The sequence below is a fragment of the Chionomys nivalis genome, chromosome 23 (assembly GCF_950005125.1).
Source record: "Chionomys nivalis chromosome 23, mChiNiv1.1, whole genome shotgun sequence".
Classification (NCBI taxonomy): Eukaryota; Metazoa; Chordata; class Mammalia; order Rodentia; family Cricetidae; genus Chionomys; species Chionomys nivalis.
The window spans coordinates 13,535,955-13,596,171 of record NC_080108.1 but is presented as its reverse complement, the minus strand read 5'-3'; the positions used below and the strand labels follow the sequence as shown (position 1 = coordinate 13,596,171).

At 46.3% G+C, this 60,217-nt stretch overlaps 1 protein-coding gene across 2 annotated transcripts; it reads left to right on the top strand.

The window, feature by feature from the left end:
• Nucleotides 1-28,729: 28,729 nt before the first annotated feature.
• On the top strand, nt 28,730-49,677 carry Zscan2 (zinc finger and SCAN domain containing 2). Of its 2 annotated transcripts, none has more exons than XM_057756328.1 (3): nt 28,730-28,822; nt 30,279-30,781; nt 48,006-49,677. In XM_057756328.1, the coding sequence occupies exons 2-3, from the start codon at nt 30,376-30,378 to the stop codon at nt 49,439-49,441; spliced, it is 1,842 nt and encodes a 613-aa protein (XP_057612311.1). In that variant the 5' UTR covers nt 28,730-28,822; nt 30,279-30,375; the 3' UTR covers nt 49,442-49,677. The 2 variants fall into 2 exon arrangements, with proteins under 2 accessions (XP_057612311.1, XP_057612310.1); XM_057756327.1 differs by having other exon boundaries at nt 28,754-28,822; nt 30,276-30,781.
• Nucleotides 49,678-60,217: the final 10,540 nt, after the last annotated feature.

The following is a 60,217-nucleotide window of genomic DNA, read 5'->3' as shown; positions in this document are numbered from 1 at the left end:
ATTTAGGAAAAGAACAAAAAAGAACCAAAAACTCCCTATTGTCACATTTCTTTTTGTAATAGAACAGCGGTTCTCAACCTGAGTGTCACATGACCCCTTGGGGGGTGTCAAACGACCTTTTCACAGTGGTTGCCTAAGATTATTGGAAAACACAGATATTTACATTATAATTCATAACAGTAGCCAAATTACAGTTACAAAGTAGCAACGAAAATAATTTTATGATTGCGGGGTCACCGCACCATGAGGAACTGTATTAAAGGGTCATGGATGGCATTAGGAAGGTTGAGAACCTCTGCAATAGAAAAGGTTGTACAGAGGGCAAGGCAGAGTGGAGTAAGCCTGGAATCCCAGCTCTCGAGAAATAGAGGCCGGAGGATCAGGAGTTCAAGGTCATCGTCTGCTGGATATAACTTTGGGGGCTGTCTGGGCTGCAGGAGACACCACTACCATCATTGTCATTGCAAAACCAAAAAACAAAGGGAAAGCTTGGGGCTCAGGAGTAGGTGCCGCCGTTGGCAACGAGCTTGCCTTGCTGAGTGTGATGCCACAGAACCCACTTGGAAATGCAGGACACTGGGAGCTGGCTTTTAGTCACCCCACCTCCATGCCCAGAGTTCATTGATGAGCTCCAGGGCAGCAAAGGGCCTCTCACGGGGACAGACCACTTCCTGAGGATGACAACTGAGGTTGTCCTTGGCCCTCCACAAACTTGCATGTGTATAGTCTTGTGGGTTTTTGCTCATTTTGAGACAGGGTCGCTCTGTGTACTCATGCTCGCCTGGTACTCACAATCCTCCTGCCTCAGTTTTGAGTGCTGGGATAACAGGTGTGCACCTCTAAGGGATTTCTAAGTTTTGTTTGCGTTTTGAGCTGTTTAAAGGGGCGGAGTAGAGCAGCAGGGGTATTGTCTCTGCAGAGGGCGGGCCCCGGGTTCTCTTCACGGGGTGGCTTTCACAGTGCTCTGAAGTCTTGAGTGATCTGGTTTACAGACACCACAAGAACAAGCAGGATTCACATCTTACTTCTGCCGAGGCCTTCCCCGTGCCAAGATGTGAACCTCTGACTTGGAACTGAAGAAGGTAAAAGCTGATGAGTTCCTATAACATGACCACATGGTGTCAAGTGCCTGTGTGCAACTCTCCTTCAAAGCCCCAGAGTTCACTCACCTGTGTTTGTGCCAACAAGTACATCGTGAAGAGTTGTGGAAAACTGGCTTTCACATTCCAATGCGGACGTTCCCTTTTCTCTTTCTGCATCAGCAAGATGTCCTGTGTGGGGCTGACAGGCTCCAGCCTGGCCTTCAGAGTGGACAGCCTTTGGGAAGCCCCTGGGCACAGTGGCCAGGGTTTGTATTGGCCAGGTCATCATGTCCATCCTCACCAAGCTGCAGAATAAGGAACATGTGACTGAGACTCTGCCAAGTTCAGGTTCCCCGGCCACAAGATGATCCACATCTCAAAGAAGTGAGGCTTCACCGCGTTTAATGCTGAGGAATTTGCAGATAATGGCAGCTGAGAGGTGGCTCATTCCTGATGGCTAGAAGTCATAAATATAAATATTCCCAATCACCCCCGGAGAAATGGTGGGTGTGGCGGTGCTCTGGGTCCTATACCACACCAAATTGTATTCAATTATAAACTTCACATCCGGTTTGGGGGGGGAGAAAAAGCGGGGGAGCCAAGAGGGAAGTTTTGGTAGCTGGAAGGCCTGGGAAGCAGAGAGTGGTCCAATATCAGGATAGTCTGCTGTCCGGCCGCTTCCTTCTGCCATCCCACTGACAGCAAAGGAGGAGAACAGAGCTGGAGTAGCTCTGGCAGGTGACACCATACAAGCCAGAACCTGAGGAAGAGCATTCCTTTTGTACCCAGTCACAGGTGGTGGCACTGCCAGGGGGACCACGCCCTGGCGGAGGACTCGGAGGAGGAAGTGGCTGGAGATGGGGGATGTGGTTCTTGCTTAGAGAGATGTGGCAGAGCTGGGGATCCCCAGAACGGGAGAGTTTTTCCCTATGAGGGAAGGGAAGAAAGACCCTGCAGCCATAGCCAAGGATGTGGTGTTTCTCAAATTTAATGTTACACAAGTGACCAGGTGAGTTTCCTTACAAGCAAAAACACAGATAAACCTCACGTTATTCATCCTCCCCTCCCCCAAATATTCAGGACCAAACCCAGGGTTTCTTGTGCTTGGCCAAGTGCTGTATTACCACCAGTCTTGGCTGGACGCTTTTGCTTTTGGTAATATCTTTCTCTGTCTCTTTCTGTCTCTCTGTCTCTGTCTATCTGTCTCTCTCTCAGTTTTGGCTGTCCTGGAACTCGATCTGTAGACGAGGCTGGCCTCGAACTCACAGAGATCCGCCTGGCTCTGCCTCCCAAATCCTGGGATTAAAGGCGTGCACCACCACTGCCAGGCTCTTCTCTTCTCTTTCTTTTCATGTTTACATTTGTGTGGACGCAATTGTCTGGCCGTGAAGGGCCGCCTTACATCTCGTACCCTCCTCAGTTGCTCTCTGTTAAAGCAGGGTCTCCAGCTGAACCTGGTCTCTCCAACCAATCCCAGCTGCTCTACCTAGAAAGTTTACCCTCTGCCTCCCAAGTGCTGGGATTACAGGAGGCCGGCAAGCCTGTGCACAGTTTATATGGGTTGCACAGGTTGAAACTTCACCCACACCTTTGCATGTCAAGTGCCTCTCCAGTGAGCTATCTTCCCAGTCTGCCTGTCTGGTTTTGGTTTTGTGTGTGTGGATACAGATTTATTACGGGAACATGAGAGGAACTGACAGTGGGGGGCTCTAAGGAAGGAATATCCTGGTTCTTGCTATTGTTTGAGATAGAGTCTCACTCTGTGGCCCTGCTAGCCTGCCAGTTATGTGGACCAGGCTGCCCTTGAACTCACAGAGCTCCTCTTGCCTTCCTCTGCCTCCAGAGTACTGGGATTAAATATGGGTGCCACCACCATGCCTGGTCAACAGCAGTATATTTACAAAGAACCTTTTACATTACAGACATAGGGAATGATTCAAAATAAATTCCCTGGACTTTTGAGTGGGGAACTGAGAACAATAAAAACCAGATGATATAACCTGGGTGGGGACTGAGCCCCTTAAATCTCTATTTTGGAGCTTGGAAATTTAAGATATTAAAGTAGACACAAAGCTATAGCATTGAATTAAATATACACATTTGAAAATGAGAGTAGGCTCATGCTATGAATATTACTTAGTAATTCGCTTCTACAACTTATTTAGGAACATAATGACGGATCTCGACCGGTCTAGACTAGAGCAGCCTGGCTCCTGTGCACAGGCTCTGGGTTCCATCTCTTTTGTCAGGCCGATGTGCTGTTAATCTTTAGCCTTCAGTTCTGCCTTCTCTAAGCCATTAGTCATCGTGAGTACGTGAAAGAACTTTTGTTTCACAGCCCAGACTTGACCTTAGCACACATTTAAAGCAGCAATTCCCGGAAGAAACAATACACTGTCCTGTTAATTTTAAGAAGTTGCTATAATCAAAATGGGAATTGGATTCTCTGGTTTTTCTTGTTATGGATCTCCACCCCCCCTTCTTATATTTTATTGTTGTTTGTGTGTGTGTGTGTGCATGTACTCATATGTGAGTAAATGCCTTTTGTGTGCATTCGTGTTTTGCCGGCAGATATGTGTGCATGAGGGTATTGAATCCCCTGGAGCAGGAGTTAGCTGCCATGTGGTTGCTGGGAATTGAACCTGGGTCCTTTGGGAGAGCAGCAAGTGCTCTTAATTGCTGAGCTACCTCTCCAGCTCCATGAATGCATTTTAATTGAGCATGCCAAAAAATAATTTTAGCAATAAAAAAAATGAATTTAAAAAGAACTGAGGGGCTGGAGAGATGGCTCAGAGGTTAAGAGCATTGCCTGCTCTTCCAAAGGTCCTGAGTTCAATTCCCAGCAACCACATGGTGTCTCACAACCATCTGTAATGGGGTCTCGTGCCCTCTTCTGGCCTGCAGGGATACACACAGACAGAATATTGTATACATAATAAATAAATATTAAAAAAATAAAAATAAAAACTGAAATGACAATAACGTGTTAAAATCTTTGACATAAACAGTTTATGAAAACAATTCTCTCTAAACAGCAGATGGCAGGGTGAGGGAGGGGCTGGTTTTGTTTTGTTTTGAGAGACACAAATGTGGGTCTAGGGTTGGTGGCATGTGCCCATACCTGCAGAGCAATCTTGACAGCACTACCTTGTCTTTTTCCCTTTGTGCATGTGCACATGCATGTTCAGGCATGTCTGCACACACATGTTCAGGCATGTCTGCACATACATGATCAGGTGTGTCTGCACATGCATGTTCGGGTGTGTCTGCACATGCATGTTCAGGCATGTCTGCACATGCATGATCAGGTGTGTCTGCATATGCATGGGTTGATGTCAGGAGTCTTCCTGCATCTCTTCTTTTTTTGATTTTCGAGACAGGGTTTCTCCATAGCTTTTGGTTCCTGTCCTGGAACTAGCTCTTGTAGACCAGGCTGGCCTCGAACTCACAGAGATCCGCCTGCCTCTGCCTCCCGAGTGCTGGGATTAAAGGCGTGTGCCACCACTGCCCAGCACTTTATTTTTAAATTCACTCACCAATAACTGCTAGTTTCACAATCAGCTTGCTTCTGGTATAATGAGAAATAAAACAGAAAGGCGAAGTGGGTACCTTTCGGCGGCCCGCCAAGCTATGCCACTAAACAAACACGCACACCCAGCAACGTTAGTGCGGGAGGTTTACTGGGGGAGGGGGAGAGATGTACGCAGTGTTGGAGTGCTGATGTGAGAGAGGCAGGCAGGCAGAGAGATGAAAGGAATAGAGGCAAGAGAGGGAAGAAGAGGGGAAAAGGAGCAAGATGTGTCTGGCGGGCCCTTTTAAGGGGTACACATGTCCGTAGCTGACTGTTAAAAGGCACCGGGTGACAGGCGATGACGTAACCGCTCTGGTGGCAGAGGCAGGCTGCTGAGGTGGCAGAAATTAATACCTAGACTCGTCCGTTCTAAGCTCCTGGATCACACGTGATGCACGATGCTTCTGGGGAACGTCTTTTTAAAACCCGATGCCCTCAATCCTGTACAGTCCGGCAGATAAGATTCTAAAGAGACTCCCGGCCGGGCGGTGGTGGTGCACGCCTTTAATCCCAGCACATGGGAGGCAGAGGCAGGTGGATCTCTGTGAGTTCGAGACCATCCTGGTCTACAAGAGCTAGCTCCAGGACAGGCTCCAAAACCACAGAGAAACCCTGTCTTGAAAAAAAAAAAAAGAGAGAGAGAGAGAGAGAGAGAGACTCCCGGGTCTCTCCATCTGGCTGTGAGACTGTGGGTGCGCCCTAAGGATAATGGAGTCCCCAGGAATCTCCTCCTGGGAAAAGGAAAGGATGCCAGCCGCAGAGGAAACTTGTATTCTGTCTCTTTTTTTTTCTTTTCTTTTTTTTTTTTTTTGGTTTTTCGAGACAGGGTTTCTCTGTGGTTTTGGAGCCTGTCCTGGAACTAGCTCTTGTAGACCAGGCTGGTCTCGAACTCACAGAGATCCACCTGCCTCTGCCTCCCAAGTGCTGGGATTAAAGGCGTGCGCCACCACTGCCCGGCTTTTTTTTTTTTAAAAATATTTATTTATTTATTATGTATACAATATTATGTCTGTGCGTATGCCTGCAGGCCAGAAGAGGGCACCAGACCTCATTGCAGATGGTTGTGAGCCACCATGTGGTTGCTGGGAATTGAACTCAGGACCTTTGGAAGAGCAGTCAGTGCTCTTAACCGCTGAGCCATCTCTCCAGCCCCGGAAACTTGTATTTCTGAAAGAGATTTCAGATAGCTCTAGGGACCTCTCAAACCCACCTCACAGGATGAGCCTAAAACCCAGATGATGATGCTGGTGGTGTAACTGTCTCTCGACCAGGACTGCTTGGGTGTGTATACCCTTTGCCCTCTATTTAACTTTTTCTTACCTCAGGACTCTCAGGTGGACTAGAGGGGATTGCTGGACCTTTGTCCCCACTTCTTAGTGTGAACAAACACATTGAATAAATCTTTTTTTCTGATTTTTACTTTGAATTTGGGTTTTGTTTTTAATTTTGGCTTGTGTGGAAAGATGTCCAGACCCGACTTGGCACAAATTGTAACCTCCAAATTACCTACTAGAAAGCAGTCTGGGATACAATTAAAACCAAATCCAACCAAAAAAAAAAAATCTCTCTTCCCTCAGTTTGCGAAATTAATAAAAGAGGGGGAATTAATTACCTTCAGTCTGTTGGACAAACTTCCCCTTTTGATCTCTTGTGTTACTAAACCTTACTCACAGCTTAAAGAAATAGCAATAAGGGAATGGAGAGATAGCACAGAGGTCAAGAGCACCGGCTGCTCTTCCAGAGATCCTGAGTTCAATTCCCAGCAACCACATGGTGGTGGCTCACAACCATCTATAATGAGATCTGGTGCCCTCTTCTGGCCTAAAACATACATGCAAACAGAACACTGTATACATAATAAATAAATAAATCTTTAAAAAATTTAAATCTGATTTTAAGTAGAGTGTGATGGCACACCCCTTTATTCCCAGCACCCGGGAGGCAGAGGCAGGTGGATCTCTGTGAGTTCGAGGTCAGCCTGGTCTACAAACTAAGTCCTGGGACAGCTAGGACTGTTACTGTTACACCAGAGAAACTGTGTCTCAAAAGGCAAAAAAAAAAAAAAAAAAAAAAAAAGAAAGAAAGAAAGAAAGAAAGAAAAGATGACTCACTCATCTCTACTGCAAGATATGTTTCTAGACAAATGTCCTCCCTTGAGGTACTAAACTCTTTATTCCAAAGAGTAAGAGGATAACTTATGTCTGTGCTCTGAGATATGTCTTGGTATATATGGGTGTGTAGATAAATACAAACATTTTATTTTTTTTATTTTTTTATTTTAAATATTTATTTATTTATTATGTATACAATATTCTGTCTTTGTGTATGCCTGCAGGCCAGAAGAGGGCACCAGACCCCATTCCAGATGGTTGTGAGCCACCATGTGGTTGCTGGGAATTGAACTCAGGACCTTTGGAAAAGCAGACAATGCTCTTAACCTCTGAGCCATCTCTCCAGCCCAATACAAACATTTTAAATATAGTTTTGACCACTACTACTCTAAAAACAAAAATAACAAGCAGATTTTTTTTTCAAGCTCCTTGCTCTAACTAGGACTACATGAGTGAAAATCCTAAGTATTTTCTGGTTTTTTGTTTGTTTGTTTGTTTGTTTGTTTTCTGAGACAGAGTTTCTCTGTGTAGCCTTGGCTGTCCTGGAACTTGCTCTGTAGACCAGGCTGGCCTCAAATGCACAGAGATCTGGCTGCCTCTGAGTGCTGGGGTTAAAGGCGTGTGCCGTCACTGCCTGGCTACTTTTTATTAGTGTTTTTGAGGCATCAAGGTAGGCTAAGGCGTCTGGAGCAGGATAAAGTTTGGCATTTAAGGCTTTAGTATCATTATAACTAAAAATAGAGATGAACACTCTTAAAAATATACCATTATGGTACAACACGTTAGGATGATCTGTAAACCCTAAGCTGTCTGTGTAAGCCTCAAAGTACATCTTCAAAATGACAATAAAAATACTTAGGGCTGCCAGGCAGTGTTGGTGCCGCTGTCCTTCCTGCTCCTACTGATATGGTCCATTACACAGCACTTAAAGCATTCCACTGCTTTCCTAACCTGAACTCCCAAGTCCAAATTCCTCCAAACAACAGCATGTTCAGGCCTATTGCAGCAACACCCCACTTCTGGTACCAAGTTCTGACTTGGTTAGGGTTTCTATTGCTGTGAAAAGACACCATGATTCAATTCTTACAAAGGAAAAGCATTTCACTGTGGCGGCTTACATTTTCAGAGGCTTAATTCTTGATCATCTTGACACAGTGGCACCCTCATCTCTATCAGATCCGAGGAACAGGCTTCCAGCTATGAGGGACCTAAAATATCTAATAAATAATATGTGTTCCCTCATACATACAAAATGTGGATGAAAACTCCCCAAAAAGCCGGGCGGCGGTGGCGCACGCCTTTAATCCCAGCACTTGGGAGGCAGAGGCAGGCGGATCTCTGTGAGTTCAAGGCCAGCCTGGTCTACAAGAGCTAGTTCCAGGACAGGCTCCAAAGCTACACAGAGAAACCCTGTCTCGAAAAATAAGCAAACAAAATAATAGTTTCTCATTTTTTAAAAAATAAATAAAAAGAAAGAAAAGAGGAAAAAAGAGAAGCTGTGAAGACTGACTGATAGAATTTCAGTACTGTGGGGAGATTGGGATGTTAATCACCTTAACTGGAGCGAGCTTTAGCCTCAGAACAGCTGTCCCTTGCTCTTACAACACCTGGGGACACCCTGCGCTAGGCAGTCTTCTGTGTTCTCTTTTCCCTTCACTTCACCACTGAACTTCAATGTTTGTTCTTCAGCTTTGCTCCTGCCAGTCGGCCAGATTTCCCTGCTTCCCCTTCTAAGCCACCAGTTTCGTTCTCCAAGCAGGGGATTCCCCACCCTCTACTTCTGCAGTTTTCAGGCTGGTTGACAAGCTCTGTGTGCTCAACCAGAGAGCTGTGACCAGCAAAGATAGCTCCATCCAGTTCCTGTCTCTTTCCTCCCAGCTGACTGGCCTGGGGAGTGAGGAGGAGACTTAGAAGGGAAGGACCTGCAGGGACCAGTGCCTTGGGCTACTCAGCCCAAGGCGGATTCTTTTCCTGCCTCTTCCTCCTTGAGACCTGTCCAAAGTGCTAATACATGCATAAGAGTGTCTGTGTCACTGGGATATTACTTCCACAGACATCCTGGTTGTCAGTTTGGAACTTAGTGCCTGAACACAGGGAATCTTCCAACTGCACCCTGGCTGCTCATAAGAGGCTAGGGGAAAGGTGTGTAGGGGGAGCAGAATAGAAACTACAATTCGTGGAAATAGAAAGGCCGCACCTTGTCTAGTTGGAAACTTGGAATGTGCATGACTTTCTCTTTCTTTTGTGTATCCAGATACACATGCCTGTGCATGTGCGCATGCACACACACACACACACACTTGCACAGAGGTCAAACATAAATGTCAGGTGTCTATTGCTCTCTGTTTAACTTTTTCTTTTTTTGAGACAGGGTTTCTCTGTAGCTTTGGAGCCTGTCCTGGAACTAGCTCTTGTAGACCAGGCTGGCCTCCAACTCACAGAGATCCACCTGCCTCGGCCTCCCAAGTGCTGGGATTAAAGGCATGTGCCACCACTGCCCGGCCATTTTATCTTTTGAGATAGGGTTTCTCACTGAACCAAGACTCATTGACCAGCAGGTCCCAGGGGTCTGCTTGTCCAGGCTGCATGCTGGGACTGCAGGTGTATCACTTTAGCTAGCTTTTTACGTGGGTGCTGGATCCCAACTCAGGTCCTCGTGCTTGACGGCAAAAGCCTTTACTGCCTGAGCCATCGGTCCAGCCCCTTCTTTCCCAAGGCGATTTTAGCTGTTTGTTTTATTGTACTGTGAGACAGGGTCTCACAATGTACCTGAGGCTGGCCTGAAAGCCAGACTCCTCCCGACTCAGCTTCTGATGGTGTTTATGCCCGAGAAGAAACCGAATTGTACATATAAGCTTATATGTATAAAGCCAAAAAACAGCCCTGTGCTCTGAGTTGTGAGCCTCAGCCTTTAGTGACTGAGGTTTCTCTCTAGCCCAGCGCCAGGGAGGCAGAGGCAGGTGGACCTCCGGTTTGAGTCCAGTCTAGTCTACTTACTGAATGCCAGCCCAGCTAGAACTACATAATGAACCCTGTCTAAAAAGCAACAACAACAACACAACAACAACAACAACAACAAAGGTGACTCCTAGAAGCACACCAAACAAAACCAAAGTAACTCAGGTCTGTGGAATCATTGGTTTGGTGTGTGCCAAATTTCAAAGCAACCTTCCGGCACAGGCCATTTGGTACAGAACCTGTTTGATGCTGTACCCCACACGGATTTAAACTAACAGAAAGTAAATAGGTAAAAGTAGATTGTGGGGACCTAGATAAATGAATACATTAGCTGAGTACTGTAGAACTCACCTCTAATTTAACCACTTGAGTAGCGGAGGCAAGATTATTGATTACAGGCATGAGGTTAGCCTGAATTACATAGGGTTAAAGCTAACCTGGGCTACACGGTGAGACTTTCCTTCTGCCTCAGGCACTGGGATTCTGGCTGTTCTCCCACTGCAGGAAGGTAAGCACCATCCTATAAGCTGTTTGTCTACAACCCCGCAAGCTCTCTAGTGTCGTGCAGCATGCAGAAAAGGACTTACAGGTGATTTTGACTCAATAATTCCAATATTAGTTCTTCCATAAGGAAATATTCAGGAAAAATATGAAGACATGAATAACCTGTAAGAGCTAGGTGTGGAGACACAGGTCTTACAAATCCAATCACTTAGGAGGCTGAGGCAGGAGGATTGAAAGTTTGAAGTCAGTTTGGGCTTCATAATGAGTTTAAGTCCAGCTTGAAGTACAGAATGACATCTTATCTCAAAAAACAAAGCCAAACCAAACAAAAGATCAATCTGGTGAGGTAATAGAAATTGACAAAGTAGGACTGGTGTGATGGCTCAGTCGGTAAAGGTTCCTGCTGCCAAGTCCAGTAACCTGAGTTCCATCCCTAGGACCCACGTTGTGGATGTAAAGAACTCACTTCTGAAAATTGTCCTCTGACTTCTACACACTCTCCATTGCATGTGTGCACACACATACACACAAACACACATGTACACACATACACATGTACACACATAAGCACACACATACACATAAACACACATACACACAAACACACACACACATGGGCACACACAGAATCAGGAATTGAGTGTCGCTCAGTGGTTAAGTGTATGTCTGGCATTTACAACAACCAGGTCTCAATTGCCTGAACTTTAAAAACAGAAATGAATAAATCAAATCATGATATGGACTTTTGTATGTGGTATTTATAGCCATATAAAAATGTATGTTCCCTTTAGCTATTTATAGCTGAAGACATAAACTTTGTGGGTTGTATTTCTACTATTCTACTAGAGCGCCAAAAAAAAAAAAAAAAAAATCTCTGGACACTGACTCCCACAGGGTCCCAGTCCTCTCTGGGAAATAAACAGAATTAGCTGTTGGGAAGGGCTGTTTCCTTTGTTGGCTATCAAGTTTATTGTCAGGGAAAGTGGGGACCAGTAACCAATATTTTGTTTGATGGGGGCAAACAAATAAGACAGGGATGCCAACATGCTACTAGAAATTGTGTTTGGACTGAGTGTGGGGCTTGTAATTGTCGGGCTTGATGGACAGGAGGATCATTATAAACTGGAAGCTAGCCTGGGCTTACAGAGTAAGACTGTCCAAACTCAAAAATAAAATAAGAAATCACGGTGGGGCTTACAGGCTTGGTGACCCACCTACAATCCTTGTTCGCGGGAAGATCAAAACGAAGGTCATCCTCAGCTACATATCCAGGTTCCAGAGCATTCTGGGGCACAAGAGACCATGTCTCAGAAACGGACAAGTCAGCCTTGAGGGTCGTCAAGCTTTGGATTTCTTTGGTCCGGAAGAAAAGCCAAATCGATAAAATTCTATTTGTGGATGGAAAACCTCTGGAAATGAAAGTTGTTTGATGTCTGGACCACGAAAGGGACTCTGGTAGCGGGTAGGAAGTGGGATCTTCTGGGGAGAATTTGCAGGGCCATCAGAGAGTGACACCTAGTGGTGGTTAAGAGTAATGACAGAAACAGTCTGCCGCTTGGAGAGCGGGTTTTCTTTCCTTCAGTAGGTGTGACAGACCCAAGGTCTCTATGGGGAATTACTTGGGTCCTCGGCTCTAGAAAAACCTGGAGCAGGGAAAGTTTTAATAAAGTTAATTGACTAATCCAGCCCTTGAAGGATAAAGTTAGTTTTTGGTTTCATTTATTTTGGATTGGGTGGAGGAGATGGCTCAATTGGAAAAACCCTTGCCACCAAGCCTGATGACTGGGAGAAGAAAACCAATTTCTGAAAGGCATCCTCTGACCTTCACACTCGTGGTATGCATGTATCCTCCCACATAGACACATGCTAATAATAATAAATTCAAGGCTACAAGAATGGCTGGATACAAAGTCCTGCTGTATCTTGTAAATAGATCTCCATCTAAACCCTTAGACTATTTCTATTCGTTGTTGTTGTTGTTGCGGGTGCTGCTGTGATAAACATTCCCATGCCTGTCTGCATTTTTATGATTCTGAACATAAAATAGACTCCTAGCAAGAGAAGGGCTAGATTGTCTTCTGAGGATCACTGCCGCCACCAACAGGGTGTGTGGGGGGGTTAGTTCCCACCAATCCTACTAGAAATTATTGCACTTTAATTTTTTTCTTTTTTCTCTTCTTTTTTTCTTTTTATTTTTCTTTCTTTTTCTTTTTTTTTTTTTTTACTTCTGAGCATGGTGGTATGTGTGTACCTAGGATTCTAGCATTTGGGAGATAGAGGCAGTAGGGTCAGTACTTCAGGTCAGGCCCGAGCTACATTAGGCCCCTGTTGAGAAAAATAAAGAAGTGGGACTGGCCAGGGGGAAGGGGCACGCCTTTAATCCCAGCACTCAGGAGGCAGAAACAGGTGGATCTCTGCGAGTTCAAGGCCAGTCTGGTCTACAGAGCAAGTGCTAGGACAGCTAGGGCTACACAGAGAAACCCTGTCTTGAAAAACAAACAAACAAACAAACAAAAAAGAAGTGGACTGGAGAGATAGTTCAGTGATTAAGAGTGCTTTACTGCTCTTACAGAGAACTGGGTTCAGCTTTTAGCATCCACCAACTATGGGTAACTCCAGTTCTGAAGGCTCTGCTGCCCTCTTCTGGCCTTCTTGGGTTCCTACACACATGTGGTACACATACAAAAGCAAATGAACATACACAGTAAATAAGGGTTTTTGTTTGGTTGGTTGGTTGGTTTTTGGTTTTCCGAGACAGGTTTTTGCTGTGTAGCCCTGGCTGTCCTGGAACTACCTTTTAAAACCAGGTTGGTCTCAAATTCACAGAGATTCATCTGCCTCTGCCTCCTTAGTGCTGTGATTAAAGACCTGTGCCACTAGCCGGGCGGTGGTGGCGCATGCCTTTAATCCCAGCACTCGGGAGGCAGAGGCAGGTGGATCTCTGTGAGTTCGAGACCAGCCTGGTCTACAAGAGCTAGTTCCAGGACAGGCTCCAAAGCCACAGAGAAACCCTGTCTCGAAAAACAAAAAAAATAAAAAAATAAAAATAAAAATAAATAAATTAAAAAAAAGACCTGTGCCACCAACACCCCATTAGTCCCAATTTCTGAATGTATTACTTTTATTTTTATTAATTTATTTGAACTAGAATCCCATTATGTAACCCCAGGCTGCTGGTCTCCAACTCATAAAGATCTGCCTGCCTTTGCCTTTCAGGTGCTAGGATTAAAGAGGTGTGATGCTATGGCTGCCTGCTTTTTGCTTTTTGGGTTTTTTTTCCAAGAAAAATTCCAAGATGTGTGTGTGTGTGTGTGTGTGTGTGTGTGTGTGTGTGTGTGTGTAATCAAATACGTAATAGTGAAGTCCATTAAAAGTAATCTTTGGCACCAGACAATTAATTCCCTGAGGCAGTCTCAATTTTCCAAGCTGTTTGACTCAGTAAATTTCATAGCTAGCCTGGGACTTGTGATAAGAACGGCTTATGTTATGGTTAAGGATCTTACTTGGAAATTGCTTTTGTTTGTGACAAGTTCATTATTTTTGCTGAAGGGTTACAAGACTTTCTTTTTCTTTTCAATAGCCAGTCCGCTAGTTTAGGGACAACTTTTTTCTCATAAATTAGACAGCCTCTTTCCCTCTGTGTGCATTACATTTTTCTGCTGGAAGCCATGTTGACATAAAAACAGGGCATTACAACTGACATTCGAGGTGTCAACCCACCAGAAAATAATTTCTGATGGAGAGAAACTCGTTTTCCAAAGTCTATGAGATACAGTCTCCAGGATATCTGCTGCTTCTGTCTGTAATTTCACACATGCGCCAGACTGAATTCTTCCCCTCGTGGCTGTGTGGAATTTCCCACAGCCTGTATATGTTGTGTGTGTGTTTTATGAATTCATTCCCGATACACTGGGAATTTTTATCTGTGGATTGTCTAGAAGATGGCTCTTCCTTAGTTTTATTGTCCAACTGTTAATAATAATGTTCGTCTAGGCAGAGTTTTCATGCATAAGATAAATACAAAGAGATGCTGCCCACGTTGGAGTCTCCATTAAGAGCTGTCTTCGAGCAGAGTTTAAGTAAACAGCTGTAATTTCTCCAGCTGCCAAGATAGCCATATGCTATCAACTGATAGGAAATTTCAAAATAGCCTTAGATGTGTCTGGGGTCCTACTCATGGATTTCAAGATAAACTATTCACAGAAAAATACGATATTATTTACCAGGACATGTAGCCAGATGTGTGGTTTGTTGAGCCAAGGCAAATAGTGTGAAGAACCTAACTGCCAGTAATTAACTCTTTGCACAAACTCTAACCTCAGTTTTTTTGTTGTTTGTTTTGGGTTTTTTTGTTTTATATTTTTTGTTTGTTTGTTTTTTCAAGACAGGATTTCTTTGTAGCTTTGGAGCTTGTCCTGGAACTAGCTCTTGTAGACCAGGCTGGCCTCGAACTCACAGAGATCAGCCTGTCTGTGCCTCCAGAGTGCTAGGATTATAGGCATGCACCACCACTGCCTGCCTAACTTCAGTTTTATGGCCTTTGTTCAGACACCAAGGGATAAGATTCCTTGACTGGCCAGGACTAGCTACAAAAATAAATAAATAAATAAATAAATAAATAAATAAATAAATAAATAAATAACTTCATAGACCCAAGAAAGAGTCACAAATTCCCCTTTCTATGGTTAAGGGTTACACGCAGGACAGAAAAATGTGTTTTAAGATTGAAAACGCTTTTAATGTCACTGTGCGTGGGAGAGTGGGCTGGTCCCTGCCTATGCTTCGCCCCTGCCTTGCAGCTAGCATGCAGGTAGAGGCTTCTCAACTACAGCCTCTCAACTACAGCTGGCAGGGGCTCAGCGCAGCTCAGAGCTGCACTCTCTGCTTCGCAAACGAAGTCTTCAGTTGAAGAAAGCCTGACCTTGACGACCACTAACCACGAAATGTTTAAGATGTTTTATACACTTAAAAGTATAGGCTATAGCACACAATTTCCTTATTTCTTTTGGTCTCCTTACTAGCTTAGTTTTATAAGACTACCTCCACAGATTAGATAACAGAAGGACTCCCCCTTTGCAGCTACGGTTTGCAGCCGTTAATTAGGGCATTAACGGAAAGAAAGTGGTCCTCTTTGCTAATGTGACAATTAATCTGGATTTATTGCTTAGAACTGTCCAGTGGACTCTTCATCATTTACTTAAGAAACGGTATGTAACCTCCAGTAGCAATGGGTGCAAGACTTTATGGGGTTTTATAAGCTGTGAAGAACATCCTGAGAGAATTCCATCCTGAGAGAATGAAGAGCGCCACCATCAACAAAAGCATGTGCTTGTCCTTCCCTGTAAATCCCTCAGATGAAGTCCTAAGCTTGCTACTCTGTGGAGTGTTTTTCTCTGAAAGTCCAGAAACAACAGGGTTTTTTTTGTTGTTGTTTTTGTTTTTGTTTTGTTTTGTTTTTTGAGACAGGGTTTCTCTGTAGTTTTGGAGCCTGTCCTGGAACTAGCTCTAGTAGACCAGACTGGCCTCGAACTCACAGAGATCCGCCTGCCTCTGCCTCCCAAGTGCTGAGATTAAAGGTGTGCGCCACCACTGCCCAGCTGAAATAGATTCTTTTGGGTTGCAGTATTTTTCCTTCTTTTTATTGCAATCCTATCTTTATAATTAGTTTGTGATTCCTTAGGGAACATCATAGATTATGGAGATGAATCCCTTTTGAGACACACCCTGCCTAAACTCTCTCTGGTGCCACTCAAGTCCCTATGTCTTGGCAAGGACCACCCTACAATGAGGCTGCCTTTGAGTCATTTTGTTCAGTCTAGAGCACTCTCGTGGCTTCCCACAAATATCTTTGAATAGAGAAATTCAGAATAGGGCATGGGAACCAGCCAGAGGTTGCAAATCCATTCTCCTCCCTCCTCTTGGCAGGAAAGGACTGGAACAGAGCCTAGACCCCAGTCCCAGAGAAGCCCTGGCCAACTAAGCACAGGACAGCTAAGAGAAAAGCCAGCTTCCCCTGAGGAATAACACAAGGTCCTAAAAGCCCAAACCGCCTCACTGTCACACTCAATGCAAAACATAAGTAAAAAGCAAGTAAGCATATGACCATAGGGGACAGAAAAGTCCATTTTTGGAAGACTCAAAAAATCCTTACATGTGTTGTAAGGGAGGTGGGCCCCTTTGAGTCCATACAGGACACACCCAGACACTGAATTCTTAGCACAAAGGAGACTTATTACCCCAGAGGGAGTCAGGGGAGGCTGCAAAGGCAGCAGCACCAGCAGCAAGGGCAAGCAAGCAAGAGAGTAAGAGACGGTGTCTCTGCAGGAGGGGGTTTTAAGAGAAGGGGAGGTGTGCCAGGGTGAGTTGGTAAACCCTGATTGGACATGTTAGCCAAACAATGTGTTCTGGTTGTTGGAACTTGGTGTTTTGTCAGTGGCTGACAAGAGACTGGACCTCGTGGAGCAGCTTTAGGAATGTAATGGTTTTAGCAAGGGAGAAGAAGGGACGAAACCTGTCTGCAGTGTTTGCCATGTTGGGCCTGCTAGACCGCTTCACATGTAGACCTGGTGTCTGGGAGCCAAGGCAGGAGGCTTGTGACAAGCCGCGAGCCATCCTGGTTTACAAAGTGAGCTCCAGGTAAAGCCAGGTTAGGAAGACCCTGGCTCAAAAACAAACAAACAAATAAACAACAACAACAACAAAAAAACCCAAATTGCCTGCTCTAGTTTTCCCTCCATATGTCACGTGATACTAATTTCACAGCTGTGCACCGACACTTCCTTGTTGGGAGGGCCTCACAGGTAACAGTCCACCATAGCCTAGCAGCTCCCCCTGGGCTGGGCACAATATGGTGGACTCCCTCCTCTTCCCCCTAGTGGGGGCTTCCTGCTCCCTACTTGGCTTTACCTGGAAATGTTTCTAGGCCCCGGTGCCTGACTTATTTCAAGGATGACCCTTGACACAGTTCCCCGCAGATGCTCTTCCCCTGCAGCCCGTGTGGTAACCGTAGCTATTCTCATAGGCTTGAGCTGCCACCCATCCAGCTCTATGATAGGAGCCTGCCACCTGATGCAAATTAGGGTTTGTCCCCAGCTACCACCCTGATACTGTATATCCCCTATATGCTGGGATAAAGTTGAGCTGTCTCACTGAAGCTGTCTCCTGCAAGGCTATTCCCGCCATGTTCCCAAGCTGTCTAAAGTTCTCTGCCCTTTTGTCTTCCTGTACAGGAAATGGACCTTGGACTAAATCTCACTTTTCCTTTCTTGAGATCAATATTTCCCCATCCTATCTTCTGGTCCCTTTCTAAGTGTTTTGTTTGGTTTTCTTTCTCCGTGGGCTGGTCTTACTACTTCCTGTACAGTGTGCATTTAAATAGTCTCTTACTGTTGTGTGATGTTTTACTCTTCTGGCTTTTTGAGGGGCCCACCACCCAGCTCCCAAACAAATCACACAGAAAGACTTATTCTTAGTTAAGAATGCCCGGCCTTGGCTTGGCTTGTTTCTTACCAGATTTTCTTAACTTAAATTTCCTTATGTCTCTGGACTTTTATCTTTCTCAATTTCTATATACCTTTCTTTACTTCTTTCTCTGTAGCTGGATGGTTAGCCCCCAATGTCTTTCTCTCCTTGGTGTCTTGCTCCTTCTCCTTGTTCTCCTTCTATTTATCCTCTCTGTCTGCCAGCCCTGTCTTTGCTCTTGCCTTGCTATTGGCCATTCTATAGACCATCAGGTGTTTTAGACAGGCAACGTAACACTGCTTCATGGAGTTCAACAAATGCTGCATAAACAAAAGTAACACACCTTACAGCAATATTCCCCAGCATTTTACAAATCGCATTTAGCAACCTAGGCCTATAGCAGAACTAAAAAAAAAAAAAAAAAAAAAAAAGCACAGTGTGTTCTTACCCACTGAGTCATCTCTCCAGTCTCAGATCTGTAAGGGTTTTAATCAATTCTTGGCGGAGCAGAGACACCATGGCCTTGTCAACAGAAGCAAATATGAAGGCACAACTGTGCTCTGGTGTCGACAATAGCCTGACTTTTTAGCGACCTGGACTCAAGTTAAAACCGGATCCTTCGCTTTGATACAGAAAATAATTTCAGGATAAGCCAGTATGAAGCAGAGTGGTGGTTTATTTGGAGCTGTTTGGGGTCTAATAAAAGTTCCAACTTCCAGCTTTCCTGCCTGCTCCTCTGCAGAAATCTTCACTGGCTTAATCCCACTATTTACAGATGCTGCCTCTTGCAGGATAAAATCTTACTGTGTCCTGTCTTTGCTATTTTCCTGTTCGGTGCTTTATTTATTGGGATAGCTCTCACTGAGCAGCACTAACTATTGTAGAACTATGTCACCCAGGCTGACCTTGAACTCACAGAGACCTCTCGGCCTCTGAATGTTTAGACTGAAAGTGCACACCACCATGCCTGGCCTTTTCTTTTTCATGTTAAGGTGTGCATTTGTCTGTCTGTATGTATGTGAACTACCACATGTGTGCCTGGTGCCTTTGGAGCCCAGAGGAGGGTGCCAGGTCCTCTGAAACTGGAATTAGATGCTTGTGAACCCCTTGATGAGAGCTGGTAACTGAACCTAGGTGCTCTACAAGAGTATCAAGTTCCCTTAACCACTGAACCGTCTCTCCAGTCCCTCTCTCTATGTATATGTATATATTTTATTTGTTTCGTTTTTAGACAGGATCTGTGGTAGTGTGAATGTAACTGGCCCTCCTAAATTCATAGGGAGGTGTGCTTTTGTTGGAGAAGGTGTGGTTTTGTTAGAAGCAGTGTGTCACTGTGGGGGTGGGCTTTGAGGTATCCTTTGCTCAAGCTACACTCAGATCACTTCCTGTTGCCTACAGGATCAAGATGGAGCTCGTTCTCCACTCTCAACTTCTCCAGCACTGTGTCTGCCTGCACGCTGCCATGTCCCACCATGATGAAAATGGATGAACCCTCTGAATCTGTAAGTCACCCAAAATAAATGTTTTCCTTTATAAGAGCTGCCTTGGACAGCCGGACAATGGCGGTGCAAGTCTTTAATTGCAGTTCTTGGGAGGCATAGTCAGGCAGATCTCTGTGACCTGGAGTACAGCCTGGTCTACAGAAAAACCATGTCTCCAAAAATCAAAACCAATCCCCCCCCGCCAAAAAAAATTATTGCTGTGGTCATGTGTCTCTTCATAGCAACAGAAACCCCAACTAAAACAGGATCTCACTGTGTGTAACCCTGGCTGGCCTGGAACTCACCATGTAGATCAGATTGGCCTTAAACTCACAGAGACCCACCTGCCTCTGCCTCCCAAGAGCAGAGATTAGAGGCGTGCGTCACTGTGCCCAATCTCCCTCTATGTTTTTGGTAAGTAAGTAATAGGATGGACCTAGAAGTGTCTTGGATGGGATTAGAATCTGATAAGGTTAAACTAGGGTTGCACAAAGGGTTTAGGACATCTCTTCTGCAAAAAGGGTTTCTTGTCTGATGTCTAGAAAATTGGGCACTGTTGATTTGGATGGCTCAGCCAACAAAGGCGCCTGTTGCCAAGCCTAATGTACTGAGTCTCATCCCTGCGACCTGCCCGGCAGAAGGAGAGAGCCGACTCCTGCAAGTTGTCATCTGACTTCTGCATTTGCACAGTGGCTTACATGCATGTGCAAGCACACATGCACAAGCATGCACACATGCATACACATGCACAAGCATGCACACATGCATACACAGAAGATAAGTGAATAAAAATGCCATTAAAAATATTTCTGGAAAGCCGGGCGGTGGTGGCACACACCTTTAATCCGAGCACTCGGGAGGCAGAGGCAGGTGGATCTCTGGGAGTTCGAGGCCAGCCTGGTCTACAAGAGCTAGTTCCAGGACAGGCTCCAAAGCTACAGAGAGACCCTGTCTCGAAAAACCAAAAAAAAAAAAAAAAAAATTCTGGAAAAGTACAGGTATGTGGCGAGGTAAGAAGCCTTAAGCAAATGCAATTGTGTCGGAATTCTTGATTTTCAGCTGGCGAAAGGCTTGAACCAAACTTCTGGGTGAAAGATTCTTTTTCGTTCCCACATACCCATAATTCCCCTGACTATCTCTCCTGCCTCAACCTTTCTGTCCCATGGTGCTCTCAGAGGCTCACTTGGGCAGCAGGCCCCTTCTCGACAGCATCATTAGGCCAGGAGTTGGCCTCACATGTGGCTTCTTCATTTCACCTGGGAGGGTTGATGTAGGCCAAGACCAGCTTCCCGGAGCCTGAGTCACAGGATTGCCATGATTGGCTGTAGGAAATCTCTGACAAACTAGCTCCAGTCTTCTGGTCAGCAGAAAGTCTGGGATGGGAACAAATATAAACAGATTCTCGGGCTTCTGGAAAGTTCCAGCTGTGCACAGTGACTCATGAAACCTTTCCGCTGTGGTGAGGATGGACAGACAAAGAGACCAATCTTTGTTGACATAAGGCCATTCCCTGAAGCCAGCACTGGCAGTGTTCTTTTCGCTCTCCTCTCCAGGAAGAGTGGCGGCTGGCAATCACATCCAGGAGTTTAGTGTAGACTTCCCAGGCTGGCCTGGAGGTGGTGGTGTTTGCACATGTTCAGTTTAGGGTTACTACGTTAAGATGCTATCAGGGAGGAGCTTTTGGTAATAAGACTCAGCCTCACACCTACTAACAGATCTGAATGGTACTTGGACATCTTTTTGTTGTTGGGTTTTTTTTTATTCTATTTATTTTATTTTATTTCGGTTTTTCAAGACAGGGTTTCTCTGTAGCTTTGGAGCCTGTCCTGGAACTAGCTCTTGTAGACCAGGCTGGTCTCGAACTCACAGAGATCTGCCTGCCTCTGCCTCCCGAGTGCTGGGATTAAAGGCGTGCACCACCACTGCCAGGCTTATTCTATTATTTTATGTGTAGGAACATTCCCTCCGCAAAGCATCTAAGTGCACCGAGTGTGCCTGTTCCCTGATGAGGTCCCTGGGTCCCCTGGGACTGGAGTTACAGAGCTCTTAACCGCTGAGTTTGCTCTCTAACCCATCTTTTGTGTTTGGATTGATGAGGTTAGTTAGGGGAAAAGGGTGAATTCAAATGATCTTTGGAGTGGTGTGGAGGTCTTTCTAATAAAAAAACTCAGAATCTATGAAAAGACAGGATGAGTGAAATTGACTGGATAAAGATTCAGATTTTGCAGAAGCGAGAGGGGGATAGAAGAGTGGTGGAAATGTAAAATGAAACAAAAAATTATTTTAAAAAATAACCAGAAGCCGGGCGGTGGTGGCACACGCCTTTAATCCCAGCACTCGGGAGGCAGAAGCAGGCGGATCTCTGTGAGTTAGAGACCAGCCTGGTCTACAAGAGCTAGTTCCAGGACAGGCACCAAAAACTACGGCGAAACCCTGTCTCGAAAATCCAAAAATAAAATATTAAAATATCAGAATTAAAGAAAGAAAAAAAGACCTGCAGCCAGGCAGAGTGGCACAAGACTTTAATCCCAGCACTGGGGAGGGAGAAGCAGGTGGATATCTTGAGTTCAAGGCCAGCCTGAGTCTCAGAACTATGCTGTTCAGGTAAAAAGAAATCTCAGACAGGTGTGGCAGCTCTCACGCCGTAACACAAGGCAGCGTGAGGCAGAACTATTGTTGACAGTTGGAGGCCATTTTGGGCAAAACAATGAGTGCCAGCTAACCTTTGGTGGATGATGAAATCCCGTCTCAAAAAATTCAAATGCCAGATAAATAGAAGCAAAATTAACAGCTCAGTATTTCTGTACTGGGTCAACAGATGAATTATTTATTTGTTTGTTTGTTTATGTTTTTCAAGGAACAGATTCTCAGCTGGGCGGTGGTGGTACATGCCTTTAGTCCAGGCACTCAGGAGGCAGAGGCAGGTGGATCTCTGTGAGTTTAAAGCAAGCATGGTCTACAAGAGCTCGTTCTAGGACAGGCTCCAAAGCTACAGAAAAGCGCTGTCTCAGGGGGAAAAAAGGAAAGAAAAAAAAAAAGGAAGGAAGGAAGAAAAAAAGAAAGAGACAGGGTTTCTCTGTGTAGGCCCTGCTGTCCTAGAACTCACGCTGTAGACCAGGCTGGCCTTGAACTCAGGGATCTGCCTGCTTCTGCCTCTGGAGGGACTGGATTGAAGGTGTGTACCACTTCTGCCTGGCTTTAATGAATAAGTTAATCATAGTTATAGTTTTTCCTGTGCTTATATCTGATCCTACACCATCTAACTCCCAAATGATGTAAGAAGATTAGACTCAGGTGTTGAATCAAATTACTGACTTAATCTGGGAGGGTGTGACTACAATGGGGCGGGGTCAGTGGAAAGGGCTATAAAGAGAGCAGCCGGAGAAGCCCTCAGTGTCTCAGAGGAGCCACAACGTTTCCCTGCCTGGATTTGGAGGCCTCTCACCAGTGTCCAACTCAGGATCATTATTTCTGAAAACCAGTCACAATGGGAAGCCAAGCTCCACCAACACTCAAGCAGCTAGCGATAGAGAGCCTACTGAAGAAGGAGGAGGCCTTGGTCATGCTTGCTGTGGCGGACCTGCCCCGATCGCTGATCCCAGAAATGTTTGAGGTGGCCTTCAGGAACAATCAGACCAACATCCTGCGGGCCATGGTACCTGCCTGGCCATTCACATGCCTTCCTGTAGGAGCCCTGATGAAGACCCCACACCTGGAGACTTTGAAGGCTCTGCTTGATGGAGTAGATGTGCTGATGTCAGAGGAGGCTTGCCCCAGAAGGGGGAAAATCAGAGTGCTGGATTTGACAGATGAGGACTCTGATTTATGGAGCATATGGACTGGGAAGTATAAAAAGGACTGCTGTCATCACAACATGAGACAGAAGAAGAAGCCAGCAGAGACGTGTCCTTACTCAGGGCTGAAGAACTATTTGAACATAGTAACTGACCTCAAACTTGTGAACAGCCAGCTCAACGAGTGTGCCATGTACTTGTGGCAATGGGCCCAGCAGAGAAAAGGTTCTGTTCATTTATGTTGTCGAAAGCTTAAGATTTTGGAACCATGTTTGTCCGATGCCATCGACATCTTGCGGTCAGTAGATCTCCATTGTATATGTGAGCTGAAGGTAAGAGATTTATGGATAGAGGACATACCTCTTTTTGGACCATACCTGGGACAGATGAGAAACCTTCACACACTCATGCTGGAAAGCATCGTGAATACTTTTACGATCGGTGAGGCTGAAGAGCTGGAAGATGAGTTGATGAACTCATTGTTCTCCCAGTTACCCAAATTGCACTGCCTCCAGCATCTCTATGTAGATGATATTTATGTTCTAGTTGGCAGCCTGGAAGAGTGGCTGGGGTGCCTGAGGAAGCCCTTGGAGACCCTGTCCATCGCTTTCTGTCAGCTCATACAGAGAGATCTGGATTACCTGCCCCAGTGCCCAAACCTTTCTGGGCTCAGGCATCTCTCCCTGAGTCACACAATTCTTGAAGAGTGGTTTAAACCACTTGGAAAGCTCCTCGAGAGAGTCAAAGACCCCTTGCAAACTCTGGATTTGGAGAAATGTTGGCTGGAGGATTCTGCATTTAGTGCTTTTATGCCTGCCCTGAGCCAATGCTCCCAGCTCCTCAGGATTAATTTTTTCAATAATAAACTTTCTCTGCCCCTCCTGAAGCAACTCCTTCACCACACAGCCAAACTGAACAAGCTAACGGAGGAGCTATACCCTGTCCCTCTGGAGTGCTATGACGATAGAGGCCTAGTGCTTCGAGAGGAATTTGACGAAATATGTCCTGAGCTTCTGGATATACTCAGGTCCAAAAGACAACCCAAGGCCGTCAGTTTTAAGTCCACCATCTGCCCTACATGTTTTCAGTCCTCTGTCTATGGCCTGGAAAACAGACATTGCCTTTGCTGGCAATAAACTGGGGAAGGTTGCTGCTTGGTACCAAGAGTCAGATTTTGGACTGGAGAGATGGCTTAGTGTTGTGTTTACAAAGCAGGCTTGTTCTTTTTTTTTTTTTTTTTTTTTATTATGTATACAATATTCTGTCTGTGTATATGCCTGAAGGCCAGAAGAGGGCACCAGACCCCATTACGGATGGTTGTGAGCCACCATGTGGTTGCTGGGAATTGAACTCAGGACCTTTGGAAGAGCAGGCAATGCTCCTAACCTCTGAGCTATCTCTCCAGCCCAGCAGGCTTGTTCTTACAGAGGATCCAGGTTTGATTCCCAGCACCCACGTGGGGCCCTTCATATTCTGTGATTTCAGTTCCAGAGGATCCAGTACCTCTGGCCTCCGTGGGCACCCAAACTCATACACACCCACACAGAGACAAATAATTAAAAATAAAGTAAACCTTTTAAAAAGCCAAATACTTTTCAATCAGAAGCTTTTTTTTTTTTTTTTTTTTTTTTTTTGTTTTTCGAGACAGGGTTTCTCTGTAGCTTTGGAGCCTTTCCTGGAACTCCCTTTGTAGACCAGGCTGGCCTCGAACTTACAGAGATCCGCCTGCCTCTGCCTCCCGAGTGCTGGGATTAAAGGCGTGCGCCACCACCGCCCGGCCAGAAGCTTTTTTTTAAAGCAGTTGATTATAAGTGATTAATGATCAGAGTCAATTTCTTGAAAAGGGGGGAGGGATATAATATAAAGATTAATACTTTGCATTTAGTATAAATTTTGGTTTATAGAAATGTAAGTTCAGTTTTGTTATATGTATATTTCTACTTTTGTTTAAGGTATTATGCTTATACAGCTCATTTAAAATGTAATGTATAATTTAAAATGACAGATTAATAGATATAATCTATAGTAGTCAAACTGTAGTCAGTTTAGTTAGGTTTTCTAGATATACAGAGATATATTTCAGTTAGATAATCTTCAACACTTCAAAGACTTATGGCATATGACATTTAAAATGTTTTAAGAACTTAGACTTTTCTCAACAGTGGCTAGTGGGAAAGAGAAACTTACTACAAATGAGTCTCATGTTGGACGCTCTTTTCCACCAGCCAACTCCCAAACAATGACATGGAGACTTCTTCTTAATTATGAAAGCTCAACTTATAGCTTAGGCTTATTTTTTAACTAGCTCTTATAACTTACATTAACCCATTTATATTAATCTACACTATCATGTGGCATTATACCAGTCACAGCAAATACATCTTCACACAGTGTACAAATATCCTACAACACGGAGGTGCTGCTGTGAACCAAGGGAAGCACGGAAAGCTACATCTAATGAGGACACAAGCAAGCCTGTGATATCATAAGTACTACAATGGAAACTTTATACAGCTGTTAGGGGTAGGGACAACCTAGGCAGGTCATGGTAGTGTGATGGAGAACTCCACGTTTTCCTCTGCTCTCTCCACCACCAACAGTCTTGTCTTGTGGTTCCAAAAGAGAAAAATTCAGACATAGGTGTAAAGGACACAGGAGTAAAACAATCAAGAGTTTTATTTTTGCACACATTAGTATTTTGCTTGCATGCATGTAATGTATGTATGTATGTGTATGCTGGGATGGTCAGAAGAGGGCTTTTGGACCCCCTGGAACCAGACCTACACATGTTGTGAACTGCAATGTGGGTGTTGGAGACAGAACTCGGGTCCTCTTTAAGGGCATCAAGTGCTCTTAACCGCTGTGCCATCTTTCCAGCCCTGCAGTCAAGAGTTTTAACTAGAGCAAGGAAGGAAGTGAAAGTAAGCTCTTTGGGAAAAGCAACTGGAGCAGAGTAGGAATGGCTGCTTCCTGGCAGACGTGGGGTTTAGATTTGTCCTTTATCTGTTATCCTCTCCCTGTCCCCGCCTCAAAGAGGGTACTTTTAAAAAGTGGCATGTGCCAGGCAAGGTGGCGCTGCTTTAATCCCAGTACTCGGGAGGCAGAGGCAGGTGGATTTCTGTGAATTTAAGGCCAGCCTGGTCTACAGAGCTAGTTCCAGGATATTCAGAGCTGTTACAAAGGGAAACTTCATGGCATCCACAAAGTTATGCAATAAATTAGCTGACATTTAGAAGACCTACTTACCAGAGATTGACACATCTGATGGAGGATAAGCTCACGTAGGCACGACCCCTGAAAAGTACTGCCTTTTGAATGGCCAGCCGTCTCTAACTGCAGATTCTCTTGTGTGATGGCATGCTCCCCGGCAGGGTCTTCCTCTTACGTCAGGCACAGTTTTCCTGTGTTCTGTTAGGAGGATGACTTTCTCCCCAAACTGTGTATTCTGGCAAATAAATAAGACAGTCAAACCTTTTGTTCCACACTGCAATAAAAAAACAAAACAATGGGCTGGAGAGATGGCTCAGAGGTTAAGAGCACTGGCTGCTCTTCCAGAGGTCCTGAGTTCAATTCCAGCAACCACATGGTGGCTCACAGCCATCTGTAATGAGATCTGGTGCCCTCTCTGGACAGCAAGCATACAGACAGACAGAACATTGTATACATAATAAATAAATAAATAAATCTTAAAAAACAAAACAACAACAACAAACTTAGAAGCCTGCTCTCTGTAACTCTCTAACAGGATGGTTTGGCTATATAGAAGTCCTTGTGGGGTGATCACAGGAGGAGCTTTCACAGAGCAAACTGCAGGTGTCTGGCTTTGCGAATCTAAGTCCCTCAAAGATTTATGACGAATTAGGGCAGTATTGCAGGTGTCTGTCCTTGTTAGAGCCTAGTCCTTCAAGAGATCAATAGCACCTGACTAACCATGTCCAGATATTACTAATCACTCTTAGGAAATGTAAAATAGTAGATGTATTCTTCGCCTCAGTCTAGTTTCTTCCCTTTGTAATTTCTTTAAGAGATGGCCAGGACCTCCTCACAGCGGTAGCTGTGGTTGGCTACAAACTAGCTGGTAAGTGTTGCTAGGGTTCTTCAAAGAATGCCTGTAGCCCTGAGAATTTTCCTTGTAATTTTTTTTCTTACTAACAAGTCACTAGTGAATGTGTATATATATATACATATATATATATGCATACACACTTGCGAATTTGTAACAGCAGAAGAAATGACTGGAAGAGTAAAGAATGCTGAGGGATAAAGAATGTAGGAAAATAGCAGCAGAAGAATGAACGTAAAGTAATTAGAACAAGAATGAATTGGAACAGAGATTTGTTACAGAGAATTGGAATTGAGACAGAATTAGAGCTAAGAAATTATAGACAATTAGGACAAGCAAATTAGAATTAATGCAGAGCCATAAGGAGGCATGACTGGAACTGCAAGCACATGAGCTCATTCCATTACCTCTCAGACTAGAGGAAGTCGGCGGGCTTTGGATAGAAACCCTGTCTTGAAACACCCCCCCCCCAAAAAAAAGTGGCTTAGCTCGTTTTACTCATTCTAAAAATAAACATTTAAGCCATAAGAATATGACTAGAGGTTTGGCCAGTCGGTGGTGGTGCACACCTTTAATCCCAGCACTCGGGAGGTGAATCCCTGTGAGTTCGAGGCCAGCCTGGTCTACAAGAGCTAGTTCCAGGACAGCTAGGACTGTTACACAGGGAAACCCTGTCTCTGAAAAACCAAAAAAAAAAGGGGGGGGAGGGAAATGGGAGGCGGGGGCGGGGAGGAGGCAGAAAACTTCAATTAATTAATTAATAAAAGAATATGTCTAGAGGTTTAAGGACCCTTAACGTTGCAAAGTTCCTAGGGAAAAAGGTAGCAGAACTCTAGGCATGATCCCTTATCCAGAAAGCCCCTGAGGCCAGTTTAAACTGGGCTAACTAGTAGACCACCACCATCTCTTGTTCTTTACATCCTCTTGGGGGGCCCTGGGCTGCCTCTGAAGAGACCACTAACCCCTATTGTTCTTTATGTCCTACTTTAGTGAGGCTGGGGGTCATTCCGTTCCCAGAGTTGACTTCCTCCCTAACACTAAGGCAGGCTCCAAGCAGGAGGCTGTGGAAGAGGAGAGCGCCAAAGCAGAGCGAGCAGGGCGGGGCTTTCACGCAGACGCAAGAATATCACGTGCGAAAACAAAGGGGTGTGCTACACCCGTGCCTGTGCGTAGCTGCAAACCGCGGGGAGAACTGCGGGCTTGGGCCTGAGGAACTGTACCTGCGCAGATTTCTTCCCTGCTCAGAGTCGGCCTTTGACAGTCGGAGGCTCAACAATATCATTTGTCACACAATTTTCCGCCGAAAAAGACTTGATAAATCCACCCAGCTTCCTTGTTTTTGTTTTGACAAACGCACGCAAGCTTTAGAGAATTGATACTATTTGTCTCAGGTAAAAGCCTTAGGCGACACTAGAAAGCTGACTCTGGTCCGCGGATTTTTCTCTGCCTCCCAACCTGAGGCTTTGCCTACCGCTATCAAACCCTCCGAGAGCTCTGGTACTGTTTGACTTGTATCAGAGCGGACTACGTTTCCCATAATGCTTCGGGCCCAGATTCCCGCCCACTGCCCAGCTGGACGCTGCCTCCACCAGTAGCGGAGCAGAGTTTCCAGGGACTGTCCTGAGCAGCCAATGGGTGAGGGGTTGGGCGGGCCTCTCCCGTCCATTGTTCTCCGTACCCCCTGGGCTTGAGCTGAGGTGACTCCAGAGGGGCCGGGCCGGACCGAGGGGCGCTTTTGCGCGCGGAGCGACTGAGGGAACAGGATCTGGTCCCTGAAGAGGCCAGCGTGAGAGGCAGGTCTGGAGCCGCGCGCCCCTCGGGGAACAGTCAGAGAGACGCGCGAGTAACGGGCCTGGAGCCAGCTGAGGGCAGCTTGGGGGAGGGGCGTGGGTGTCCGCGCCCGGCGGCTCGGGGCTCAGCTCTGCACCTCGGTTGCTCCAGGCCCGCGGAGTTCTGCTCTCGCCAGAGCCCCGCGCACACGCAGCCCAGGAACGCAGCTTTGCACTGGGAAAGGATACTCCACCACATCCCGCCGAGCCTCCTCCTTGTCCGGATGGGGAAACTGAGGTTCCGAGGGGGCGTGTCGGCTCCCGCTTTAGCGAATGGGCTGTCTAGGGTTCTGTGTGCCGGTGCTGCCAGGGAAGAATTCCGATGTATTTGTTTCTCACGTAGTCATTTGGACAAATTGACATTAGAAGCACCAGTTTGTTGTTCTTTTATTGCTGTTCGGTTTTTACTTTTGTTACTTTCATGAGGGTGGGAAGGCATGTTATCAGAATCTATGGTGTAATGATTTTTTTTCTTTTTCTTTCTTTTTTTCTTTTTGGTTTTTCGAGACAGGGTTTCTCTGTGTAACAACCCTAGCTGCCCTGGAACTAGTTCTATAGACCAGGCTGGCCTGGAACTCACAGATCCGCCTGTCTGCCTCCTGAGTACCGGTATTAAAGGCGTGCACCACCACCGCCAGGCTGGTATAATGATTTTTAAAAAATAAATATCATTGCTTTCATACTACTTAAATAGTTTTTAATTTGGTAAATCCTAGGTGATGGGGCGCTTATCTCAGTACTCAGGAGGCAGGGCAGGAAAATCAGGAGTTCAAGGCCATCTGGCTACGTTGTGAGACCTTGCTTCAAAAACAAAAACAATGTCTGAACTGAACCTGTAGGTATTTTTTCTTGTTATTATTCCCGAGCTGTACAGTGTAACAACTGTTTACATAGTATTTACGCTTGTATATGTTGTCTAGAGATGACTGAAAGTATATAATACACCATTTTCTATAGGGGCTTGAGCATTAACAGATTCCGGAATCCCTGAGATTCCTGGAACCTGTTCCCTGACCACTTCCTTTGAAATATAGCAGGAATGCCTTTTCCTCGGGAAGTGGGGGAACGCATTGATATATGCTCCATTGCTGATCAGTAAGATGCCCCATGTGATAAGGATGAGTGAATGACTGACCTCTGTTGAGGTCGTCTGAACTGACTCAGGGCCGGATATACCAGTTCTCTTTGCCCACCCGGAACGTTGCTTTCCTACCTCTCATCCTTTGGCCTTCTGTAAAGAACGGTGCTGTGTTATTATCTGTGTGTATATGTGTATGCGGTATTTCTTTTGCAGCGAGAGTCTGTTTTCAGGAGTAAGGTAGCAAGCCTCTGTTGGTTTTGAATGTAAGGCTGCTGCTGTGAGTTAGGGTGGTGGTAGAATAGCGTCCTTAGTGATTCTGGTTCTCTGTCTTGTTTCTCAGCAGTGTTTTTGGTTGAGCGTGGAAAAGGAGTTGCCTTCTCTGAGAGCCTGCCTGGAGACAGGTGTAAGGCTCCAAGCTTGGTCATCCAGGAAGCTGGACAATGGCAGCCGAAGAGCCAGCAGTGACCACTCCCCCTAGCCCTTTGGTTCAGGTACCTCAAGAAGAGGAAGAAGAGCAGGCAGGGGTCACCACCATGATTCTGGAGGATGATTCCTGGGTGCAGGAAGCCGTGCTGCAGGAGGATGGCCCTGAGTCTGAGCCCTTTCCCCAGAGTGCTGGAAAAGGCAGCCCTCCGGAGGAGGGTGCATCCGGAGGACCTCAGGGTGCGCTTGTCCGATTTCGGGAGCTCTGTCGGCGCTGGCTGAGGCCAGAGGTACACACTAAGGAGCAGATGCTAACCGTGCTGCCAAGGGAAATTCAGGCCTGGCTGCAGGAGCATCGGCCTGAGAGCAGCGAGGAGGCTGTGGCCCTGGTGGAAGACTTGACCCAGACTTTTCGGAACAGGGGTAAGACGCAGAACCTCATAGGGAGGGGGCGGGAGCCTCCCGAGGTGGAGCAGTGTAATGTTTGAGCGGGCGCACTGGTCTTCACACAAAGTAGGCAATGGCGCTTGTCTCTCCCTGCTGTCTGTGGCATTCAGCAAGATCTAAGCTTTTTTAATACCCTCACTGTGTGCAGTGGTAGCTCCAGAATTCAGTATAAGGGGCTTGGAGGGCTGTTCTTGGAGCTTCATTTGCATACTAAGCAGAACTTTGACTTCTTTATGTGGGAGGTTGGGAAGCTGATTGAGATCTTGGGGTGGTCTGGAATAAAGTTCAGTGGTAAACAAAATGCTTGCCTAGAGTGACAGAGGTTATCTGGAAGCTAGTTTTGTGCTTGTGATTTTTAATTTCCCTTGTATAGAGAGAAAGTGGTGGATTTTTTTATTTTGTTTTATTTTTAAGATAGGGTCTCATTATGTAGCCCCGTCTGGCCTGAACTCCCTGGCTTCAGATTTACAGAGATCTGGCCTGCCTATGCCTCAAGAATAAGACATTCTTCCCTTAAGAAGACTAGAAAGTTTCTGTTGGTTTGCAGGTAAGCACAAAAATGACATCTGTGATCCACCCCTTGGTCCTTTCAGTTGTCTGTAAGCATTCACATAGTTCCAACAATTAGAAAAAAAATGTAATTTTTTCCAAAGTGGTCATTGAATGAAACCATGATAAACAACAAGTAAACTGTCTGGACTTTCTGTTGTATGAAGTTATCGTTAGACCCTTAAAAGTTAATTTTTGGTCAGGCATGGAGGGGCCCACCTGTTATCCTAGTACTCAGAGTTGAGGCAGGAGGATTGCAAGCTAGGTCTCTGTATATAGAATAGATATCATCTGGAGAAAGAAAGAAAGAAAGAAAGAAAGAAAGAAAGAAAGAAAGAAAGAAAGAAAGAAAGAAAGAAAGAAAAGAAGAAAGAACAAAAGGTAATTCCAGACAAAGTCTTTACAGGGGTTTCTGTATTTATCTGCTGTGTTAGTGATAGATTCTGGATCCTTCGTCCATTTAGCTATTGTGTTTGCATTTGGCTCCGGGCTGTAAACTGTGCTCATTTGGTTACCCGGTATTTACTTCACTTCTGCCTTTCCCCTAGGACCATGTCAGAGCACCTGTAGGGTGTGGCTGCTTTGTGCTCATGAAGTACTTGACTTTAGAAAGGAGTAGGAACAGGACAGGTCAGATCAGAAGCCGTGGACCATGCGTAGGAGGTTGCAGAACAGAGTAGAATTTGGAAAGTCACAGGGCGAGGAGGAAGCTATGACAGCTGAGAGGAGCTGTGTTCAGCCAAGGCTCCGAAGTGGGAGAGCCAAGGAAGGTTTCTTCAGGTGACAGGGAGGCAGGCTTGCTGATTGGAAAGTGTGTTTTTAGGAAGTGGTGGGAGTTTGGGGGAAGGAAAGACAGACGGAGTTTGAATTAAACGTCATTCGCCTTCGCAGGTTCTTGAACCAGGGCCTGTGGTGTATGAGAGGAAGCTGAGTTTGGCAACAGGATGTAGGTTTGATTAAATTGGGGTGGGCTACAGAGCAGCCAGGAAGCAGCCTGTTCATAGGATGTGCAGTGATGGGGTCGGGAAGAGGGGGAGACTGTGGGATGTGCAGGGATGGGGTCAGGAAGAGGGGGAGACTGTGAGGTATGCATAGAGTCAGGAGGAGGAGGGGGAGAGTGTGGGATGTGCAGGGATGGGGTGAGGAGGAGGGGGAGACTGTGGGATGTGCAGGGATGGGGTCAGGAAGAGGGGGAGAGACCATGGTGATTGAGGACAAGATTGGACTTGACGTGAGAAAGAATAGTAATATAATAGCATTTTTGGAGTTCTTTCTTCAGATCCATAGTCTGCTTAGCATCTCATGTACAAAATTTATATAAATGGCCACCCTCTTGGAAGATAAGTGGATTATTGTCATCAGAGTAGGTGACACTTTAAGATCATGCAACTGGTATGAGGTAAAAACCAAGATCTGTGTTCCTTTTTTTTTAATGTGCATTGGTGGTTTTGCCTGCATATATGCCTGTGCAAGGGTCTCAGGTTCCCGAAAACTGGAGCTGCAGTCAGGTGTGACCTGCCATGTGGGTGCTGGCAATTGAACCAGGGTCCTCTAGAAGAGCAGTTAGTGTTCTTAACTGCTAAACCATCTCTCCAGCCCAAGCCCCGTGTTCCTAATCATTTCATCACATGTGTGGTCTGAGGATTCCTAGTGAGGCACTGCAAGCAGGAGATTCCAATCATGACTAAGGTGGTGACTCATGCTATCCAGTCTAGTGGACTGGGCAGACTGGCAAAGGAAAGGATGAGAAGAAGGTAGTTTAGGGCAGAGGGTGTGACCTTAGCCAAGGACTGAGAAAAGTCAGGGAAAAGGTCCTGACTTTGAGGATTGACTGTGCCCAGCCCTGTACTGAGCACCTTGTATGGCACTCATGTTCAGGATCTTATAAGGTGAGTAGGGTTGTCACTTGACCAGACAGGAAGCTCAGCAAGTTCACATTGCTGTCAGTGTGGTAGAGCCAGGATTCAGACTCAGGTCTGTTTGCTTCTGCATGAATCTCATAGATCCTAAGTTTTATTTGAAGTGAAGTATTTTCTTTGGCTTTTTTTTTTTTTTTTTTTTTTTTTGAGACAGGGTTTCTCTGTGGTTTTGGAGCCTGTCCTGGAACTAGCTCTTGTAGACCAGGCTGGTCTCGAACTCACAGAGATCCACCTGCCTCTGCCTCCCAAGTGCTGGGATTAAAGGCGTGCCCAGCCAGTCTAGTAACTTTTATGTGATTAATTAGTCATGGAAACAGGAGTCTGTGTATTCCAAGCTACTCTAAAGTTGGTATGTAGTTGAGGATGACCTTGAACTTCATTTTTTAAAAACTTACGTTTATGTGTGTGGGTGTTTTGCCTGCATTCATGTCTGTGCACCATGTATGTCTGGTGCCCTCAGAGGTCACAAGAGAACATCAGATCTCCTGGAACTGGATTTAGACCATTTGAGCTAACCCAGGGAGTGCTGGGAATCAAACCCTGGTCCTCTGGAAGAGCACCAGTGCTCCTGGCTGCTTGATTACCTCAGCCCCACACTGAACTTGTGATCCTCCTGCTTCCACCTCTGGGATTTAGATGTGTGCTGCCATTCCTCGTTTTTGTGGCACTGGAGAATCAAACCCAGGGTGTCCTGCCTCTTTGGCAAAGCACTCCACCACCTGAGCTGCATCTTTGTCTGTTGTTGTTTTTGTTTGTTTGTTTTGTTTTCTGAGACAAGGTTTCTCTATATAACAGTCCTGGCTGTCCTGGAACTTGCTCTGTAGACCAGGCTGGCCTCGAACTCACAGAGCTCTGCCTGCCTCTGCCTCCCACTAAGGTTGAAGGTATGCCCCACTACCACCTGGCAGTCTGTTTTTTTTTATCTTTCTTTGAGAGAAGGCCTCACGTTGTAGCCTAGCTTGGCCTCAGTCTCCTGAATTCTGGGATTATAGGATATGACATTCAGCTTAATTTTATTATTTGTTCAAGGAAGAAGAAAGGAAAATTCTTTCATCTCATTTTAGACTTCACTTGCCTTTTATTTTTGAATTTATCTATTTTGTGTACATTGGTGGTTTACCTGCAGGTATGTCTGTATGAACTACAGACAGTTGTGAGCTACCATGTGGGTGCTGGGGATTGAACCTGAGTTCTCTGGAAGAGCAGCCAGTGCTTTTAACCACTGAGCCATCTCTCTGTCCCCTTCACTTGCCTTCTGATGGCTGTGGCAAGCTTAGGATTTCCAAGCTATCACAGAAGTTTGGGCTGAGGAGGGGTCTGTCTGGGGGTTATTTACCTGGGGACATCACAATTGGTGCCATTTCTCGGCCTGTATCTGACGTGATCGCAGCACTTGCCGTCGGCTTCATGGTGTCTTCACTTTTCACTTCTCATCTAGGATGGGGGTTCCCCCTGAGGAACTAGGGCGTCACCCCTGACTTCTGCCTTAAGATTATCTCTGTTGTGCTCGCCTTTGATCCCAGCACTCCCGAGGCAGAGGCAGGCAGATCTCTGTAAATCTGAGGGCAGCCCAGGCTATACAGAGAAACCCTGTCTTGGAAAAAAAGATTATCTCTGTTGGTCTTCATTTGAGAACATGGAGAACATCTGTGCCCTTCTTCCTCATAGTTGCTCACAGGAATCTCTACACTTTCCTTTATTCCTTCTCGAACATTTGCCCTACCCTGTACCCTGTACCAGCTGGCCTCTATTCTGTTTGTTAAGATTAAGGTCTTAGGGTGTATTTACCCAGGAAAGGGCATTTCAAGGCCTGGTTAGTCATTGTTTAATATTTGACTAAGAGGCACCTCTGGGTGTTCGCGGCTAAAGTGTCCTATAATTCCACTTAAAGCCATACCTCTAGTAATAGTTTACATGTAAAGCTCGTCTCTGCTTGTCCGTGTCTCCTGTAGGTGTTTTAATCCTGTTCCACTCCTAAATCAGACTTTTGGATTTCTTGGCTGAATTTTTTGCAGTCCTTGCCTCTAGATTAAACCTCCTTCTAGCCTCTTACCCCTCACCCGAGCTCCTCCACATCTCCCAGAGCCGTCTGCTTGAAACTCCCCAGGCTTCCGCCCTCGCCTGCCTAACCAAGTGACCTCCTCCTTCTTCAGGACATTTGCAGTCTCTTTGAATTTTTGTTATTTGCTGGCTTTCTGTTTTGAGATGAGGCCTTGCTGTATCTTGTGTCTAACCAGGGCTGACTTTGAACTCATCATTCTCCTGCCTCAGTCTTGACTTTTTACCAATCTTTTTATTGTTATTATTTATATGTTCTTCTTATTTCTTTTAGGAACTTAACAAAATTCCCAAAGGCCATCGACCTTGTCCTCTCTTCTTCTTCCTCTTCCTGGTTCCCTCTCACTGTAAGAACTCAGTCAGTATTGTTGGAATGAATATAGGAAACTTTTTTTTTTTCAAGACAGGGTTTCTCTTTGTAACCCTGGCTGTCCTGGAACTCACTCTGTAGACCAGGCTGGCCTCAAACTCAGAGATCCACCTGCCTCTGCCTCCTGAGTGCTGGGATTAAAGGTGTGCACCACCACCACCTGGGTAAGCTTTGATTATAAAGATGTGTTTTTATTTTCACTTATATATGCAAGTGTTTGTACAGAGGTGTGTATAGATGAGGGCAGTTGCCCATGGAGTTACTCTAGAGGAGTTATAGGTGGTTGTGAGCCTCCTGACATGAGTGCTGGGAATCCAATTCAAGTCTACTGTGAGAGCTGTCTGAGCTCTTAACCACTGAGCTACCTTTCCAACCCCTAAGCTTCGATTCTGTAAAACAAAATTGGGTCAAGTTCAAGTCTGGCAAAGCATAGCCAGCGATACTTCAGACTCTTCGAAGGAGGATTGGTAGGACATCTGTTAGGGAAATGCTCAGGCCAATGGGCAAGCCAGGCAGCTTAGCTTCATGAAGGAGCTCCCTTAGCCTACAGTGTTTTCATTCCCAGAAGCCCCCTCATTCATTCAGGCTCAGCAAACCCAGTGAGTATGTAACATGTATCAATAAAGATATTTTAAAGCAGCATCTTTATGAGTTTTGGAGTGTTTTTCCCACTTCTCAAATCAGAGAGACTCAAGGACATGGTCCCTATGTGGCCTAAGTATCATTTGTTGGGTCACCCTTTCATCTGGTGCCCTCTAGACCAGCCACAGGTGTGAGACGACATTTCCTTGAGCAGACAAGGTTGGAGTTGGAGAGTTATGGAGAATCCACATTGGTTGGGGAGGACAGTGAAAACCTCTCAGGCTGAAGAGCTGGCTGTTGTGGGTTACAGTGTCCCTTGACAGAAAACGAGGCTGAATGATCAAATCTCAGAGTACAAGGCTGAGGAGACACCTTACTGCTCCTGCAGAGGACCAAGTTTGGTTGCCAACACCCAGATGACAGTTTACAAACATCCATAACTCCTGTTCCAGGGACTCTGGTACCCTCCTGTCCTCTCTGGGACACAGGTCTGCACATGGCGCACATACGAACATGCAGGCAAATGCTCATAACATAAAGGTCACTTGGGGCTTGCTGAGTGACCACATTGTCCTTGTTTGATGCATGTCTCAGTCAACTGAGGACCTATCCAAAGACCACTTATACAAAGCAGAAGTTAACTTCTCTAACTGGTTACAGGTTATTGATGTAAAAAACAGAATGTGTGTATGTGTTTGGAGGGGGAGGTGCTTTTTGAGACAGGGTTTCTCTGTGTAGCCCTGGCTGTCCTGGAACTCTCTTTGTAGACTAGACTGACCTTGAATGCAGTCACCCGAGTGCTGGGATTAAGGCATGTGCCTCTGTGTGTTTGTGTTTCCTTCAAAGGCTTTGGTGAATGAGACTCAAGTTTTCCAGAAAAAAAACAAAAACTGCTTTTAAAATATTTGTCTTTTGGGGGCTGGAGAGATGGCTCAGTGGTTAAGAACACTGACTGCTCTTCCAGAGAACCTGAATTCAGTTCCTAGCATTGGATGGTAGTTCACAACTGTCTATAACTCCAGTTCCAGGGAATAGTACATCCTCACACATACATGCAAGCAAAACACTAATGCATATGAAATAAAAATAAATTAAATTTTTTTTTTTTTGACTTTTCGAGACAGGGTTTCTCTGTGGTTTTGGAGCCTGTCCTGGAACTAGCTCTTGTAGACCAGGCTGGTCTCGAACTCACAGAGATCCGCCTGCCTCTGCCTCCCGAGTGCTGGGATTAAAGGCGTGCACCACCACCACCCGGCTTAAAAATAAATTAAAAGAAAATAAAAGGCAGGCGGATCTCTGTGAGTTCGAGGCCAGCCTGGTCTACAAAGGGAGTTCCAGGACAGGCTCCAAAGCTACAGAGAAACCCTGTCTTGAAAAACCAAAAAATAAAAGAAAATAAAAGATCTGTCTTTTGGCTGAAAAGATGGCTCAGTGGTTAAAAGCACTATTGCCCTTGCTGAAGACCTAAGTTTGGTTCCCAGCACCCACATCAGATGACTCACACCCCTTTGTAACTCCAGTTCTAGGGAGCTAGGTTTGGTGGCACACTTCTGAAACCTTAGCATTCAGGCAGAGCAGGGTTCAAGGTTAGAGGTCAGTCTGAACTACATAGGAACTTGGGGTTCTTTGTGGGACCTAGCACCTGGTCCCCTCCCCAAATTGGTCAAACATTTCACATTCCAGTAGTTGGCAGTTAAACTATTCCATGTGGTTTATACCTGAGGTTAGGAGTCATTTATCAAATCTATGGCCCAATTTTTGGTTCTAATCATGCTTGGTATAAATTGGGAACAGTTTGTCTTTTAACTGCTCTAACTGCTGTCCCAGAATTCACCCATCTTTCTGTGAGATGATGAGACAGAGAAAGACCTGTAGGATCGAGGAGACCAGTGAACTCGTGCCATGACTACATCCCCCACCCAACTCTGGGCCAATGTAGTTGTCTCATCAGATTGGAAGGGGAGATAATCCTCTCTCTCTTTTTAACTTATTTTTATTTCATGTGCATTCATGCATTCATATTTTGTGTGCATGTATGTCTGTGTGAAGGTGTTGAATCCCCCGAGACTGGAGTTACAGGCAGTTAGAAGCTGCCATATGGGTGCTGGGAATTGAACTTGGGTCCTCTGGAAGAGCGCCCAGTGATCTTGACTGCTGAGCCATCTCACCAGCCCGAGATAATCCTCTCTTGACAGATGAATTGGCCTCATGGTATCCCATCACCCTAAATCAGGCTGATAGATATCATGGGGGAGGAAATGCAAATTATTAGTCTCGAGATTGATACGTTCTTGACATTGGTCACGCCTGGCAGCACACACCTATAATCCCCACACTGGGGAGGCTGAGATGGGAGGATCACAAATTCAAGGGCAGAGTGGGCTACATGGTGAGTTCCAGGCAAGGTCTTCAGACCATCAGTGCCGTGTTTGTCCCCTGGTCCAGCAGTGTCAAACCCGTTAAAAGTGTAAATCCCACTCCACAACCAATAAATGAGAAATTTTAAGGGTGGGACTAGCCCTTTGGGGTCTTACATGCCCTGTGGATGATCCTGACTTTGGCAGATGTTGGAGCCACCTGGGGACGTGGAGTCCATGCCAACGGTACTGGAGATTGGACTCAGAGACTCCACATGCTAAGCAAGTGCCCTACTGCTGAGAGCACCTGAATTCCCAGGCAGAGGTTTTGGAGGCTCCATTGGTGGTTCTGTAATGTGCAAAATTTAAACCCTATATGGCAGCGTAGCTTTTTTACTCAAAGGATAGTTCTTGAACAATGGCATTAATATCATCAGGGAGCTTGGTAGAAATACACACAGCTATTCTCACTCCAGCCCCACTGAAGCAAAATGTATATTAACCATATCTCTGGTGGCTCCTCTGCACCTTGAAGAAGAAGCAGCCTGGCCGGGCGGTGGTGGCGCACGCCTTTAATCCCAGCACTTGGGAGGCAGAGGCAGGTGGATCTCTGTGAGTTCGAGGCCAGCCTGGTCTACAAGAGCTAGTTCCAGGACAGGCTCCAAAGCCACAGAGAAACCCTGTCTCGAAAAAAAAAAAAAAAAAGAAGAAGCAGCCTATCCTGCATTAGTGAGTAACAGGGATTATTGCATTTACTTGTTCCTGTCCAATAGATGAGCCAAAGAATCAGAGCTTAGCTCTCCAGCCATTCCTAGCATCTTCTGATGTTCAGTGGCAACAGCCAAGACATTATCTACTCGAAGTTTGCTGTGTAGCTAACTGTTCCCTCAATGACAATAAGCACATACTTACACATTATCTCATGTCTGCATGTGTGTGTGCACACATATCATGATGCACATGTGGAAAGCTTTCAGGAGCTGTTTCTCTCCTACCACATGGGTGGGTTCTGGGCAACAAAATTAGGTCATCAGGCTTGGCAGCAACCATCTTGCTACCTTCCTTCCTCTTTTAAAGATGGCGTCACTGTGTCTGTGGCCAAGGATGACCTTGGACTCCCGATCCTTTGACTTCCTCTTGAGTGCTGGCTCAGGTGTGACCACCTTGCTAGGATTATAGGTGCTGGAGCTCAGACTCGGGCTTTGTGCCTGCTGGGTAAGCACTCTTCCAAACCTCGGCCAGCTCGCATTCGTCTTTGTTACCTTGGAAGGTACTGAGCACTGTTCCGAGAGCTGGACTGTTACAGCTCAGCTCTTAGGGTTGAAGAGATGGGTTAGCAGTTACAAGGGCATACCGCTCTGCTCCAGAGGACCAGTAACTCTAATTCCAAGAGAATCCCATGCCTCTAGCTAGCTTCCTGGGCGCCTGTTCTCACATGTATATCCCCACACAATGCACAAAATTAAAAATATAAAAGTCTCCTCAACAAAACAAAATTATTTTGAGTTCACTTGAATCTTTGAAATATATACCATATAAAACTCTTAAGCAGATCTAACCCTACACAGTGAAATGCATGGTGGTCATTTAAACAGATAACTGAATTCATTGCTGTTTCTAGGCAGCTAGATTGAGGCAGAACATAGCCAGATGTGGTGGCACATGCCTTTAATCCCAGCACTTGGGAGGCGGAGGCAGGCGGATCTCTGAGTTCGAGGCCAGCCTATCTACATGATAAGTTCCAGGACAGCTAAGGGCTCTGTAGAAAGATCCTACCTCAAAAACCTAAAAAAAGAAAAGAAAAGAAAAAAAAAAGAAGAAAAAGTTATTTAGAATTCGTGACTTCTGGAAGTTTCACTTAATGTTTTGAACTTTAGTTGACTCTGGGTGACTGAAACCTTGGAAATTGGAGATAAGGGAGAACTATTCCAAAGCAAAACTGAAATTTATCCCCATCTCCACATCAGTTTTCTTTACTCATCCTGAGATGCTTTTTGTTATAGGAGAGAAAAAGCCTGGAGGTGGGCAGGAAATGTGTAGGCCCTGTGGAAAGCCATAGGCTGCTGTGCACCCGAGCCTGAAGAATGTCAGGGCTGGGGAAAGTTGAGAATCGTTGCTTAGATGAACCTATGGTTGCAGCTGTTAAGAGAGGCAGTTCAGCTGCCGAGTGGACAGCTCTCAGCCAGCCGCCTCATGGTTCTGGAAAAAGAACACCTAAAATTGAGGTCGGGTGTGACACCTGCACTTAGTCCCGCAGGAGACGAGCAGGTGGGTCTCTGGGTTCCAGGCCAACCTGGCCTACGTAGTGAGTTCCCAGACAGCCAGGGCCACACAGAAAAGCCCTGTCTCAAAAACAAAACAAATAGCAACAAAGACAGAAAACCCTAGAATTAGAACCCTACTCTTCAACTTAAACAAAAATAGGGCACACAAAACTAGATTCTCCGTGGGTTGCAGACCACCTGAGGTGATGTTGTTTGGAAGCCAGCATAGTCCAGCTCTCTTGGCTTCCTGCCAAGCTTCAGGTCCACTGCCTCAGTGTAGCCGAAGGGACTTAGAAAATTTCTAGACTGAGATAACGGAATGAACTCACATGCTTGCAGTTCCAGTCACGCCTCCTTATTGTTCTGTTTTATTTATTTATTTATTTATTATTTTATGTGCATTGGTGTTTTGCAATGGGTGTCAGGTCCCTGGAACTGGAATTACAGACAGTTGTGAACTCTCTTATGGGTGCTGGGAATTGAACCCTGATCCTCTGGAAGAGCAACCAGTGCTCTTAACCACTGAGCCATCTCTCCAGTCCCTATTGTTCTGTTTTAATTCTAATTTTTTTTTTTTTTTTTTTTTTTTTTTTTTTTGGTTTTTCGAGACAGGGTTTCTCTGTGGTTTTGGAGCCTGTCCTGGAACTAGCTCTTGTAGACCAGGCTGGTCTCGAACTCACAGAGATCCACCTGCCTCTGCCTCCCGAGTGCTGGGATTAAAGGCGTGCGCCACCACCGCCCGGCTAATTCTAATTTTCTTGTCTTACTTGTCAACATTTCTTAGCACTAATTCTCTGTCTCAATTCTAATTTCAATCCCAATTCTCTGTAACGAATCTCTGTTCCAGTTCATTCTTTTTTTTTTTTTTTTTTGGTTTTTCGAGACAGGGTTTCTCTGTGGCTTTGGAGCCTGTCCTGGAACTAGCTCTGTAGAGCAGGCTGGTCTCGAACTCACAGAGATCCGCCTGCCTCTGCCTCCCGAGTGCTGGGATTAAAGGCATGCACCACCATCGCCTGGCCTTCCAGTTCATTCTTGTTCTAATTATTCTACGTTCCTTTCTCTCTCTCCTGCATTTTCTTACATTCTTTATCCTTCTGCATTCTTTAATCTTCCAACATTATTTCTTCTGTCATTACAAACTCCCAAGCATGCATATGTGTGTCTCTATATATGTGTGTGTGTGTGTATATTATATTATATTATATTATATTATATTATATTATATATTACTAACAAGCAGCTTGTTAGTAATAAAAAAACTACAAGGCAAATTCTCAGGGACACAGGCATTCTTTGAAGATGTGTAGCAAAATCTCTCAGCTAGTTTGTAGCTAACCACAGCTGCAGCTCTGAAGAGGTTCCAGCTATTTCTTAAAGGGATTGCTCCAGGTTACAAAGAGAAGAAACTAAACCAATGAGAGATCTAAGGAGGAGGCAAAAGAATGCATTACTATTTTACATTTCTTTTTTTTTTAATTTATTTATTCATTATGTGTACAATATTCTGTCTGTGTGTATGCCTGCTGGCCAGAAGAGGGCACCAGACCTCATTCCAGATGGTTGTGAGCCACCATGTGGTTGCTGGGAATTGAACTCAGGACCTTTGGAAGAGCAGGCAATGCTCTTAACTGCTGAGCCATCTTTCCAGCCCTATTTTACATTTCTTAAGTGTGAGTAATAATATCTGGACATGGGGGGAGGAAGAGAGGGGAGAAAAATGTATAGCTCAATAAAAACAATAAATAAATAAATAACAATATCTGGACATAGTCAGTTAACAGCCTTTTTGATCACCTGAATCTCAGGACCTAAACAAAAATAGTTAATCTGCTGAATCTAAAATCTTACATCAAAAACTGGTACCAAGTGTTAATTGCCATTTTGAGTCAGAGCAGGGAGGCGCCGATAAAGAAAGCTTAGGACAACATGGGTGCTCTTGGTCTTGAAGGTCTGTGATGCAACAGGGCCAGACACCTGCAACACTGTCCTAATTGGCTGTAAATCCTCTGAAGGGCTTAGATCCTACAAGGCCAGACACCTGCGATTTCATAAGTAAAGTCTGTGAAGTTCCAGAAGGACGCATGCCTGGCAAACTGTCAGTGAGGCTAATGATAGAGAACATGCTTCCAAGTTTCTCACTGTCATGTGGAGAGCAAAGTATAGAGAGAAGCCATCTTCCTGACCATCCAAAACCATGTGCCCATAAGATTGAAATGTAATCATGAGATTACATGAAAATGCTTGGTACTGGGGCGATATCATAGCTGCTATTGCACGAGCAAAATTACAGAAAGCAACCGTTTTCAGAGTCAGTGGCCCTGAATAATTCTCTGATAATTCTCTGAATTATCAATTGCTATAAGCTGTAATTGCATCATAGCCCACAATAGCTCGTGATGAACACTCCTCACAATGTTGGGAGAATATTTTTCTTATATTCTTAGAATGGAAAAAGACTCATAAGCAGTATAGAAGTCATCAAAGCAGGATTGGAGATCAAGACATGATAGTGTGGCCTAAAGACACCCCTCCCGGCCGGGCGGTGGTGGCACACGCCTTTAATCCCAGCACTTGGGAGGCAGAGGCAGGCAGATCTCTGGGAGTTCGAGGCCAGCCTGGTCTACAAGAGCTAGTTCCGGGACAGGCACCAAAAGCTACAGAGAAACCCTGTCTCGAAAAACAAAAAAAAAAAAACAAAAAAAAAAAAAAAAAAAGACACCCCTCCCCCACACTCAAAAGGCAGAGGCAGGAGGATTAAGAGTTTGAGGCCCAGGAGCCTGAGCTTGGTAGTTAAGAAAATTCCTTTCAGAGGACCAGAGTGCAATCCTAGACCCCTGTGGTGGCAGTGATTCCAGTGTCGGAGCACCTAATGCCTTCGTTAGGCCTCTCTACACACCAGGCAGGGACAGAATGCATGCATGTACATACATGTAAGCAAAACACTCATACACACAAAATAAATATTTTTAATTAAAAAAGAGTTTGAGTCCAGCCTTGGCTACAACACAAAAGTTAGTTTCAAATAGACCAACCCAGATTAGACTAGTAAAAACAAACAAACAAAAACCTAAAAGTTGCCAGACGTGATTTTAATCCTAGCACTTGGGACTCAGAGGCAGGGGAACTCTGTGAGTTCAAGGCCATCCTGGTCCACGGAGTGAGTTCCTGGACAGCCAAGGATACACAGGGAAGGCCTGTCTTAAAAAAACAAAGTCTTATATAAAATATATACTCTAAACAAAGCTAAGACAGCACATGTCCTAAAGGAGGTTTCTGCAGTAAGGTCTGTAGCATGTGGGACCAGGAATCAAATGCCTTGACCTGTGTGAGCTGCAGTCCCACCATCCTAGAAGGACAGAGATGAAAAATGTGCACTGGGAAGTTCCGAGTGCTAGTGCCTGAACCCAGGGCCGCACGCATGCCAGGCAGCCACTCTGCCACTGACCTGCACCTCCAGCTTGTCATTCCTTTTCAGAGCGAAATAATATCTCGTGGTCTGTGCCACGCTTTGTGTATCCATTCATCTGTTGAGAACGTTTGTGTTTGTTTCCCCCGTTGGCTATTGTGAACGCTGCAGGTATCATTTCCTGTCTTGGCTTTCTGTTCTTTTGGAATTGCTGGATTAGACAGCAGTGTTAGAGGAACTATCGCTGTTTTTGGTGATTCCAGCGTCTGTGCACAGGGGTGAGACATGTTCTTTCTCATCTGTCTCAGGGACAGACTTGTTTACGACAGGTTCTCTTGTGTCTCAGGCTGGTCTCAAGCCCACTGTATAGGCAAGAGTGACCTTGAATGTCTGACCCTCCTGCCTCCACATCTGCGTGCTGGGATTGTAGGTGTGAGGCCTCACTTGAACATAATGCTTCGTGCATGCTAGCCCAGCACTATACCAACTGAGATACATCCCCAGCCATTTGGAACAGACTTGACAATCTTTCTAATTTCTAAAACATGAATTTAGTCAGACTGATGTGTCCTCTCTGTGATTAATGGGGAATCAAGGACTGTACTGAAGAACAAGTTTGTTGTGCCCCAAGGAGCATATGAATAAAACAAGGATCAATGTTGTATAGATAACTAAAAAGCTCAGTTAGCTTGCCTTTCCCAAGGACTAGCAAGCTCTGCATAAAGGTAGGTTTGTATTGTAATCTCAGCAATTAGGAGGTAGACAGAAGGTTCAGAAGTTGAGGGTCGTGCCTGGTGGTGGAGGTCGTGATGCAATCCTTTAATTCCAGCACTTGAGAAGCAGAGGCAGGCAGATCTCTAGGTTCGAGACAAGCCTGGTCTCTGTAGTGAGTTCCAGGACAGCTAGGGCTACACAGAGAAACCCTGTCTTTAATTCCTTATCCCAAAGAAAATAATGATTTCAAAATGTTTTAAAATGGAACTTTACTGACAGGAATAGCATTTGCTTCTCCAAGATGCTAAAATGGGAATGTTTTGTGGATGTGACTACGTGCCAGCACCCTGGCTTCTGAGGACGCAGGCTTGAGAGTGTTTAGACCCTGCTCTCTGGTGGAGGAAACTCAAAAGAGCTAGGCATGAAGAAATACAAAGAGTTTAGTGAATGTAACCTATCTCTTCCTAAATACTGGCATGGGTAAGAGTAATCTTACTCAAAACTTCTAAATAAGGGGTTTGAACTACGCTTTGCAGTGATTCTCCACTTTTGAATGTTTTCTTTTGAACCCACAAATGTCACAGGTGAAGCAGCCAATGGATCCACCATCCCACCTAGGCCCAACCTCAGTTTTAGCTATTTTCTCTCTCCTCCTCTCCTTGCGACTCCACTCCTCTTTTCCTTCTTTTAGAGGCTGCTGTTGGAGTTGAGTCCAAGGTCTCATAGCACTAAGTGCTCATTCTCCCACCGAGCTACATGGCCACCTCCTATAGATGAAATGTTTCAGAGTTTGTTCTGGGGTGGGGGCTTGGTGCATTGTGGAGAACTCACCTCGCGTGTGCGAGGCCCTGGATGCCATCTCCAGCAAACTCTGCTGGAAAAAAAAAAAAGAGTTGGTTGTGTTCATTTGTTCTAGTTTCTTCTTGAGAACTCAAGAACATGTTTACTGGTTCTTCTTTCACTGGTGTTCTATCGTGCGTTTGGATCTTTGCATAGCTTCGTTTCCAATGTGTCGATTGCTTTTCTCCTTTTGCTTTTTCTCCCGTGCCTTTTCTGTTCCACCTCCACCTCGCTCCAGCTTCCCCTTCACCTGTCCCTCTGTCTCTTCCCACTCTCTCCTTTCTCTTCCTTTCCTGAGCCAGTGCCTTCATTTACTGTTTTTATTGGTAAATGCCATTTTTCTCAGTCTTAAGTCCCTGCTCTGTGTGTGAATGAAAGGCTTCTCTGCGTTACAGAAGTGGCTTCATGCTCTGTGTGAACAACTTCCTGTGCGATTATTTTAGCCACGCACACACACACAGCTTCTCTGAACCAAAGAAGCCAGCCCTGCTTACCCCGTTCCCAAACACTGCGGCACTGAGGTGAGTCTGAACATTGAGGAGGTGACTTTCTGCCTGAGCTTTCTGAAGTCCCTGTCACCTGCTTCCTTTTAGTCCTGTTCTCACTTCCTCAGGGTGCCCAGCCTCGCAGGTTCTACCCTCACATCTCTTTCCATTGCAATATATGTGGTCACTGTAGTTTTCACCATGGGTCTTTTTGTTTACTACCCACAAAGAGCTGGCTCCTACCTCAGTGTGATCTCTTTAGTGCTAGGGCTTAAGCCTAGAGTTGTGTGTATTAAGCTAATGCCCTACCTCTGAGTTGTGCCCAAGCCACTAACTATTGTCTTTCTAAAAAGTACTATAATAGCTGAGCAGTGGTGGCTTACACCTTTGATCCTGGCACTCTGGAGACAGAGGCAGGTAGATCTCTGTGAGTTCGAGGCCAGCCTAGTCTACAGAGCAAGTTCCAGGACAGCCAAAGCTACATTGAGAAATCCTGTCTTGAGAAACCTAAATAAATAAATAAATAAATAAATAAATAAATAAATAAGGGGGCTGAACTTGGTGCATGCCTTTAATGCTAGCACTTGGGAAGCAGAGGATCTCTGTGAGTTCAAGGCCAGCCTGGTCTACAGAGTGCATTCAGGAGAGCAAGGGCTACAGAGAAACCCTGTCTCTAAAAACAAGACAAAACAGAAAAGAACGAAAGAAGTAGCACTGGAGAGATGACTCAGGGATTAAGAGCGTTTGCTGCTTTTGTAGACTGGGGTTCAATTTCTAGCACCCACATAGCGTGGCTCACAATTCCCTGTAACTCTAGTTTTAGAGGATCTGATGCCCTCTTCTGGGCTCCACAGGCACCTCAATGTACATAGTATGCATAAACTTGTCAGGCACGCACATACAATTACAATTTTTTATTATTTATTTTTATTATTTGTGTATGTTATAACACATGTGTGAAGGTCAGAGGACAACTTTGCGGAGTAGACTCTCTGCTCCCTTTACATGGGTATATTTATATCAATAGATAGATAGATAGGTATAGATCTAGATATAATGCAGGAGGCCCTGGGATTCTATCCCTGGCCACCAGGCAGATCTATAATCCCCAGCACGTCCGAAGAGGTGGAAGCAGGGAGATCAGAGTTCAAAGTCATCCTCTGCCTTAGCCCTATCTTGGCCACTACAGACTTTGTCATCTCAAAAGAACAATAAGAACAACAGAGAAGTGAAATAAAAGCATGGCTGGAACCCAGATGCCACCTAACAGGCATGCCTGAGTGTGGGAATTTGTACATACAGGCTCTCAGTCACAGGCTTGGTCACCCCACCTTAGCCGTTTATTAGTCTGAATAATAGAAATGTGGCTAGACCTCACATGGCCGTTTTACTACCAAGCCAGCTCCCAGCCCTCTTTACTTTCATATAAAAGGGTGCGTGCGTTATCTTATGTGTGGAGGCCAGAGGACAACTTGCTGGAGTTGGTTCTCTCCTTCCACGGTGTGGGTCCCAGATATCAAAACTCAGCTCATCAGACATGGCGGCCAGCACCATTGAGCCAGTCTGCTGCCCCTGCCCTTTAACTTTCTTCTTTGGCTTCTTTTTCTCATCATGATGGGAAATTGACCAGACATTGTGTGTTTTCCTTTATTTCAGACTTTGAGATACAGAGTGAGAACGGAGAAAACTCAAGTCAAGTCATGTTTGAGGATGTGGAATCACAGGGGATGTTCTTGAAAAGAGGGGAAGGTGGTCAGCAATCCGATGGGGAGAGCGACCTTGAGAGGGACTATGGTTCTGGGGGCGCCCTGGGAAAGGCCCCCAGTGAGGACCACAGGGACGTACCTTCCCGAGGAAGGGAAGTTGGCCAGCTCATAGGCCTCCAGGGCACCTACCTGGGTGAGAAGCCTTATGAATGCCCTCAGTGTGGGAAAACTTTCAGCCGGAAATCCCACCTCATCACCCACGAGCGGACCCACACAGGGGAGAAATACTATAAGTGTGAAGAATGTGGGAAGAGCTTCAGCGACGGTTCAAACTTCAGCAGGCACCAAACGACACACACGGGAGAGAAGCCTTACAAATGCAGGGACTGCGGGAAGAGCTTTAGCCGGAGTGCAAACCTGATCACCCACCAGAGGATCCACACGGGCGAGAAGCCTTTCCAGTGTGCCGAGTGTGGCAAGAGCTTCAGCCGGAGCCCCAACCTCATCGCACACCAGCGCACGCACACGGGCGAAAAGCCGTACTCGTGCCCCGAATGTGGGAAGAGCTTTGGCAACCGGTCCAGCCTTAATACTCACCAGGGAATCCACACCGGAGAGAAACCCTATGCGTGTAAGGAATGCGGTGAAAGCTTCAGTTATAACTCCAACCTGATCCGACACCAGAGAATCCACACCGGAGAGAAACCGTACAAATGCACTGACTGCGGACAGAGGTTCAGCCAGAGCTCCGCACTCATCACCCACCGGAGAACGCACACGGGAGAAAAACCCTATCGGTGCAGCGAGTGCGGCAAAAGCTTCAGCCGCAGCTCCAACCTGGCCACGCACCGCCGAACGCACTTGGTGGAGAAGCCCTACAAGTGCGGGGTATGTGCGAAGAGCTTCAGCCAGAGCTCCAGCCTGATCGCGCACCAGGGCGTGCACACGGGCGAGAAGCCCTACGAGTGCCTTACCTGCGGGGAGAGCTTCAGCTGGAGTTCCAACCTCATCAAGCACCAGCGCATCCACACCGGGGAGAAGCCCTACAAATGCGGCGACTGCGGGAAGGGCTTCAGCCAGCGCTCGCAGCTGGTGGTGCACCAGAGGACGCACACGGGTGAGAAGCCCTATACGTGCCCCATGTGCGGCAAGCGCTTCAGCCGGGGCTCCATTCTGGTGATGCACCAAAGAGCCCACTTGGGAGATAAGCCGTACAGGTGTCCTGAGTGCGGGAAAGGCTTCAGCTGGAATTCCGTGCTCATCATACACCAGCGAATTCACACGGGAGAGAAGCCCTACAAATGCCCCGACTGTGGCAAGGGCTTCAGCAATAGCTCCAACTTCATTACACACCAGAGGACTCACCTGAAAGAGAAGATTTACTGAAGTGCAGGAAAGTGGAGGGAGATGCTGGAGCTGACTCTGAGCTTTCCCCAGTGCCCCCAATGTTGTCCCTCTAAAAAGCCGTTTTTCCTAAATGCCCGGTAGGAGTTCTTGTCAGAGCCTTACCGTTTGTCCTCATTTCTAGGTATTTGTTATTTTAGAGTCTTGTGCAGTTCCAGAATGGAGTGTAGGAGCGGAAGGTTGTAGGTGGGGTCTTTATATTATATTTCATGATTTGATTGCCCCCCCTTTACTTTTCTCTGTGCTTCTATTCCCTTGTCTGTATCCGAGCTGAGCCCTCCAGGAAATACTGGCCCCTATTGTGTGCTTCTGATTGTTGCTATCACCTTGTCCCTGTAGGTGCCTTACCCTAAACTGCCAGCATTGCAGGCTCCCCTGCCCGTGTCAAGCTCCCCTCCTGCTGGCTTTGTGTCAGGTCAGGACGATGACTGTCCAATTTGGAATCACCTGTGTGCGGGCATAGTTTCAGAAAGTGTCCAGAACACAGTTTGGGCAAGTACGGCCTGGAACTGATGTCCCAGCGGGTAAGAGGGACAGTGACTGCCAGGAAATGTGTCCACTTAGATTCATGTACCTGCTTTTGTGTCTGCACAGTCCTATGTCAAATTGGCTGTGTGCAGTGCAGAGTTTGTGTTTGGAGCTTGACACCTGACCTCCGGCTATCTGATAGGTGAGCCGGTGCTGTGACCCACGTAAGCATTTCTGAGTCACTCTGTGTATGTGTGTACTTGTCTGCTCCCTGGCCATAGTTTACACACACATACACAGTTTTTGGAGACAGGGTTCCATTTAGCTCAGGCTGACCTTGAAATTATGATGTATTTGAGGATGACCTTGATCCTCCTGCCTCCACCTCCTGAGTGCTGGAATTACCAGTGTGTGCCTCCGTGCTCAGTGTATGCATGCCAGACTATCACTACTGAGTTACACACTCAGCCCCTTACAGCTTTCATTTTGTGTGTGTGTGTGTGTAAGTGTATGTTGATGTGTGTGCAGGTACTTGTGGAGACTAGTGGCTAGCCTCCAGTTCATCCCTAAGAAGCTGGCCACCTTGGTTTTTTGAGACAGTCTCTCACTAGGATCTGGGACACTGCTTAGGCTAAGGTCCTGGCTAGACAGCCCCAGGAACCGCCTCCCAGTGCCAGGGTTACAGGCATGTGTACCACACATGGCTTCCAGCATGTGTGCCGGGATTGAACTGTGGCCCTCATGCTTTCACAACATGTGAACCTTTACCCCCGGAGCGGTCTCTCCGGCTCCAGCATACTTCTGGCTTCATGTATGTGGATCTAGAGCACGGCCCTGCAGGCTTTGTGTACCAAGGGTATTGGTATTCTTTTTAAGGAACCGTGTGTTTTGAGGGTATCAGAAATATGGTGGAGCCGACAAGATGTCTCAGTGGTTAAGATCTTCTGCTGCTCTTCCAGAGGACCCTGGTTCAATTCCAGCACCTGCCCAGTGACCCACAACCACGTGACACTCCAGTTCTGGGGGATCTGATGCCGTCTTCTGACTCCCCATGGGCACTGTATGCACACGGTACACATACATACACACAGGCAAACACCCATACACATAAAAATAAGTCCTTCAGAAAGAGAGAACGCCTGGTGAGGATTGATCATGAATCAGGAGTTTGCCCTGCAATTCACACTTAGTTCATACTTAAAGCTGCTACCACAGGGCTTTATTCTTAGGATCCCAGCCTGTGAAAAGTGAGGACCGGGGTGTTAACTGGAAAAGGGAGTTGTGATGAGGAAACAGACTGGGTACAGCATTTCTGAGAGATGTGAAGCCAGCACCTCCTACATAAGAGGCATCAAGGGCATTTTTTAAAAGATGGATGTTGATCCAGGCAGTGATGGTACAGCACTCGGGAGGCAGAGGCAGGTGGATCTCTGTGAGTTCGAGACCAGCCTGGTCTACAAGAGCTAGTTCCAGGACAGGCTCCAAAGCTACAGAGAAACCCTGTCTCGAAAAACCAAAAAAAAAGGCAGATGGAGCCCCAAATTTAGAAAATGGATTGGGTTCTTTAGACTGTCCTTTGAAAAGATAATGACCACGTCAGAGCCGGTCAGTACTTACCTGTATAAATCACACAGCTGACAATATCTGTAGAAATCAACCAACATCCCAGTGAAGTAGCTAATATTTTTGAAATGTCACATATAGTCAAAAATCAGTTGGAAAACAGGTATCTCTTATTTTAAAGGTTTCTTTCTTTTAAATTATTTAGTTGTATTTTATGTGTATAAATATTACCCCAGCATGTACATCTGTGCACCATGTTTGTGCAGTGCCCTTAGAGGCCAGCAGAGGGTTCAGATCCCCTGGACTTGTAGTTATGGACACTTGTGAGCCATCCATGTGGCTCACAAACCCAGACCTTCTGAAATAACAGCAAAGGCTGAGCCATCTCTCTAGCCTCTTTAAGGCTGTGTGTGTGTGTGTGTGTGTGTGTGTGTGTGTGTGTATGTGTACCACGTATGTGCAGGTGTCTGAGGAGGCCAGAAGAGGGTGTCAGATCCCCTGGAGCTGGAGGTGTTAACAGGTAGTGGTGAGCTGCCCCCATACGTGTGTTGAGAACCAAACTTGGGTCCTCTGGAAGAGCAGCAAGCACTCTTAACCACTGAGCCATCTCTCCTGCCCACCATCATCTTTATTGAAGCTGATTCTGTAGTTTGAAATCTGGATCCTTCCCCTTGCCTCTGTTTGGCTAAGAAGCAAAACTTCAGAGATTATATGTTACTTTTACTGCTTATTTTTGGTTTCTTAAAATTTGAGACAGTGGGGTTCTCTAGAGTATCCAGAACTTACAGAGTGAAGCTCTCGATATAAAGGAGATTTATTAGAATGACTTTGAGGCTGTGGTCCGACTAATCCAACAATGTGGTCTATGAATGGAATGTCCAAGAATCCAGTAGTTGTTAAGTCCATAAGGCTGCATGTCTCAGGTGGTCTTCAGAATGTGCTGGAATCCTGAAGAAGTAGGCTTTAAGGCCAGTGCAGGAATGGACTTGCTGGCAAGGGTGAGAGCGAGCAGGCAAAGAGAGAAGCTGCCTTCCGTGTCTTACAGGCTCCCAGCAGAAGCGGTAAGCTCCAATTAGAGAGGTCTTCCCACCTCAAAAGATCCAGGCTAGAAATGGATCTTCCTACATCATATGATTTAATTAAGCAAAAATCCCTCACAGGTATGCCCAGCCATTTGGGGGTTTTTAGTTAATTCCAGATATAGTCAAGTCGATAACCAAGAACAGTCTTCACAGAAGGGTGTCGCTATGCAGCTATGTCTGGCCTCATACTTAACAGTGATCCTCCTGCCTCTGCGTCCCAAGTACTGAGGCTACAGTTTTTTTGTGCCACCATGCCCAGCCACTCTCACACATCAAGCCAGAATAATTATATCCTGAGACAGTTCCCTTATTTTGAAGATGTTACTGAAATATGGCAGATGAGTACATTAAAGTGTATAGCTTATTCCAGTTTCACAAACTGCACACACCTCTATAGGTGGCACCCACTTATTCCAGTTTCACAAGCTGCACACACCTCTGTACCTGGCACCCAGATGCAGACACAGCGGAGCTGCAGCTCTCTGAGGTGCCACTGTGCGGATAGAGTGTGGGAAGCTCGTCAGACCTGGCTCTAGACAGAACTTGTATTGCACACTTCTGCTTTTACTATTTGACAGTCGAGTCAGTCTGTAATGAGATGACTTCTCCATAGGCTTCTTCTTCAGATTACATTTATGGTTTGAGACATACTATAATATCTTAGCATGACCAAAGGGTGCAGCGCAGTGACAGAGTGAGTGTCTGTGCAAGCTCCTACTGATCTCTCGTTCTCTGACAACTTTCTGAGGTAAGTACCTCACTCCAGGACAGTGAAGACTTGGGGTGCCTGGTAAATCCGTTACTAGCACCTGCTAATCCCACCCCTGGGGTCACTTAGCTACCTTGTATTAGTTTCTTGTAAACGTTCATTTTTATTTATTTTTATATTTATACATTTATTATGTATACAATATTCCATCTGTGTGTATACCTGAAGGCCAGAAGAGGGCGCCAGACCTCTTTACAGATGGTTGTGAGCCACCATGTGGTTGCTGGGAATTGAACTCAGGACCTTTGGAAGAGCAGGCAATGCTCTTAACCACTGAGCCATCTCTCCAGCCCCTTTTATTTCTGTTTATATGAGGCAAGGTCTGGAAGTATAGCCTGGGCAGATCTGCCTCAGCTTTTCTGGTGCCGGATTACATGCATGGGCAGCCACACTGGGCATTCACATTTATTATGAAGGCCATAAGGAAGGGAATGGTGACTCAAAGCCATGCCCTCAGCATTAGGAGATGAAGACCACCCTAGCCACATGCCAACTTTTAGGTTAATCTGTGCTACATGACAGAAATGTCCCAGGCAGGGAACGGCTCAGCGGGTAAAGGAGATGGCCACCAAGCCTGACGACCTGAGTTCAGCCCCTGAGTCCTACAGAAAAAGGAGAGCGCTGGCTCCCAGAAGCTGTCCTCTGACTTCTGCATCTGCATCCTTGCACTCATTCCCTGCCCACCACAGATTTTTTTTTTAAGTCTCAAACAAAGCACAAGACACACTAAAAATAACAAATGGATGAAAGAACAGATATCTGTTAAAAAACAACACGTTAGTTAGCTTTTCCTCTTTCCCCTAGTCAGTAGCAGGGCTGCGCAATCATAACTGGTTAGTCCTTCCAAGTAGAAAATCATTTGTCCTGGCCCTTTACCCCGTTTGGGGCAGAGGTCTCCACCTCATAACCAGGATCTCCCCAGGAACAGCTTCCTTGTTCTACCCTCTGTCTCAGATGGCCATGGGAATTTCTACATGAAGGGTTCTATTAGGCTTTTTGGGATTTTTTTTTTTTTCTTTTTTGAGACAGGGTTTCTCTGTGGTTTTTGGAGCCTGTCCTGGAACTAGCTCTTGTAGACCAGGCTGGTCTCGAACTCACAGAGATCCACCTGCCTCTGCCTCCCAAGTGCTGGGATTAAAGGCGTGCGCCACCACCGCCCGGCTTTTTTGGGATCTTTGACAAAAAAAAAAAAAAAAAAAAAAATCACCCAAAGCCACGGAGGAAATGGCTATAAAACTTAAAACCTTGTGAGCGACGGATGGAGAGACAGAAATCAGTTCCCTTTAATTTTCCACATTTCCTACCCCAGCCTGTGGCCCCAGGGCCCACTTGCCCTTGGAGTCCTCTCCACTGCTCACGCTGGGTGCCTCAGATCTGAGTGTGTAACACCTGCTTGAAGCAGCTGTGGGAGAAACGCTACTGGGTGAAAGGTCTCACTCCAGTAGACAATTTGCCCAGTCCTTCACAGTTTGGTGATGTAAAACCTGTCCAAGGAGAGGTGGGCTGTCAAACTGTCTCCTGGGCTAGGCCTTTGTCAAACAGTTCCAGCCCCTAAGGCAACTCTGGAGCTCCTGGACTGGTCCAGGGGATGTTTGGAAGCTAGCTGTGTGCTGGCCTGGGTTCCCACCTGTCCTCACCTCTCCACAGCTGACCTTCCAGTGCGGGGTCACAGCTTAGCTACCTGGAGTTTTAGAATTTTCACCTGGTAAATAGCGCAAGGGGCCAGGGATAAAGCCCAGCGTCAGGGCATATGATTAGCATCGGTCAGGCACTGGGTTTGGTCCTTAACACCAAAACTGAAAAACACAACAATAATTTTTTATTTTAGAAGCAGGGGCTTACTGGGTAGCCCAGACTGACCAGAAGTCTCCATTCTCCTGCCTCCCTCTGAGTGCTGGGATTACAGATAAGGTGCCCATGGCAGCCTCAAAAACCCAAGATAAAAAAATTAAGTGCTAGACGCCTTCCTGCCTCATTTCCTTGAGGCGTCCCACCTTTTCCCTTCTGGGCTCTCGCAGCCCTCTGGAGTTCTCCCACACATTGACTTTGAACACACCTGCATTGGCACGAGGCTCGCTGCTCTGCGGGGACTGGGTCGTTCAGAGCAGCATTTGCAAAGCTTCTCTCCGCCCAACCCAACTCAACCCAGGATGCTCAGCTTTGCCCCGCCGCCACCAGTGCTCGCCTCAAGTAGATCCCCCACAATTGACTGTTGATGAGTTAGTATCGAGGATGCTCTTTGAACCAGCCAGGCCTGGGCATGCAGGAAAGAAGGAAGTGGGCTGTGTGATGCCGCTTCGCATGACAGGAACCAAGTCTGTGACCGAACACACGTTACGTGGTAGAAAGGGTCACCTGGACTTAGAGCTCCATACTGGTTATTCACCGGTACACTAGATGAGGATAAACACCTCTGCCCCTGGCGTGAGTGACAACTTTGCAAAGGCCCACCCAGGGTGCTCAGCGCCCCGATTTGGCGAGACCCCCTCCGGCCTAAAGGCGGTTTGACAAGATCCTCCGCCCGCTATAACCGCCGTTCCCTTTGCACCGTCCCGCCGCAAGGCTGTAGAAAGGTCCCGCCTGTCGTCAATGATTCGCCTCAAGCAAATAGGCGTTGAGGCGTCCTCATATATTATTGGTTAATGCTGCTGTCAGTCTGGGTGTGGACGCCTTTGGGAAATGTAGTACTTGCTGAGTCCTGGGGCTCGTGGCTCGGCTTGCCAGGTTCTCTGGAATTGGTCTGTGCGGTCGAGCTTCGGAGCTCCGCGGGGTTGAGGGTCACGTGAGGATGTACTGTGTTCCCGGAGGAAGAGGCCCCGGGCCCGCCCCGCTCCGCCGGGTGGGCGTGGCCAGGCCGAGTGTCGGGGTCCGGCTGCTCCTGCCCACTCGGCTGGGTGCGTTCTTGGTGATGGAGGCAGGTCTTGTTGCCCACTGGGCCTGGAGAAGATATCCCAACACACTCGGGTCTGCAGGGCCTGCGTTTGCGACCAAAACGTTCCAGAATGCATGGTGTGTGGAGCAGAGTAATCTTCCTCTTCCTGGTCATGAGCCAACCAAGTAACCTGGGGCAAGTCCCCGGGGTACCTCTGTCATGACTGTCATGACGCTTCAGTTCCCACAGAGTTGTAATGAGAGTATCCGGTAACTTCCATTACTAACTTCCTATGGTCCTGCATTTTTACTGTCTGTTCTTAAAGCTTGCAGTCTTAAGAAGTAAAGATCCCCTGTGTGGGTGAGAGTTACTACGTTAGGGCTAAGAATTTATGAACAAGGTTGAGAGTCTATTAGCTTAGCCTTGGGAGCACTTGAATCTCAGCTTTGGGTCCCCTTCCACCCAGGTGCTGCTGCTTTTACAATAAAATCAGCTCTGGAACGGACTGACCCACGGACAGGGAAAACAGAACTGAAAAGCAGGAGGTAGCCTGGCACAGTGTCACACGACTTTAATCCCAGCAGCCAGGAGGCAGAGGTAGTTGGATCTCTGAGTTTGAGGCCAGCCTAGTCTATGTAATGGGTTCCGGGCCTACTAAGGCTACACAGTGAGAATCTGTCTCAAGAAACAAAACAAAATGAAAGAAAAATAGTAGTTGGTGGTGGTCTCCAGCTGAGTCGCTTGTTTGTATGTACCACATGCTTGCAGTTACCCTAAAGGCCAGAAGAGGGTGCTAGAATCTCGAATCTCCTGGAACTGGAGTTACAAGGTTGTGAGCCACTTGTCTAAGTGTTGGTAACTGACTCTAGTCCTCTGCAAGAGCAGCAAGTGCTGTTATCCACTCTGAGCCATCTCTCCAGCCCCATATTCTTGCATCTTGTACATCTTCTTACACTAAATTCTGGACAAAATAGGCTTCCAAGAAGAATGTAGCCCGGGTGCTGGAGAAATGGCTCTGTGGTTGGGAACACTGGCTGTGCCCTTAGAAGGCCTGGGTTCAATTCTTAGCACCCACATGGTGGCTCACAGCTATCTGTAACTCCAGTTCCAGATGTTCCATGGCACCAGGCATGCACGTGGTACTAAGATATTTGCGTGTAGACAAAATACCCACATTCATAAAATAAACAGTATTTTTTTAAAAAAAATGTACCCCTTTCCTGGAAGTTCTCACCTAGGGGAAGGCACAGGAAAGGGAATTACAGAGGAAAGAGAAATTTAAGCCCTGTGCCTGCCAAGATTGAGGCCATTGATGCTTGACTCTTGTTCTTGCATGCCTGCTAAACTTCAATTATATACGTGGCTTATATTTGTGGCTTGCTATATTGATGTATCCAGTTTGAATTCTCTTTGGGGAGCCTAAGAACAGTGGCCCGCTGGGATGGTGGGGCGCTGGGGGAAACTGAAGAACCTCTCTAAATACAGCTGTCCATAGGACCTCCGATTCATGCTGGGCTTTATTTTCAAATCCCCTGCAGTTATTTGGAACACTAGGGAGGGTGGGCAGGTTCACATATATGAGCTCCACATTGTCCCATATGGATAACTTGGGCTTTCTCAGCTCAGAGTGAATTGCAATGCAAACACAGCTCCAAGCTCCTCTTAGCAGTCTTCTTGCTTGGGCTGCTTCTCCAGAGAGAGAGAGAGAGAGAGAGAGAGAGAGAGAGAGAGAGAGAGAGAGAGAGAGAGAGAGAGAGAGAGAGAGAGAGAGAGAGAGAGAGAGAGAGAGAACACCACACTGCAGTTAGTGGGGCAACAGCAGGGTTCTCGTGCCCATCCTGTTGATCGAAGGCTTGTGATTTTCACCAGGTGCCCTGTTATCTAGAGGCATCAGGATGCTTGGGGGCCCTGGTGCTCCTGCAGAAGCTGTGCTGCTAGTGGCTAAAACCAAAGCAGTCAAGGGAGCAGACCCTAGAGTTGTTTATCTTAGGTCAGTTTCCCACCGTCCTTCCCTGGGAGATCCAGAACCAGGCAGATAGCAGCATCCAGAGAGTGGAGAGACTGGGGCTTTGGAGAGAGGCGCTTGCTGAGGCCTGAAAGACAACTTTGCTTCCTCACGCAGGCTGACTGGAGAAGGGCTAGCTTTGGCTGTCTGAGGGTTGGTCTGCTGCTGGAGTGGACACCAGGGGACACGGGTGACCTCCCCATAAAATACTGTCGTGCCCATTGCAAAACAGTTGGACTGTTATGTTTCCTGGCGAAGGGCTCCCCGCTGCCACACTCTGCTTTGCTATCGCAGGCTTGCATTGGGCCGCCTTTCTCCTTTGCTTCTGTGTGTCTGAGAGTTTAAACTTCTAGCATCCACCACCTTCAGTCCTTAGAGTCAGGATATGCAGTTAGAGAAGTGTCCCTCAGAACCAGCACTGAGTTCCCTAAACATCTATTTGCAGCAAAAAGAATCAGCGTATCTGTTCTGGGCAATGATGGAGAGCCGGCAGCTAGATCCAGAGGAGCATTTGAGCAGAGTTCCCATCCGTCCACAGGAACAGTGGGCAGCAGTTTGTGAGAAGAATGGGGGCCGTGTTCTGTTGGGAGGGTATGGATTGGCCTTCTGAGGAACGTGAGGGAGGGGTTTTCCGCTCCCTTCTACCTGAAAGATGCAGCAAGCAAACTGAGACTGACTTCCTAAGTCTATGACAGTCCAGCTCCTCACTGCAGAGGAGGAGAGGAAGAGGAGGAGGGGCTGCTGGACTGTAGTGGGCATGTCCTATTTTTTTGTTTTTGTTTTTTTGGTTTTTTTTTTGTTTTTTTTTTTTTTTTAGGTTTTTCGAGACAGGGTTTCTCTGTAGCTTTGGTACCTGTCCTGGAACTAGCTCTTGTAGACCAGGCTGGCCTCGAACTCCCAGAGATCCGCCTGCCTCTGCCTCCTGAGTGCTGGGATTAAAGGCGTGCGCCACCACTGCCCGGCTTTTTTGTTTGTTTTTAAAGATGGTATTTCTCTGAGTAGCCCTGGCTGTCCTGGAGCTCACTCTGTAGACCAGGCTGGCCTCAAACTCACAGAGATCTACCTGCTTCTGCCTCCTGAGTGCTGGCATTAAAGATGTGCACTACCACTACCACTGCCCGGCCTGGCATGTTCTTTTTTTTTTTTTTTTTTGGTTTTTCGAGACAAGGTTTCTCTGTGATTTTGGAGCCTGTCCTGGAACTAGCTCTTGTAGACCAGGCTGGTCTCGAACTCACAGAGATCCGCCTGCTTCTGCCTCCCGAGTGCTGGGATTAAAGGCGTGCCACCACCGCCCGGCTCTGGCATGTTCTTAAAATAGCGCAAGAAAATTAGCCATATTTCTGGTCCCATATGTTATAATAGGGACAGATTTTTAGGCCTGGTTGGTGGGAAGGTATAAGGTAGGGTTAAAGCCAAGAGTAGTAATTTTTAAAACAGCTAAGACCCCCAAACCAACTCAGATGACTCATGTATGTTCTTTCTCCTCCTCCTCCTCCTCCTCCTCCTCCTCCTCCTCCTCCTCCTCCTCCTCCTTCCTCCTCCTTCTTGTTTGTTTTTTAAGACAGGGTTTCACTGTGTAGCAACCCTGACAACCAGACTGGCCTTGAACTCCCAGAGATCCGCCTGCCTCTGCCTCTGGAGTGCTGGGATTAAAGGTGTGTGCCACCACACCCAGCAAGACAGCTAGCTATCCTAGACAGTCGCTTTAAGTAACATTTGTGGGAACTTCTAAATGGGGCTCTGATGCAGCGAGTGAAGCTGTGGTTGAAGAGCTACGCAGCAGCTTTCCGCAGTCACGTGACATGATTGTTACATGCCCTGCTTTTATTTCATGTTTTGAGTGTTTGATCACATGTGTGCTTGGTACCTGAACAGGAGTTGCAGACAGTGTGAGCCACTGTGAGAGAGCTGGGACCTAAACCCTGGTCTGCAAAGCACCGAGTGTTTAATCTCTGGGCCAGCCTTCTGGCCCCACGCGTGCGAATTTTGATTTGACCAC

Excerpts from the sequence above, each read along its gene's own strand:
- Zscan2 (XM_057756328.1), top strand. The coding sequence starts at position 30,376 with ATGGCAGCCGAAGAGCCAGCAGTGACCACTCCCCCTAGCCCTTTGGTT. Across the intron at positions 30,782-48,005 it reads CCAGACTTTTCGGAACAGGG|ACTTTGAGATACAGAGTGAG; the intron begins GTAAGACGCAGA and ends CCTTTATTTCAG.